The sequence below is a fragment of the Leptonychotes weddellii genome, chromosome 8 (genome assembly GCF_054177405.1).
Source record: "Leptonychotes weddellii isolate Sample4059 chromosome 8, ASM5417740v2, whole genome shotgun sequence".
Classification (NCBI taxonomy): domain Eukaryota; kingdom Metazoa; phylum Chordata; class Mammalia; order Carnivora; family Phocidae; genus Leptonychotes; species Leptonychotes weddellii.
Window position 1 is genome coordinate 128,515,040 of NC_138376.1, and position 66,666 is coordinate 128,581,705.

At 50.8% G+C, this 66,666-nt stretch overlaps 2 protein-coding genes and 2 long non-coding RNA genes across 8 annotated transcripts in view; all 4 read right to left on the reverse strand.

The window, feature by feature from the left end:
* Positions 1 to 5,619, reverse strand: part of LOC115940007 (uncharacterized) — a 6,572-nt gene extending 953 nt beyond the window's left edge. Inside the window, exons 1-4 of one of the 4 annotated variants that reach the window (XR_014148065.1) lie at positions 5,364 to 5,619; positions 4,741 to 4,849; positions 4,481 to 4,565; positions 1 to 4,172 (exon numbers count right to left, since the gene is read on the reverse strand). The exon at positions 1 to 4,172 is cut by the window's left edge and continues 953 nt beyond it. This is a non-coding gene — a long non-coding RNA (uncharacterized LOC115940007). Of the gene's footprint in view, positions 4,566 to 4,680; positions 4,850 to 5,338 lie in introns of all 4 variants that reach the window. The other 3 variants (XR_014148066.1, XR_004074787.2, XR_014148067.1) reach the window with 3 other exon arrangements.
* Positions 5,620 to 28,666: 23,047 nt separating this feature from the next.
* Positions 28,667 to 32,462, reverse strand: PRR18 (proline rich 18). The gene has a single exon (XM_081829296.1). It carries the CDS (start codon positions 31,885 to 31,887, stop codon positions 31,138 to 31,140), a length of 750 nt encoding a protein of 249 aa, XP_081685422.1. The 5' UTR covers positions 31,888 to 32,462; the 3' UTR covers positions 28,667 to 31,137.
* Positions 32,463 to 38,703: 6,241 nt separating this feature from the next.
* Positions 38,704 to 55,732, reverse strand: SFT2D1 (SFT2 domain containing 1). 2 transcript variants are annotated; one of them, XM_006730610.3, is made up of 8 exons: positions 55,594 to 55,732; positions 48,383 to 48,469; positions 47,765 to 47,847; positions 46,373 to 46,454; positions 44,219 to 44,254; positions 42,294 to 42,352; positions 40,619 to 40,648; positions 38,704 to 39,192 (listed from the first exon to the last, which is right to left on the reverse strand). In XM_006730610.3, exons 1-8 carry the CDS (start codon positions 55,654 to 55,656, stop codon positions 39,153 to 39,155), a joined length of 480 nt encoding a protein of 159 aa, XP_006730673.1. In that variant the 5' UTR covers positions 55,657 to 55,732; the 3' UTR covers positions 38,704 to 39,152. The 2 variants fall into 2 exon arrangements, with proteins under 2 accessions (XP_006730673.1, XP_030881017.1); XM_031025157.2 differs by lacking the exon at positions 44,219 to 44,254.
* Positions 50,137 to 55,566, reverse strand: LOC145723177 (uncharacterized). Its single transcript, XR_014148068.1, has 2 exons — positions 54,626 to 55,566; positions 50,137 to 54,588 (listed from the first exon to the last, which is right to left on the reverse strand). It is a non-coding gene; the product is annotated as an uncharacterized LOC145723177 (long non-coding RNA).
* Positions 55,733 to 66,666: the final 10,934 nt, after the last annotated feature.

Here is a 66,666-nt window from a genome sequence, read left to right on the forward strand (position 1 = left end):
GTGCTCGAGAACTGTCAAGAGCCGTCACGTGGTTTTTCCATGGACCTTTCCCCTCTAACCAGAGGGAAAACCCTAAGAATGGGTCCTGGGTGAGGAGGGGCCCTGACAGGAAGCCTGGCCTGGAGCTGACATGACATAGAAGCCACAGGATGGGGTTGGGGTGGGGGGGTCGTCAGCACAGCACAAGCATACCCAGCTGAAACCCTCCACCCCGGGAAGAAAGGTCTAATTCTCTTTGCTGTTGCTGTTTGGAGATGTATTCACACTGAACCCACTAAAAACAAGAAGGCAAACATTGTGCCACATTTTGGCCTGTATTGTGATGTAGGAACGAGAAGAAAATGAAAGCCTGTGGTCTGGTGAGGTCCGAGAGGTGGGGCTCATCGTTCCAGCCAGACGGCGCTGGGCCCAGCCTCTCCTGCGGGGGAATCGGTCTGCTTGCCGATAAAGCACAGCCTGGGAAGTCACACCGCAGAAACGACGTAGCGTCAGGAGCCCACGCAGGAAGAGCCCTGGACTGAGGATGAGCAGGTGAAACCGGGCAGAAGGAGCTGAAGGCTGAGCTGGGCAAGAGTCAGGCGCTTCAGTCCGCCAGGTAGGCCAAGGTGGGCGCGAGCGGCGGGGGTCGGCCGGAGGTGAGGGAGTTGTGTGCAGGGCACCCAGGTCTCCCTGGAACAGAGCGCCTGGATGCCACTCTGCCTCCACCTCTGCAGAGAGAAGGGGGGTAGGCAGACGCGGCTCGTGTGGCTGGAGGGCCAGGTGGCTGGATGTGGCTCCCACCGTGTCCTGGCTCAATGTCAGAGGTACAGACACGGGTTGTCCCACGTTCGAAGAGTTCACATGCACACAGAAACCATATAACCTAGTACGTGCCATCATGAGCATCGCTGGAAGATCCCTGGAGGCGTGGAGGTAGTAGGTCCTGGCCGCAGTGTGCTCAGAGACTGGACGTCACCCTCGAGGGCGACAACAAGGAGAAGGAGGAAGAGAGCAGGGAGGGACAAGGACAAGGATTCCGGACTGCGCCCTCAAAGCTTCGGCTCATTGAGAGGAATCCCAGAGGCCCACAACACATGTCACGTGTCAATTTCTGGATCTGCCACCGAGGACCGTGGGCTCCGAGTCTGCAGTGAGGGACTGAGGCTCTCAGCTGGCCGGTGAATCTGGCTGCCTGGAACCAGACTCCCCACGCAGTCCTGCAGTTCTCTCTATGAGCAGGAAGGACAAGATGCTGTAGAGGGTTCCCTGATGGCTGGATGTCCGGGTGACTCCCCGAAGGGTCAACACAGCTGCAGTTTGATGGGAATGAGGGGGACCAGAAGGCTCCTGAACCCTCTTACTAAGGAACAGCTTCTTCTGCAGGTAGGAGGCACTTTGTGACGAAGGTGAGTTAGTCCTAGTCCTTGTGCCAAAGGTGCCCTTGCATGGATGCATGGTTCTTGGACTGTGCCTAGGCCCCCTGGGGAGCTCGTGGGACACATTCCTGACCCCACACCAAGGATTTGCCATCAACTCTGGCTGCACGTGAGGAACACCAGGGAGTGTTATTAAAAACACCTAAGTCAGAGGCCCCACTCCTGGACCATCTGATTTACTTGGTCAGGGCGGGACCCCCCTCAGGGTTTTCAAAGCTCACATGCAAGGCTGAGACCCACCTGTGTAGGGTGGGATGGGCACGGGCAGGCCTGGGAGCCGTCCGAAGCACAAGGGTGAGACCCTGGAGGGAGGAAGGATGAATTTGGTAGCTAAGTGAGCAGAGGATCGCCAGGGCTTTCTTACCCACAGGAAAGCAGCAGGAAGAAGTGGTCCAGGACCAGCGCTGGGCCCCCGGTTTAGACAGTGAGGGGCCGGCAACACAACGTTGCTCATGACAAAGGTGGGGTGGGTTTGTGGGCAAGAGTGGGAGTGGCGTTTATGCCCTCATAGGCCCCTGGTCCTGGCGTGCCCTCGCACAACCTCACGCCTGGCCGAGGATCTCCCATCCTCCCCGAGAGCCTCGGAACGCATCTCTTCTCTGAGAACAGAATCAGCTGTGGCACACGGGGCCTAGTTACCCCCCGGAACCTCACTTCCAGGGTCCAAAGCCGGCCTCTCTCCCCCGTTCAAGGGTGAATTCCAGCAGGACCAGGACGAGTCTGACTCTTCTTCCGTCACTGGGTCCCAGCTCAGCATCTGGCGTACGGGGGCATCTGTGTGTGTCTGTCACACGGTGGGAAGACATTGCTTCCCGTTTCAAGGGTCTTGGGATGTAAGAGTGGGGAAGTCCCAAGGACGGTTCGAAGCTAGGTTTAAACCGTGTGGTAGTGCACAGAAGAGGAAGTGATAGACGTGCTTCCTGGCGTCCCCGCAGCAGGTGCTCAGAAGGGACAGGTGGGCGGAGGAGGGGAGACTGAGCGGGCCCTGGAGGACCCAGTCGGTGGAGCAGAAGGAGAAGAGCTGCTCCGGCCGGGAATATCGTGAGCAGAGGCAGGACAGAAGGAGAGGAGGCCGAGTGCTCGCTGGGACCAGGACGGCTGAGGGTCACTGGCAGGCGGGACGGGCCAGGGGCTCCAGGGAACAGAAGGAAGGTCAGCTCGGGCATGGCCTGGGGTAGCAAAAGGGCCCCTGTGCTGTTGTTGGAGCTTGTCGAGCAAGGCCCCAGGAGCTTCCTTCCCCTGGCACGCGCAGTGGCCTCCAGCTCTCCTGGCCTGTGGTCACCAGCAGCAAAGTGCTTGGCAGGACCAGCCCCGCGGGGCCGGCTATGGCCCATACGCTCGGGACTGCACCACTCTGCTCCCTGGGCCTGGAAACGCCACGTGGTCTTGCCTCTGTCTCCATCAGAGAAGGGCCTTCTCCCCACGGCCTCCCGGATTGGGTCTAGAGTGGCAGGAACACAGGCTGGGGCCAGGTGACCCCTTCCCTGCCATCCTCACCAGAGAAACCGCACTCTCTCTTGACCCCAGCTGCAGTCTGAGGTCTCCTGCCCTTGCACAGGGCTGACCCCTGCTCGGGGCCTCTGAGGGAGCTCAGCGACTTCCCTGGCCCCATCTTGTGGTGCCTTCCAGGCGGTGGTATAGCCGATTCTATTCTGGCCGCGGCCTCCCTGCCCATCCCTGGTTTCTGGCTGCCCACCTCACACACACACACACACACGGCTCCCATGGGAGCCGGCAGGGGCCCCGCTGGTAGAGTCCCAAGCTCCCCGAAGGCTCTGTCCCCAGCCCACAGCGGTCAGGAAATATTCGCATCCCTTACCCCAGCTCTGCAATACCTGCTCTTCAGTCCACCTGGGGCCCAAGAGCCACTGAGCCTCACCCTTGGGTTTTCAGGCAGGAGCCAGGCGGGGCCGGGCACCTACCCAGGGGAGCTCGGGAGGCCCCCTCCCCAAACTTAGGATCAGACCCAGCTCCGTCGTGGAGCTCCAACAACAGGACACCAACAACCACCCCCAAACGAACCTCCCAGTCACCACCTCACTGAGCCTGGGAACTTCGTCTTGGGTGGGAGATCAAGAACCATGAGATGGTGCTCAGCCATCTTCTTGGACAGTTCCCTCTCCAGAAGAGGATACCTACGGTCTCTGGGGGCCTTGGTTGGGACTTTATAACTGCCAGCTCACAGGCCAAGCTGCAGGCTCCCTGGGCACTCTGCATATGTGACCGGCGGCCCCAGAGATCCTGAGGGTCTGCACATACTCACACACAGACATTTCAGGTCAGAGGAAGGGGCCATTTGGCTTGGGGATGGTGGTTCCAGGCCCCCATCCTCAGGAGCACCCACAATCTCCCAGAGAGGGCTGGGGGCCCAGCATCACTGCGGGGAAGAAGCGGTAAGAGGGTTAGAACTGAAAGGGGCTAGGGGTCCTCTAGTCTTCCACAGATGACAAAACTGACCCAAGTTCACAGTTAGTGACACTCAGGTCACCGGGGCCACATCTGACAAGGGCCAATTCTAGAATGCCAAAGACAGCAGATACTGCTCTAGGGTGTTCTTTTCTCTTCTCCCCCAACTTTTACACCGCTCCCCACCCTTCATTCTCACCTAACACCTGCTAAGCTCTGGACACTTCTCGCCAGCTTGGGAGGGTTGTCGCCAAAGCTCCATGGGAGCGCTGGGTTTCTCAGTTTGAGTAGGACGTTCAGAGGTGTCGCATGATTACATTCGGGGTTTTACAAACCCACAAGTTGTAACAGCTGTAATTGTATTAAATAAACACGGAGATTTTGTCTCGTTCAGCCCAACAGCTTGGGAAGCAGAAACCATCAGCTGCATCATCAAGCCTTAGGTCTCTGGACCAGTAAGTACCACATCCCCTGCCACGGCCAGCCCCGTGCGGCCCAAGCACTCACTGACTCCTGAGTCACCCTGGACTCCATACACCTGTTTCCCAGCCCAAATCTGATCTGATGAGAGACCAGTCATGAAGATAGTCCTGAATAAATGAAGAGGGAAAGCAAGGTGGGAACTCAGTTCCTCTGTTGCCGGGTAGCCGCCATCTGACCTGTTGGTGAGAGTGGCCTGGTGCACAGCAACCCAGGAGAGAAGGCCATGTGCTCTTTCCACGTGGCCTAGAAGAGGCTCGTCACCTGTTGTGGAGACAGAGGGCCAAATCAGGACGGGTGTCTGCTGAGGACAACTTCTGCCGAGTGTGAGAGAGCACACCTGCAGGGCAATGGTCCCAGCGGAAGCCACCTGTCCCACCTTCCTCGCTGCAATCCACACTGGGACCACGGCAGATGGGAGGGCGGCCCGCACACTCACGTTTTCCTCTGCAGACATGGTTCGTCGTGGGCAGTCTCCTGGAAGAGAGGGCAGGGGCCCCAGAAAGTCTGATGTGCAATTTTACTTGATTGCTGCCTCTTCTTCAGCCCTGCCAGGAAAACATTTATGAATAGCGCGTCTGCCTTTGATGATGACGGAGCTGGAGTGGTCCTCAAGGGAAGCCCTAGAGAGCGGGAGGGCCCCGCAGGGTCTTCTCTGGTGCTCCTCCAGCAGTGGGGGTGGGTCCCTCATGGTCACAAGGCCTGGCCTGTGGCCTTGGAGCCCAATGGGACCAACTGTCCAGACCTGGGGCTCCACCTCCAGCACGGTCTCCTGGCAAGATGAGAGGAGCGTGGGAAAGCAGGAGGCCCCATGGCCGTGTCTACACAGTCCCCACCACGGTGTCATTTGACCCTGTACCTCCAGGCTGGTGGCCAAAAAGTAGAGGAGCCAGATGCCTCCCCTGCATGTCTGACTCGGACATTTGTCCACACCCTGGCGCTCTCCAGGGACTGCTGCCTGCCCGGCTCTGGATTCCAGTGACCTCACGTGTGCATGGAATCAGGAAGCCATCGCCTTGGGACCCCTGGCTACATACCCTTAAGGGCTCATCCCATCCATACCCCGAACCATCCGGAGACAACTTGGCTCTGTCTGGTTCCGTAAAGTGTGGGGTGCTGTCCCTCGCATCTTGGAGAAGGTTCACGTTCAGGAAAGCCAAGAGGCCGCTCCCGCCGTTAGTCACGCCAGGAATTCACATTTCTCCAGAACTCCTTCCAGCCCTCCATCACAGGGAAGATGTGATGCTCTCTTGGGACCTATATTTGCAAGGTTTCTCTCCTAAATGACAAGGAGGAAAGAAACAGAATTCACAAGTATTTTAAGTTGCTGTGCTTGTGGTATATTTAAATAATCGGTCCGTGCAGCTGGGGTGCAGGAAGTAAGTTTTTAGTCACAGGTTCCTGACTCTGACCACAGAGCTGTGTTTTGGCTTCATTTTGTTATTAACTATCCAGGGACAGCCAGGGTCCAACACAGAAGAGCTCTTAACTCAGCTGAGAAGGAAAAAAACCATTTAATGGTGCTGCCATTTAAAAGCCATTTTAATAACAAAAAAAAAAAAAAACCTCTACATTATCAGCAAGAGTATATAAGAATGTAATAAATTTCCTTTCTTCCTGAGGCTTTGTCATGAAAATTGGAGGGGTATCACAATCCACTCTCATTGCTAGCTTTATTCTTGCAAAATAAATAGAAAACATCCAAAAGACAGCAAACAATGTAATGTTTGTTTTTCCCCAGTGGTATTTTACATAAAGTGGCTTTACAGGCCTGACAGGCAATTTTAGGCGATTTTAATCTCCACTAATTCCCTCGAGAAACAATCAGGCCAGCGTCCAGCCTGAGCCAGCCCCGGAGCCCAGGTGGCCTCACAGTGAGCCTGGTCCTCCCAGCATCCCTGCTCCACTGCCCCAGTGGTCTTTGTCTCTACTCGCCCCACCAACCCAGCCTTGACTCCCCTCGCCATGAGCCCCATGCTCTGGCACAGCTCCTGCTGGCCGGGTCCCTGGTCTGGGCACGTCAGGCCTGGGACTCACTGTGGTCCCGTGTCTCCAGCCGTTGTCACAACAGAAGCCAGCCGCCCTGGTGACTGACACATGCTTGGTGCCCTGTGCCTCCTCAGCCATTCTCCTTCACTGTTGTTAAGACACTGTTCATTGTCTCCTTCACCAGGTGGCTGTTGTTCTACTCAATAGCCACCTGGTGGGGGTGGGGGTCGGGTTGATCGCTGGTGGTCCTTGCCACGTAATTTTTTCTTGCTCTGTTTTAGGTTGGATTCCTTCCTCCCAGAAAGCTCTGAGGTTTTGGATCCTCGATCTATCTTGGAAACTACTAGGCACTCAGGAGTACCCTATGTGGGTGCTGCATGCAGTGGGATACATAGAATTACACTAAATATATAGGCTGATAAACACCTAATTAGGCTAACTAACTATGGAAACAGGAGTCATCCTCTGTGTTTATTTTTCAGTCAAGTTACATCATTTCCAACTTTCGGTGCTTTCACAGGTCCAAATCCTGGACTGGGAGGGTGCGAGGGGTGGCCTGGGCATCCTGGGGATGGGGAAGCTGTGAGAGAGCCCAATCCATGTTGGGGGCCATGTCCCAGTGATAAGGAAATGCAACTGGAGTTCCTTCCTTTTGCCTATAATGTGTCTACTCCACCTGGAGGGTTACCAAAACCCAAGTTCAGCTGCCCATCTACTGAAAGGCCAATATTCAACAGAGAACTGCTGCACAACCACCCCTGGGTACCAAGGAACCAGAACTCCTGGCACAACCTGGGAGCACTGAGATAACTCTGTAGCTGACCTCATCGGTCTGCACGTGGTCAAGAAATGTCACAACCCACTGCGCTCCCTTATCCGATCAAACCCCTTTACACATCCCTGCACCAGGCAGAAAACCAGGAGTTGGCCTTTGGACAAGTCTTCCTTCTCCCCAGGTGACCAGCCTCTTGAATAAAGCTCATATTCCTTTCCAATCAAAACTTGACTCTTCTTTCTGCAAAGGAGAGCGGGGTCTACAGATGCACAAAGTGAGGTCAGTTAAGTCATGTGTGTAACCTTAAAAAAGGAAAACTTTTTGCCAACAAATTGCTGGGCTGATCAGAAAGCCCCGGCAGCTTCAAACAGACTTCTGGCCTCTGTGGCCTGGGGACCTTCTGGTCCTTCATTTCCCCAAGGTCAGTGGCCTGCAAATCTCAAAGAAAGGAAATTAGTTTGGTGACAGATCAAGGGCCTTAGGTCAGCAAGCACGGAGTGTGTTACCTTGAACAAGTTAAGCCGTAAGACCAGCTGGACTGCTACAAATCCCCACTGTCGATTTCCTCATTCCGTAACCATGGATTAGGGGCTGTCTTCTGTAGGTCTGTCTTCTGTAGCTACTTCCTGCTGATCAGGATGACAAAGGGATTTTGGAGTGGAAGACTTTTATGGAGTGGGAGAATCTTGTTTCTGGCATTTGCACTGAGGGGGAAAGTAAGGGCAACTCCAAGCCATTACCAATAGCATGAGCTCTGGCTTGACAAATGTAAAAAGTCAAACAACAACCAAAGAGAAGGAGAACAAGAAATACAGTAATGCTTAATAGGGTATATTTCCATTTGGAAGGTATTGAATTTACCCAACTGCTAAAAAAAACTTACAGCAAGGGCATCTATAGCTGTGATATGTTTGCCCAAATTTTTCATGACTTCAGTTACTTTTTTCATGACTTCAGTTACATTTTTCAGGTAATTTGGAACATACACAGCACTCTGTTTTAATGAGAGTCCAAGTTCCTCTGTGACCTGCAGTCAAGACACCAAGGGCCATTCAGTTTTGGAAAGGCACCTTGCAAATTTGTGGGTGACTGAGTGTCAGATTTGGTTAAAGGTGGCCACTGTATGCTTGGCTTAAAGCCTCTACTCGCAGTTTTACATCAACAGAGGTGGTTCCTAGGACAAATACGGCAAAGGGATAAAACCACCAAGAGTCCCTCTTTGCCTGATGTGTAACCTTAACAATATCCTAATTCTGAGGAATCTCTGGCAAGTGGGAGAAGACCTGTCTGGATATGCGCACCCCCAAGTACATCCTCTATCCAGTGACAAGGGAAGTGGGACCATCTACTATTTCTACAAGTCTAAACCCATGGAGTGGGGAACACTCACTCTAGCTTTTAAGGAGTGATTTTGTCATCCTGGCCACATTGAATTGGTCAAGGTGAGAGTTGAGTTCAAATAATCATATGCCACAGGATCCTGTTATTATCCCCACAGAATAAAAAGCATGAGGATTGTCTATACGTGTGCTATTGTGACAATTTCTCTGAAGTTTACTTCAAGTTGTCTAGCTTAGGCAAACAACAAACACTCAAAGATAATCAGGACTAGAATTTAATATCCACAAAGATGTGTTATTGAAACATTATTTTTCTCTCTAAAATCACCCTCATTTTCGAAGAGGGCCAAATCAAGACTAATTCATTTGAAAAACAAGTCCAATTCTAACAAAGTTTGCCTAATTATTTAAATAAGCTCAGTAAGAATAGTGATAAATCATATAGATTCTTTCAAACTTGCTTTGCTGGAACTTTTCATAGGGAATCTCTGGATTGAACTTTTAATAGGCTCTCAAGGCCAGAAGCCAAGCCAAATACTTGGAATCAGACACACCTGAAATACCTGTAGATTCCTGTTCTTGAGGTCCCCAAAGTATCCTGAGTTTTCCTGTGCCAGCCAGGAAGTGACATTCTTTACTCACCTGGTAGGGCTGCTGGGAACTCTGTAAGCAAGGTATCAGGCCAACATTTCCAAGGGGCTCTTTTGGCTTCATGCTCTATAAAGTCAACTTAGTTCCTTAAAGCTGTCTGGTCATATCCAGCAGTATTCTGTCACAAAATCAGAATCTTATAGAACTTAGGAAATGATCATAATTGCCGTGAAAGAAAGAATATTAATTGAGAGCTTCTGAATTTTGAAGGGTTCTGGTAGGGAGAAAAGTTGAATGTTTCAGTTTGTTCACAAAAGAATATTTTATCATATTTCTATGAAGTCATAGATATCTTAAGAGAAAGTTTTCTTAAATCTGGAAGAGCAAACATTAGAGAACCAGCAGTGTTTCAAACAAAAGTCAAAACAACTATCATCATCTTCCTCAATTCACTTGGTCCCATGTTACTAATTCTTGTTCTGTTTGAATGCAATTTTTCATTAACTCTGGAAATTTTTACTCAGCATAGTTTTATGATCTTAAAGATATCAGAAACCTGTATTTGTCAAAAGTTCTTTTCATGAATCTCCTTGAAGACAAAACACATTTTGCAAGACCATTAGAACACTGACTATAAGTGACAAAAGACTCAGAAATGGCCATGGTTAAAGAGCGAGCTCATTCTAATGCAGGTGACAAGGAAATCTGGTTGTTTCTGTGACACACAACATTTCAATAATTCAAGTAATGACCTTACACCAGGACATGCTAACACTTTAGGAATTTCATGTAATTTCTGAAACAGTCATAGCATTTACCCATACAATACCACCCAATGATTATCATCTTTGGTTTGACAATGCTTCCCATGGAATTTAACATCCCAAATAAACAAGTTCAATTAGGCAAAAAGATGTCATTTAGCATTTGAATCTTGGGAATTTTGTTTAAAAAGACCTCAGAAAGGAGGTGAGGATGCTCTGACTGCCTTTCTTTAAATCAATCAATCAATCCTCAAAAAGTTATAAAGCACAAGCCTAAATGGGATTACAGATCATTACAAAACTTAAAACTTAATTATTTATTAACCAAGGTGGCAGTAAGAGATTCCAAAGGCAAATACATAGCGTTATATGGTTGTCGGTAAAACTTATCTCCTGTAAGGGGTGCCTGGGTGGCTCAGTCGTTAAGCGTCTGCCTTCGGCTCAGGTCATGGTCCCAGGGTCCTGAGATCGAGCCCCGCATTGGGCTCCCTGCTCAGCGGGAAGCCTGCTTCTCCCTCTCCCACTCCCCCTGCTTGTGTTCCCTCTCTCGCTGTGTCTCTCTGTCAAATAAATAAATAAAATCTTTAAAAAAAAAAAAAACTTATCTCCTGTAATATTGAGATGTCTTAGCTCTCTTTAGTAATCAAAAACCCAATAAAGACAAAACATAGAAACTTTGTTTTTTCTGGGCAAAGAAAATAAAAAACCTTGTTTAAGTTTCTTATCAAGTGCAAACCAACAGTCCAAGAAAACTTTGTCTTTCTAACAGAGAGAAAAGCAGAATTTCAGTCTTAGACCAGTGTACTTTTAAAATCCATTCCCTTCAGGTGCACCTGGGTGGCTCAGTCAGTGAAGTGTCCCACTCTTGGTCTCAGCTCAGGTCATGATCTCAGGGGCGTGATCTCTATTTCAGTTAAACTAACAACCTTGAATTAGCTTTCATACCCAATATGCTGCACTTGTGGCCGTTTGTTCCCCACTGTCGATTTTATTTGGGGTACCTGTGGAGAAATCTGGTGGTTTAAGTCCAGGGGAGCCCTGGGACCCTTCATGCTGATTTGGGAGCTGCCTCAGTTTGAACCCCACAAGGAAGTGGCCCAACAGCCTGAGTGCTTCCTGCTCCTCAATAGTGAGGGTAAGAGGACCAGGAGCCAATGGTGCCAGGGGCACCGAGGATGGCATAGGAGCCCGTTACCCAAGCCGCACCCACAGTGGTGCAGAAACAGGAGGGGGAGGGGGAGGCAGAGGGGGCAGGGGTGCTGTTGGCAAGGCTGCAGGTGGCTCTAAAGTCTGGACTAGGGGGCGCCTGGGGGGCTCGGTCGGTTAAGCGCCCGACTCTTGATTTCGGCTCAGGCCATGATCTCGGGGTCCTGGGATTGAGCCCACATCAGGCTCCGCACTCAGTGGGGAGTCTGCTTGAGGATTCTTTCTCTCTCTCTCCCTCTGCCCCTCTCCCCCTTAAATAAATAAATAAATCTTGAAAAATATAAAGTCTGGACTAACATTCCATTATCTCTGTCTCCTATCTCCCTTCCTGCAGAACAGGCTTTTCCTCTGATTGCTTTTCAGCTCTTTGCACTATTTATTTAAGATGTGTCCTAAAATCAGTCAATCAATCAATCAATAAAAACCTGTCCTAATGGACCTTCTTTGGGAACATAAGGAGTATTCCCCATCTTCCTGGGTGAAAGTTCAGAAGGAACACTGAGGAAACAACATTGTAACTAGATGCAGCCGTTAGCATGTTCTTCCCCCGAAGTGGGGGCGGGGGGGGGGGCTTCCCAGTAGACAGAGGCCAGTGGTGTTACAATTAAAAAAAAAAGCATCCTTTTCTTAGTCCCTAGCTTTTGGTTATATTCTTTCCACTTATTCAAAATATGGCCCAATGGGCTGTTTGGGAGGACAGAAATAGAACTTCCCATCATACACAAACTTAACACAACACACCCCACACGTACACCAAAACAGATCCGCTCCAAATTCCAAACACAAAGACCATGACTCAAGGCCTTAGTTTCTCCACAAAGCCATGCCTGAGCCCCCAGAGCTTCACAAATGGGAAACGTGTGTAGGCATGGACACGCCAGGTCCAGGAGCTCATCAGCTTCCCCAAAGGCTCCTTTCATTTCCACTCAAACCAAAAAGTGAAACTGGCAGTTGGTGTTGGTCGGGAATCAGCAGGGAGTTTCCCCGAGACAAAAGCAGTCTCCTTGGCTGCAGGGTCGGGCCCCCCAGGCTCCCTTCCAAGGCCAACCAACCTGGGGCAGCTGGTCCCCCATGACCTAGGATGACTAGCCTGGAAGTGAAGAGAAAGCCCCAGCATGCTGTGGGGCCGAATGGCTTGTCTGCCTGGCTCACAGAATTTGTTACAGAAACCCATGTTCTGTTGCCCAGCCCTCTCCAAAGGCCAATATTCAAGAGCCCAGGTTTGACTGGAAAGGAATATGAGCTTCATTCAGGAGGCTGGGCACCTAGGGAGAAGGAAGACTCTTGTCCAAAGGCCAACTCCTGGTTTTCTGCCTGGTGCAGGGATGTGTAAAGGGGTTTGATCGGATAAGGGAATGCAGCGGGCTGTGACATTTCTTGACCACGTGCAGACTGATGAGGTCAGCTACAGAGTTATCTCAGTGCTCTGAGGTTGTGCAAGAATTTCTGGTTCCTTGGTGCCCTGGGGTGGTTGTGTTCTTTTGTAAAGGAGGGTAAGGTCCAGAGATGTGCAAAGGGAGGTCAGTAAAGTCATGTGTGTGACCTTAAAAAAGAAAAACATTTTCAGGGGCACCTGGGTGGCTCAGTCGGTGAAGTGTCTGACTCTTGATGTCAGCTCAAGTCTTGATCTCAGGGTCATGAGTTCAAGCCCCGCGTTGGGCTTCACGCTGGGTGGGGAGCCTACTTAAAAACAAGAGAAAACAAACAACCAAACAAAACAAAGAAAAACATTTTGCTAACAGATGGCTGGGCTGATCAGAAAGCCCCGGCAGCTTCAAACAGACTTCTGGCCTCTGTGGCCTGGGGACGTTCTCGACCTTCATTTCCCCAAGGCCAGTGGCCTGCAAATCTCAAAGAAAGGAAATTAGTTTGGTGACCGATCAAGGGCCTTAGGTCAGCAAGCAAGGAGTGTGTTACCTTGAACAAGTTAACCCTTCAGACCAGCTGTCCCAGCGGGTCAGCAGTTAAACTCACGGGAGGCAGAGGTCCTGACTTATTCCGCCACAGGCCTCGTCTGCCCAGCTCTCAGGGGCCCTAGCGAGCGTGGAGTGCTCTCCTGATGGAATAAAACTAAAGCAACTTGGAAGGGTATTTCTTTACTGAGGATGCAACAGCAAGTTTCCTCCTTCTGTCCCTGAAGCCCCTGGCACAGCCGTGTGGCAGTGGTCAGGAGCCGGCCTGGGGAGCTGTGACTCTCGGCTGTCACACCTGTCGCTGGGCAGACAGCAGGAAGGTCAACCAGCCTTTCTGGACCTCGGTCTTCCTCTCTGCAAAGTAACACCTCCCTCACAACGATGTCAAGATAATGAAACGGGTTCATATATGTACAGTCTCTAGTGTCCAAGAAAAGATCATTCTGCAGCTTGTGAAGTCGATAAGGAAGAGTGTATTCAGGACCATGCATTAGAGGCCAAGACTGCTGTTGCAAGAGCAAGAGAGATCAAGCTCAGCTCCAAAGAGAACGAAGGAGGCTGGGGTTCACAGCTGAGGAGCAGAGTAGGGGTCAGCACACGGAGAATCACCCACAGAGACACCCCAGGGGAAGGCAGGCCACGGTGACCAGGCATGGAGCATGGGGACCCTCTCCAAACGGACTGAGCAGGATTCTTGCTACAACAGGGCTGGGCTGGCCACGGACGGGGCCCAAGGACGAGGTTCAGAGGGGCCAATGTCAAGTCTGGTTAAGCGGAATGTCTGCCATTGGAAAGAAAGTCTAGTAGACACTGAACACTTTATGACGTTAGTAATTATTTTCACATTTCACATGCAGAAGAGATTACTTTTAAAAACAAACAATAGTGTCAAAGAAGAAATATAGTTACCACACAAATATAAATAAAAAGTTTGACTTTACCATTAATCAAAGAGATCCACCAAGATGTCTTTTTTTTTTGCCTATCAAATTAACATTTTAAAAATGATCATGCTGTGTATTTGCAGGTGAATGGAAGGGACATTCTCAGACACACTTTGGTGTGAACACTGGTACAAACTTTCTGGAGGAAAAGTCATCAAAGACAATTCAATATGTTCCTACTCCCAGCTCCCTTTTCCAGAAGTTCATCCCAAGAAAACACAGAGATGCACATAAAGATGCATGAACATCACTGCTCAGTGAAGTGTTCGTCACGATTCACAAATATACAAATTTGGCGGGCACAGCCACTCACCTCGGTGCTATTACAATGCCCCAGAGGGGGGACCAGCCAAGTATTTGTTTAGGGAATTTGCTTTAAAAATTATGGTAAAAAAAAAATAATAAAATAACAAATAAATAAAAATTATGGTAATAGTGAGAAACTACAGAGCAATACAGTCATGTGGTAGGAAAATATTGAACAATGTGAGAACATCCTCATGTGAATCTGCAAAAGCTCTCCTTTGCATATGCACACGTGTTAATGGGAGACACAGAGACGAGGAAAGAGGTGATGCCTAATAAAAGAATCGTGAATCCGTAGCGCCTAGGTAGATCGTGTGGATACCCAATAGTAGATCGTGAGACCATATCTCCTAGGTCTTTTACAAGCAAGAAAAACCTAGTTATTGAAAAAGAACAAGAGCTCATCATTTGACTTTGATATTTAAGAGAAACAATCACTTGAAGTCGATGGTTTCTTCCTACGCACCAAATATTTGGGAAACCGTCCCAGAATCATCCTGTTCCCTTTCATCTGTGTTGTATCATATTCAAATACCTCATCTCCTAAGAAATAGGCTTTTTTTTTTTTGCCCTTGATCAGGTGTTTTCGTTGGTGAGTGAGACAAAGCAGATGAAAATGTCCAATACTATTATCCGGAAGCTAAATGTGGGCCCTCGTGATACAAAGAACATCCTCATTCCACTCAGAAAGCTGGTGAAGCGTTCATGAGGGGTCAGAGTCTCAGTTTGGGGGACAGTGGCCCATGGACAGAGCTAAGGGGACAGTCCCCGTGGTGCAGCCACGCTGGCTGAACGCCGGTCCTTCCTGGGGCGGGTGGAAGGCAGAGAATTCTTTACCGTTAGCTTCCAGCTCTGCCACATGATAGCTGTGTAGACCTGGACGGGCGACTTCTTAAACCTGCCTGTCTCATCCCGTCCTCATGGGGGTCCCTGCAAGACCCTGAGTGATCGGCCCTATTCCCACACCTCTCCTCTGGGCTCGTGGCTCAATGCACCTGAGCTTCTTGCGGCTCAGTCCCCCCCACTTGCCTGACTCCCTGCCTGACCGCTAGCCCCCCAGACTTGACGGCCAGCCCCTCCCCTTCTTAAAGTCTTTGCTCAGAACCCCCTTCCCAATGGTGTCGACCCAGCTCCCTGACCCAATGGTGCAGCCTGCCCACCGCACCTGATCGTCTCGTTCGACCTGCTTTTTCTCTTTCCGCCTGCATGAACGCCCTACGAACACGCATCCCAGGTCTCAAGCCAGCGCCAGCCCCTGGTCGGCACCTGGTAAGTGAATGATGGTGGCTGCCGTGTGGCACAAGGCGCGAAGGGTGCCCGGCACAGCGTGGGTGCTCCACGTCCCTGAGCTGCAGTGGGGGCAGCAGCACTCTGCCCTTCTCTGGCCAAATATCCCTATCTCCCCCGTCCCCCCCACCAACACGTAAGGTCAAACCACCATCGCCCTCTCCCCGAGACCCTGACAGACCCCCTTTCAGTGCCTGCAGCCCACCCACCCTTCCCGCAGCCTGCTTGCTCAGCCTCCCCTCCCATCCTCCTTGGACCCCAGGCCCTTCTCAGAACTTTCCTTTTTTGCTCAAGTGGGAGCAGAGTTGGTTTCTATTTCCAGAAACCGAAGAACCCTAAAAATAGATTTTGCTTTCTCTGTTTCTCTACTTAAATGCTTTTATGGGTGGTGAAAACCAGGGTTAGGAAGTCATTTGTCTTTGACTTAATAAGTAGACCGAGCTCCCTGGATGTGCTAGTGTGTAGCTCCTGCCCAGATGATTCTTGACTAGTCACTTCCGAGAACTGAAAACACACAGCGCTGTCACGTCCTGCAGCTTGTAGAAGCCGGCCAGTCGCAAACCCAGCTGCAGGTCAGGTCTCGCAGCAGCCACGGCACAGGAATTCCCGCGTTAGTGACTAGCGGGATCTAATACCAAAGAAGCAATGTCAAAAATCTGCCCATACCTTCCCAGCGTCCAGGGCCCCTCACTTGCATTCTTGTTAGCGAAAGGACATCAACTTGTTTGCCCATTTCTGGTTGCTACGGGCACTCCCAGGAATGGATTTTGAGTCACCAGCTTTCTTGCTGTTATGTTGGGAAATCAGCAGATGACGATCTTATCTGGCTACCTAATACTCTAGGTAAAGATGAATAGAAAAGGTAATCGAAGAGTAAACAGGGCGAATGTTCCATTATGAACTGATTGCTAAAGTCTCAAGGTGATGGATGATCCCCCCTCCCCGACTTAGAACATCCACAGATAAGACGGACCGTCCAAACCAGTGGGTAGAAAATTGGGTGACCCCCAGAACACGGTTTCATCTGATTCACCTGAAATCTCTGCTTGGGTCATCCCACCTGCCTATAGATTTCTCCACACGCTTCGAAAACAGAATGCAAGTCCCCTTTTATGGGCAAAAATAGCTGCAACTCAGGTGGACTGTTGCCCAAGTCAAGGGAGAGCGGGAAAGGGAGCTGTGGGTGGAGGGTTGGTTCCAGGAAGGAGGTGGTAGCTGAGCTTTCAGGCGTGACAGTGACTTTGGCACTGATGCCGACAGGAACAGCTGTTGGTGGTTGCGTGTCTGGAGTTTGTGCGGGAAGTAGCCGGAGACGACAATGAGCTGAAGGGAGGGATGAGGACAGGCGTCAGGTGTGGGGCCAGACTCCTGTGCAGGAGAGGACCCCCCACCCCACGCGAGCTCCTCGATTATTACCTTTCCTTTAACACCACCAGAGAACACCAACATTCCAGAGTGTGCGTTAAGTATGAGTAACAGTATGAATAAACGGTTTACAGGAGTGAGAAAGGGCTTCAAATCGTAATTACGGGGGGTCAGTAATGGTTCATTCAGTCCTTCCATGAATGGAAGGTCGGGAGGAACGGATCCACACTGTTTCATTCTGAGAATTAAGTATCAGCTTAAAGACGCACCACATCCATGTTCAAATCCTAGCTGATATTTAATTCCACATGCATAAGGCATGAAGTACTTCTGTTTAAATCTTATTCCTTTGCCTGCTGAAAGAAACCCAGAAAAGGGGAGACAAGAGAAAATTAATCTTTTTGACCAAGATTGCAGTGATCACAGGGAGACTTCTCTTTTCCTTTGCTTCTGGGTGACCTTTCACTTTTTAGATTTTAATTTAAATTTTAAATAATTTTAACCAACCGAGCCACCCAGGCGCCCTAAATTTTAAATAATTTTAAATAATAATTTAAATTTTACTATTATATAGCCATGAGGTTGTTAAAATGTCATGAGAGATGTAGTGCTTATATTTATTATGATTTATAAAATTTGTTCTTGATTGTAAGCTTCTATAAGACACTAAGTTTTTTTTTTTTAAGATTATATTTATTTATCTGAGAGAGAGTGTAGGCACAGGGGAACAGGCAGAGGGGAAAAGCAGACTCCTCGCTGAGCAGGGCTCGATCCAAGGATCCCGGGATCATGACCCGAGCCGAAGGCAGATGCTTAACCAACTGAACCACTCAGGTGCCCCTTAAGTTTTTTGAGAATGGAAAAATAAATGAGTAATGACCTGCAGTCAAATTAATTGATATATGAATAGAAGAGACTTCCTGAGAATCCAGAGGGAGCTCTGGAAGGCATGTGAGGTTTTTTTTTAATTTATTTACCAGTCTCCCATGTGTTGGTTTTGATGGTGGCCTTAAGCTGGAGAGCACAGGAGTATACCTTGCCCTGGCTTCGTTTTTTGGTGTGGTTTCTTGTTATTTTAAGCAATTATTATTTGACCAAGAAACAGAGAGAATTCTGATTAAAGGTGATCACTTTTTCACTTTGGGTTTACTGTGCACTGAGGTGCTCCTTATTTATTCTAACGCGGCTGGAAGAGGCTCCTATGGAAGAACCCGTAAAGGGGCTTTGAATCCTTCCAGCCGGCAGAATGAAGATGCCCACCCCGGCCACACACAGCCATGTCCATGTGATGAAATGTCTATTTCTCCCCACGTGACATTGTAAGTGACATGGGGAAAGAATCCTCGTGCACCAGAATGTCCCTGGAAAATCCAGAATTGGTGGTTATGATGAAGGGGTAGCCCTGCAATTCCCTCCATCCGGGAATGACAACAGTCATCGAGAGATCATGTGAAGGTGCCAGCAGCCCGGGGGATGCTGACTTTTACTGAGGGGCGCAGGTGTGGGGGGTGTCCCTCGCTGAGAGGCGGGGACCCAGAGCAGCTGCACGCCCATACTAACACTCCGATTATTTTGGAGCCTGATAACCACCAGCCTGTTTGCCTCATCCTTGGTGACCACAGGGGTGGGGCCCGGGGCCCCTTTGATTCACACTGAGAAAATCAACCTCTTTTGTTGGACAAGGGCGCGAGGCTTTTTTCTAACATCAGATGAGTATTTTCTTAAATACCCTTTAAAAAAATAATTTCATTTATCTTTTTTTTTTTTAATTGCAAAATTCATAGCCTAGCATCGCAACAAGCAAGGATAATAGTAACCCTAATGTTGACTGGAGAAGGTTGGAGGAACCCACTCCAGGTTCATCGTGGCTACTTAGCGAGGAGGGCCTTGGGGCACCAGGGACAAGGACTCCTTTTTCTTTGTATATTTGGTATCTTTGGTCACACTGAGCATGTGGAATTTTATAATGAAAAAAAATCTGATAAAGAAAACTTTAACTGGGGGGCACCTAGGTGGCTCAGTCAGTTGGGCATCTGATTTAGGCTCAGATCATGATCCCAGGGTCCTGGGATTGAGTCCCACATCGGGCTCCCTGCTCAGCAGAGAGTCTGCTTCTCCCCCTGCCTCTGCTCCCCCCCCATTCTGTGCTCTCTCTCTCTCAAATAAATAGATAAAATCTTAAAAAAAAAAAAAGAAAGAAAGAAAGAAAGCTTTAACTGAAAAGTATTTTACTATGTGAGGCCTGATCAGGCATATGTTCCATATGGCAGAATTTCCTGTTTCCATCTGTCAAGTATCTGGGTTTGCAGAATCATGTGAGACAGCTTCTGGGCGCTTCCAGAATGACTGGTAAACATACTTGTATAATGTCAACACAATCCACTAAAAACCTCTCACTTGTCGTTCAGGGATATCGAAGAGCAGATCTGCGGAATGTAGCCCATTTACGGTTCCTGAAAGACATCTGGATGTGTCCTCCTGGCGGCAGGCGCCCGCATATGGTCCTGGGATGTGCCTGGGAGGGTGTTCCCAAGACCAAGCATGGGAATTCGTGGTCTCCTGACTCGCTGAACAAGCCAACGATATCAGCACGCCACACCAGAGTCGGTTAGTCACGTTCTGGCGACGAGAGGGGGCTGAAGGAACAACTTCCATTCTCTGTGGTTCCATGTGGAGGGGCTAATGGCTCCATCAGAGCTAAAGGAATTGGTGTATCTCACAGCGGTCAGGGCTCCGAGACAGACTGCCGGAGCGACTCTGGACCTTTCCAGAAAGCCCATCCGAGCCAGCAAGGCCCACACAGCGCACAGGATGCTTCTGTCCACATGTCTCCCGGAAACAGGGTCCAAAATATGTCAAGTATATGTTTGAATAATGATGTAATGATATCAATTCGGGTTGGATTCCTTAAAAACAGGCGCTGAAGGCGTTTCCCACAGAGAAGTATCAGAAGTATTTTAAGCTCTGGAGGGTTGGTCAGACCTACAGGACGGGGTGGGGTTGGAGCCCCAGCTGCCCTGTTCCCTGCCCAGGAGAGGGGCCTGGGAGGGTGGGCCAAGGGGGCAACCCGGGGCACTTCACAAAGTGCACACCAATGGGCCCTCCCCCGCCCCTGCTCCCCAGGCTTCTCCCTCCCCTTCCCTAGGGCAACAGACAGAACAGTGTGACAGCCCATGCCCCAGTCAACCCTGTCCCGTCCATTCACAAGTCCCACATCTGCTGTCCCCCCCACCCTCCACCTCTCCAAATGCTCCACGCCTTCCCCTGTCCCCTTGAGAAAAAAGAACCCCAAAACTTACTCCGGAGCAAATGGGCCCCCTCCGTCGCCTTGCATGCCTAGGCTTATCAATATCTGTGCTTCAGGGCAAAGTCAGAGTCTTCGGACCACTGACAAGTATGTACTGCATTTGGTGGTGGGCGGGGGGCTACAGGAATCAGGGAGCCAGGCCATGTCCAGCCTCGTCCCTGGTCCCAGTCCAGTTGGGAACAGCTGCATTCCTTTCTTGGAGGCTCTTTCTTGGCCAGCAGATCTCCTCCCCGTCTGTGCCCCCACTCCTCACTGAGCTCCCTAACGAGCTGTGTTGGCAATTCCAGAACACAGGAAAGTGGGATGAAAATACTACACCGGGGGAAACGTTACCCATGTGGTCAGTTCAGCCTCACCTGGACATCGCTCACCTTTCCCCATTCTTTAGGCAGGGGTCCCTTCATTCTGGGCCACGTTCATAACATTTTGACCACATCTTCCTAAAATTCTGGCAAATATTCCACTGTTTGTGGGAGAGTGGATTCTTCTAGCAGTCGCTAGGCTCTTAGCACAGACAAGTGTCCCCAGAAAAGGTGCGGGGGGCTTGGAGACACTCAGGCAGGGATGGAAAGCAGAGCCTGTGATCGTGTCAGTGCCGAGTCACTGTGGCCACCCGAGCAGCAGCCCCCCACGGCCCCTGACCGGAGAGGCCCCCCCGAGAACCTGCTGGGCCTGGGCCCCAGCCTGCGGCAGGCACCACTGCAAGCCTGGATCTCGCGCCCCTCTCTCCATCAGCATCTGCCAGGTGGTGGGTTTCGTCCCAGTGTCTTCTCAGCGACGCCCTGGGATGAGTTTTCTGTGCTTTGGTCACAGCAACCACGTGACCCCATTTCCACCCCTCCGCTGTGCGATAAACTAGTAAAATACACATGACTTTCTGTGATTCCTGTACAATCATCGGAAGCTGAAGGGCGCTGGCCCTCTGCTCTTAAAGTGGCAAAGTCCACCCAAGTCCCGAGGCTGTCCCGCGTAGATTTGCAGAGGTGTGCCCTGTGCACCAACGGGCACAAAGAGCAGGGAAGTGGGGAGGCCACGTCTCCCCCTGCAAGCCCGGTACCGCGGGCGGTAACTTCCAGGCATTGGCTCTGAGTGTGTTGTCACTGGTACCTGAGTGGTTGCGGACACATCACATAGAATCTCCCCCCTTTGTTTACGAGACTGGCCAAGGAGTGTCGTCCAAGCCAGTGGTGAATGTAAGACCAGAAATGAAGACTAGTCCCCTTACTGTGCACTGAAAAGGCAAGACAGGGCTGGTCTGTGGCCCTGGATACCAGAGCTGCTCAGACACAGGCCACAGCCTGGCAAGGAGAAGAGCAAACCTGTGGGCCACGGAGGACACGATGGGCCTCAGGGGACAGTATGGGATCCTGTGGACAGCACTGGGCACCGTGAGACACCGTAGACGCTATGGAACATCATGGGACATTGTGGGACACTATTGGACACTGTGGCCTCTATGGGACACAGTGGACACTGTGGGACACATCGTGGGACACCCTGGACACCATGGGACTGTGGACACTGTGGGACACTGGGGACACCATGGGACGCTGTGGACGGGGAGGTGGAGAATGCCCACCAATGCAGGACAGACTCCCCTCACTGACTGATGTGACTGTGCAGATCAGGCCCTCCTGGCAAAAAGGAAATCTCTTTCCCCACATATTAGTGACTGTGTGTGTTGCGGAATTGTATCTGTTCTTTTGCTTAAAGAAATACAGGCAAAATCCTCTTCGTGTCCAATCTGATGAAACACATCACAAAGTCAAAAACATGCACTCCTCAGTCATGAATATCAGCTGTTTTTACTGTTTGGCAAACTAGACAGGGATCTCAGAAAAAGGATATTTTCTGAAATAATGCAGAGAAAGCATTGCTCAGCACCTGCTCTGAGCAACGCTGTCGGCAGGAGGCTGGAGGCTGGAGGCTGGGCCCTTGCTTTCAGTCCGGGGTCTTGTCTGATTACCATTTCAAAATCTGTGGGATCTGTAGTTACAGCCATTCTGTTGCTCCTGATCTAAGCAATCTGTGATATTTTTAAAAATTTCTTTTTCTCTTGAGTCTTGCTATGGGTTGCTCAATTTAACTAATCTTTAAAAAGAACCAACTTAAGTCTATGTTCATTTTCTCTATTGTTGGTACCCTGGTTTGTTGACTTTTGTTGTGATCTTTATTCATGAAGAGTTTTAAATCAGCGTTCCACAGAAACATCAAGTTTCCTAAAACCCACCTCGAAGGAGGTTCCCCGAAGTCACACTGTGCACAGTCCTTGCTGTCTGCTCATCGTGTCTGCCACGGTGCTCAGCTGCCGGCCCCCCTGTGGCCCCCACAGCACTAAGCTGTCTCCTTTGCATGAAGGTCGGGAACCGGAGCTCGGATAGACCTGGGTTTGACGCTCAGCTCAACAGCTGGATCATTGTGAGGTGTCGGTGTGAGCTCTTTACCCTCTAAACTCTTTCTACACCTGTAAGTAGAAGGAGGGCTGCTATGAGGACCAACGTGCCCATGTGGTTAGCACAGCATCGCAGCCCTCCGGGTGTTGAAGGTACCAGGTGGGGACATGTGGAGGAAGCCACCTCCAGGAGTCACAGCCTACACTGGCTCTGTGAGCCCTGGTCCATCACCACTAGGTAGAAACGCTGTAGAACTTCAGGCAGGGGAATCTGACAGAGCGCATTGGCTTCTAAGTGTTGGAAGGTCTGGAGAAGCAAAAGGGAGCACAGTGTCCTCCGTCCCTCACGCCTCCGGTGGTCTGCAGTCCTCCCAGTGCAGACTGCAACTGGAAGGCGGCTGGCAGGAGTCCAGGAGATGCTGACGATGCACGGAGGGGATGGAGCTGAGAGCCAACAGACAAGGAGCTGCGCATCCTGAGAGGTGATGGGGCAGGTGCTCAGCCCCGTCTGCCTGTCTGTCTGTCTATAGCATCTGTCTATCCACCTGTATACATATTGATATTTCTGTCTTAGTTTCAGCTGCTCTAACAGAACACCACAGGCTGGGGGCTTCCACACAGACACGTACTCCTCATGGGGCACAAACCCCTCTTATGAAGACTCCATCCCATGACCTAATCACTTCCCTACAGGGGCTAATACCATCGCCTCGGGGGTTAGGTTTCAACACGGGAATTTTGGGGAGACACAGACATTCAGTACTCTGTCTCTATCGTCTATCACCTACCCACAGAGTTGAGCTGTTGATGTGTCCTCCTTCCTGTTCTAGTCACTGATGCTTGTAGGTGTAATGAGAGTCTTCTTGAATTTCATAATATCGCACAGACAAATGAATTCATGAGTATCAGTCTTCCCTCATTCATTCCACAAACTCTTACCCCACATCCCTCATCACATGTGAATTATAATTCTTTCATGGCTCCAGTGTTTTGAATCCTGACACTTGTCAACTATGACATAAACACTAAGAAATGAAACATAGTGCTTCACCAACAGAACTGGAGCGAAGGTGTGGGAAATGGACAAAGTTTCCTTTTCAACATTCAGTATTCAGGGGCGCCTGGGTGGCTCAGTCGTTGGGCGTCTGCCTTCGGCTCAGGTCATGATCCTGGGGTCCTCGCACTGAGCCCCGCATCAGACTCCCTGCTCAGCCGGGAGCCTGCTTCTCCCTCTCCGCGCTTGTGCTCTCTCTCTCAAATAAATAAAAATCTTTAAAAAAAAAGAGAAGGGTGCCTGGGTGGCACAGTCGTTGAGCGTCTGCCTTTGGCTCAGGTCATGGTCCCAGGGTCCTGGGATCGAGTCCCACATCGGGCTCCCTGCTCCGCGGGGAAGCCTGCTTCTCCCTCTCCCCCTCCCCCTGCTTGTGTTCCCTCTCTCGCTGTGTCTCTCTCTGTCAAATAATAAATAAAATCTTTAAAAAATAAATTCAGTATTCAGTACCATCGAAGGGAGACCATGCAGAATTTTTCAAGGTGACCACTCGTAGGTGCTCAGCATTTTTAGAGACCCTGTTGGATGTGACTTAGAATCAAGTTCCATCACTTCAAGTGCAACGGCTCCCATAATTGCTTCTGTAGGGGCGTGTGTGTGTGTGTGTGCGCATGTGTGTGTGCGCGCGTGCGCGCACGCGTGTTTGGGCACATGTCCGTGTGCGTGTGAGTCCACGCGCGTGTGTCTGTGCAAGTATGCCTGCGTGTGCAAAGATGCAGACACGGCAAGGAAAGGCAAGGGCGCTAGGGCTCCCCACAGGCCCTGCAAGAGGCCCACTGCCCTCTCTCATCGCGTCTTCGTTGCTGGTCTCCACCCCGACAGAGACAGGAACATAACTGGGCATCAGCCAGAAACAACGGCAGTAACTGTCCCGGCAACAGCAGCAGCCCCGGAAGACGACTTCCAGGAACCAGAAAAGCAGCCAGGAGGTGCTCAGAAGGGCAGAGAGGAGAGCTGGGAAAAGAAGAGAAACAGGACGAAGAAGGCAGAAAGGGGCGCTCGTGTAAGTGCGCATGGCGGGAGAGCACAGCGGGGCCAGGCCGCGAAGCCCCGCGCACGGCCCCCACAGCGCGCGCGGCCCCACAGGCCCCACAGCGCGCGCGACCCCAAAGCGTGCACAGCGCGCGCGCGGGGCCAAACCCCAGCCACACCCAAGCCTCCCCGTGCACAACCCCTCCCACCACCAGGCACCCACCGCCGAAGACCCCATCAGGAGCTCCAGGACAAGAGTTAACACTGAAACAAACACAGAGAAGGAAAAAAAGAGAGATGGAGGGCAAAATAAATCTTTAAAATGTTAGGTTACAATCCAGCTGGAGACCTTCTGACCAGCAGGGCAAATCTCTTCACCTCCATGTCCTTGTGCATAGAAATAGAGAAGAGGGACTTTTTTTTTTCCAGATTTCAGTAAAAATTTCTTTTCTCACCTCTTTATGCTTCCCAAAGGTGTGTGCGTGGTAGGAGGGAATTGATGATCCTATCTTACTGTCATACATAAATGACCTTAAAAAGCACCCAAAATCATGGACTATGTTATGGACTGAATGACGTCACCCCAAAATTCACATGTTGAAGCCCTAAGCCCCAGCGTGGCTGTATTTGCAGCTGACGCCCTTGGGGAGGTGATGGGGGCGGGCCCTGATCCAGTAGGACTGGTGTCCTTATACGAAGGGGAGGAGACCCTGGAGGGCTCTCTCCACTGTCAGCTGTCCACTGTCCGTGGAGGACAGGCCATGTGAGCACAGTGAGGAGGCAGCCGTCTGCAAGCCCGGAAGGGAGCTCTCACCAGATGCCGAATTTGCTAGTACATTGATTTTGGACTTCGAGCCTCCAGAACCGTGAGAACATACAGGTCTGCTGTCGAAGCCCCCGGGGCTGTCTATGGCGGCCTGAGCTACGGGCACAGACCCATTGGTGTCCTGAAGAACAGCTCAGTGGTAAGTGTGGTCCAACCACCGTCATTGCTCCTGGCAGACGTCTCCTAAATTACGCTGTTTAACAGGTGGGTTCGTTCAGTTAGAGAACAGCGTCTAAGTAGTTTTGCATCTCAGGTACCCCTCAGGATAGAGATTTGCTGAATAGGTGAGTGAATTATTCTGGGCCCACTGGAATACTGTCCTGCTCAAAGTAAGATATTCTATCAATATCTATTAGAGTTGGCATGGAAAATCAGGAAGTTGTGAGCAACGTGCACCACTTGGAGATGGTTTTCAATACGTCAGTCAGGTTGTCCGCGGTCCTCCCAGGACACCGCTGCCCCTCTGGTTAACATTGTGGGGTAGAGCTGTGGAATGCGGTTCAGGGGACGGCAGGGACTCTGGAATAGGAAGGGCAGAGGCAAGGTCTCCAGAAGTGGGATGTCCAGTGTTGCCAGCACCATGGCTCCCATGGGCACTCTGAGCCAAGAGCCACCACCAACCTGTGATAACTTTCTCGATTTGGGTCACCACGTTTCGCTCTCCATGCCATGACTAACATGCGGCTGGGAGAGGGGTTTGGCCCCTAGAAAAGGAGATTTTGATATTGACATTTGGGGTCTTTTATGACAAACATAATTGGCGAGATCCCTGAGGACTTCCCAGTACTTCTGCCTTTAGAGAAGTGGTTCCCAAACCCAGGTACAGCCCAGCTCCTGCAGGGCCCCCCTCAGATCTCCTGAATTAGGGTCTCTAGGTTTGGGGTCCGGATCATCTGTATCTTGAAATGTTTTCCTAGTATGTCAGATGTAGTGGTTCTCACAGGGTGGCCCTAAGATTTTGAGGGTCCCCAGGCCCTTTTAGGGTCTTGGTTTTTATTTCTAATGCGGAAGTGTTGGAGGGTAGAATCCACATAAACAAAAGTTATTTGGCCTCCCTCAAGAACTTAGTCTTTGAGACCTGAAAGTTCAGGAATTCATATATAATTTTCTAGAGTTGTCAGCCAGTACTTAATGATCTAAAACTACTTCCTAAAGACTCTCTACCATTTTTTTGCAGGTTCCCATATAACCCACGGCCACAAGACGGGATGGGCCAATGTGGGAGAGGATGCAACTGGATATTCTCCCACTGGCTTTTATCAAGAACAAGCATTGATATGAAGAACATCTATGCATCTTCCAGAAACTGCATTTAAGGATACTGTCCATTGTGTTGTGTACAAATATATACATAACACAAAAATCATTTTCTCCAAGAAAAAGTTTATCTCCGTAATGGGTCAGTGTTCTCGTTATTGGATATTGAAATTATATAACTTACTATTTTTAATTTTGTCTTTGCTACCAGCTCAGAGGTAAATTTTGTATTCAGAACATAAATAATAAATAATTTTGAAATAAGAAGGTAAAGCACAATAGACACTTTTATTTTTAAACTGCTCAGGAAAATAAAAGTGTAGACCCCCCACCACAGGTATGCATTAGACAGAAAAACCTCAGAATATTGTAACCAAGTTGGGTATTGATTTTGCACGTATAAGTGCCAGAGAATAATGTCTTATAATGAGTAGTGAGGTTTTTTTGAGGTAGTAATAATTCCAGCTGACCTTAAGCTGGTGACATGCAGAGGTTGTCCCCAATGCTTTACACACATCTCATAATCCTTACCCCCATTTTAGGGAAGAGGAAACGAAGACATTTAATGAGACACGTCTTCTACGTCTTCTTATCCCCATTTTAGGGAAGAGGGCACAAAGACATTTAATGAGACGCGGCTGACACAGGACAGCATCAGTATGGAAATTCTGTCTTTGACCTTTAACCACGGGAAGGGATGTTCTCCTTGACCATACCGGAGGCGTGCTCAGTCTCTAACCTGGGCCTGAGGCTCCCAGCCCAGGCCATGGGAGCAGCCGCCTCCAACTGGACAAGGTGATGCTGGCCTGAACTGGGCCACTCCAAGCACCCCGCAGGTGACAACGGCGTCTGTGTGTGTTTCGGGCAACACATAGGTGTTCTTACTGCTCATTCTGCGTAGACATAGTTCAGGACTTGCTTTGGCTGAAATTTCCACGCTAAAAAACATAGGCGCGAAAGTGCGGGTTCAGAGTAAGTTTAATATGAGCAGATCCCGTAGATCATCCACCCGGCAGAACTGGGCACTTCCCAGGGAAACCACAAACCTAAAGGTTCTGACTTTTGCCATCTCCCTTTTCCAGAAATAAAGGAGATCAACATAAAAATCTGTCTTGAAGTGCTAGGGTATTCCCTAAACATATGGAATTAGGTCATATACGCCCAGTCTCTAGAATGTCACATGCACTTCGCTTGCACCGTGGTGTTCAGTGATCTCGCACCCCCACCCCGAAGGCTCAGCCTCTGCGGTGGGGGCCCCTGCCCCCGGCCCCCTGCTGCAGGACAGCGCGGCCACGGGAAAATCTGACATAATACCAGCCCTTCCACAGAGAGAGCATGTTCCCAACCGTCTTACTTCCATGGACACCTTGCATTATTTTTTTCTCTGTGAACCCAAATATTCTAAAGACAAACCACACTTACTAGGGGATACCACCCTTTCTAGAGATCAAGTAGTCCTCACCACTATTCAAACTGACCCTTCAGCTTCTAACTGGTGTGACCTACCAGTTTGAAGTTACTTTCAGCAAGCAAGAAGTGGCCCAGGGAGCATGCATGGGGCAAGCTTCCTGACACGGATGCAGAGTTTTGTTGTCATGTGGTACATCTGAGGAGCGAGTTTGGAAAAGAGCTTGCATGGGGTTTGCGATCCGAAGCAAGGTTAAGTATCACTGCCAAACAGCTTTTTTTTTTTTTAGGTTATTTATTTATTTATTTGAGAGAGAGAGAGCACAAGGCAGAGGGAGAAGCAGACTCCCTGCTGAGCAAGGAGCCCGACATGGGGCTCGATCCCAGGACCCCGAGATCACGACCTGAGTCGAAGGCAGACACTTCACCGACTGAGTCACCCAGATGCCCCCAACAGCTTTATTACAATAATATTGGACCATCATTAGAATTCTTAAAATCCTGGTCATTGCTGGTAGTAATCAGAGCCAAGGAACCCCCACCGATCCCCAGATCCCAGGCCCTCGGGTGGGGCAACAACACAGAAGGACCGCCTCACTCCAACTCCAAACACCTCAGGAATCTCTTCCCAACCAGTTTTTAAAAATCTTCCTCAAAAAGAAAACATGAGGCATTGAATTTCTCTTTTATTTGAACATTAAGAAAGTGCAGCACAGGGACTCAGAAAACGTTCTCAAAATGTCAGTAACAACAACAACAAAAAAAAAATGTCAGTAACAACATGAAGAGACATCATGTCGTGTGTAGAACCTTTTGTTTTTATTGAGGGTCATCAAACAGAGAACCATAAACGTTCCACTCCTCTGCCTTTACAGCGAAGAACAAGGCACAAAAAAACTGTTCGACAAAAGCCACGGGGAAGAAAGAGCTCAGTGTCCCACTGCAGCCAGTTAAGAGATGGGGACGGGGACCCAGAGAAGGAGGGGGGGGAGAAGAGAGAGACAAAGAAGTGAAAGGGACACAAAGAGCCACGCGCTGTGACAGCGTCAGGACCCGGGACACACACACACAGGCAGACACGGAAAGATGCTTGCGGAAGTCGATTACTTTAGGAGTCTTTAAAGCGTTACTGTAAGGAGCAGAAAGCTCGGTCCCTCAGTGACTGGTCTCTGCACTGAGCGCACACAGAGCAAGTTAGCGCCCTGCACCCTGAGCTCACTCCGAGCCCACCGGGCACCGTCCAGGGCCAGCACTCCGCCTCTGCCACAGCATCCATGGGACACGTCTCCACGCCACCCCGGTCAGATTGCCACCTGCGCACCCTGGTATTAGTACATTCATTTGAAATAAAGGACAACCGAGCTCTTTGCATTCAGACAACACAGGCTGTTCAGTGGAAGGGGTTTTGTTTTGGCAACTCATCTGCTGGCTGACCTAGCTCCCGCTGAATTAAATGCTTCACATTTGACTAGATCTGTGCCGAGAGAGAGAGAGAGAGAGAGGGAGAAACTAGCGCAAAGATCACAAGAAAAATATAAAATTGGTTTTTAAAAATGTAAGGCTTCGATGTAAGATGTAATTAAGACTTACCACATTAAAGTCCAACATGATAAACATTCAGCTACTTATTGACTTTTACAAAATAAGTCAGAGTTGAGGTAATAGATTACTCTGCTATGCCCAGCCTTATCTGATGATGACATTTGTTTTCCTTCTCAACCTTAGAGTTAAATAGAATCAGATGTGTGGAGGAAATATCAAGAAATCAGCCTGGAGTTAGCGGGGAAGGCTATGGCTGGCTCCTGAAAGGCTGAGGAGTTTTACCCTTTATTCAAATAATAAGTAGAATTTTTTTTAAATCACTATACACAACTATACATCCATGTTACTGATTTTTACACAGTGATTAAAAATACTGGAAACATACACATCTAGCCCACACCCCAGCCAGCGACTCCCACTTTCTTCCTTCAGTAAATTGCTCCTCTGGCCCGGAACATTCTGTTCTACATCTGCATACAGCTCTTCGCATTTCCCCCCTCCCTGTGGTCAGCCTTTCTTTCTGTAGCACAGAAGTTACTCTGTGAGCAGCACTTCAAATAAAAACAATGAGTTTTAGCAGAAGCTGACCCTCACTCCTGCTCACATCTCCACCCAGCCTTTCAAAACCATCCCCGCAGCTGTGTGCTGTGTGAGGGAGATAGGTGTGTGTGCGTGTGTGTGAGCACTGAGTGTGAGGCTGTGTGAGTGTGACAGTGTGTATATGTGTGTGGAGCAGTGAGCGTGTGAGCGAGAGTGTAAATGTTCACGAGTGAGCGCTGTGGGTATGGGTGTGGGAGTGTGCGTGTGAACGCGTGAGCAAGGCTTGCGCCGCGGGCAGGACCGGGGCCTGGAGGCGGCCTCCGTGTGGACAGAGCCCCTCCCAATCCAGCCTCACTCACCTGGTGGAGTCACTGCTGCGGTTCCTACCCTTCCCCTTCCGAGTTGGAAAGTTAGGTTAACTTGAGTTTCCAAGCTTTCCCATCCCCCGACATGTTTTCTATTTTGGAGAAACAAAATCATAAATGCAGCACCACGCCCAGTTCTGCGACAGCCAGCCACCCTCGTGGATGCGCTCCTGCCGGCCGACACCTCTCCTTGGACCCGGGCACCCGAGAAAGTCACAGATCACTGGCCCAGCCAGAGGGTCTCTGGGACATACAAGAATCTTAGGGGTGGGGGACCAGAGGCATTTTCACCGTGGCTTACTCCCCGACCAGCTGAGCCCCAAGTGCATGTGGGGAAGCGAGGAGGAGGCCAGGATGCTGCAGGAGGCAAGCTCGTGGGGTAGAGTCCACGGGTGTGGGAGAGGGAAAGGGGGGCTGTCCGGGCTGAGGGCGGGGAGAGCCTGGACAGGAGGCGGGCGGGGGGGGGCGGGTGTCTGGCGAGCCTGTTTCACGCCGGCCCTTCGGGCTCCCAGGAGCCCAGGAGGTGTGCGGTGCAAGGCCGACGAGGCCGCCAGGTGGAGCGGCGAGTCCACTAAGCCAGAGGGGGGCAGCGGGGGCCCTGGTCCTGCTCGCGGGCGCCAGGAAGGTGGCGGCGGGTGCCGGGGGGCCCCCGGCTGGGGCTGCGGGCGTGGGTGTGGGGGGCCGGCGGGAAGCCGGCTCACAGCGTGCTCAGGTGCGGCAGCGTGTCCAGGGGCCCCGCGTGGTCGCGCGCGGCGGCCGCCTTCTCCACGCCGCGCAGCCACTCCGTGCACTTGCGGACCAGGCCCTCGTCCACCACCGGCGCCTCCTCCTCGTATTCCACGTCGTCGTACTTGTGCCTCTCGTTGAGCAGCGACACCGGCAGCGCAGGGCGCGGGGCGGGGGCCTGCAGGGGGCCGGGGGGCTGCGGGCGGCGGCCGGGGCCCGCGGGCCGGGCGCAGGAGCAGGGCCCGAGCAGGCGCCTGGCGTCGGCCGAGGGCGAGGGCGGCGGCCGGCAGGGCCGCGCCAGCAGCTGCTTCTCCAGGTGGCGCCTCTGGAGGAGCAGGACGGCCTCGGGGGTCAGGCTCAGCGAGAAGCGCACGGCGGCGTCGGGCCCTGCGGCCCCCGCGGGGCTGGGGCCGGAGCGGGCGGGCCGGGCCGGGGCGCGCGGAGGGGCCGGGCCGGGGGCGCGCCGAGCCGGCGGCCTCTTCAGGGTGGTCGAGGGCCAGGAGCCGGACAGCAGCCCCTCGGGCCGCTCGGGGGGCCTCCTCTTCTCCGCGGCGGCGGCGGGCGGTGAGGGCGCAGGCAGGGCGCAGGTGGGCGCCGCGGCCCTCCGGGGGGCGCCGGGCCTCCGGGGCGGGGCTCGCGCGGCGGGGACCCCCGGGCTCGGGGCGGCCGCCCGCGGCGGCGGGGGCGGGAAAGGCATGGTGCCGCCGAGCCGGCGGGTCATCTGCGCCCTGGAAGGAGACGGGCGGCTCTCAGCGGTGCGCGGGGGCCCGGGGCACCCCCACGGGCGGCCGGGCTCGGCGCCGCGTGCTCCCGCCACACCCACCTGCGTCCGGCCGCCGCATCCCCGGCTCGCTCACGTCCCGGCGCCCCCACCCAGGGTCCGTAAGCCGAAGCACCCTTCCTTCCTTGCTTCCGGGCCGAGGCTCGCCCCCCGGCCCCCCCACCCCACCCCACCGAGCTCGGGGACTCCTCGGCCCGATCGGCGGGCGGGGACAGGCGTCAGCCGCCCGACCCCGGCGAGCGCGGGCACAGCCTGGCCCAGGCCGAGCGGGGCGCGGCGGCAGAAGGAGGAGCCGAGCGCCCGGCGGGTGTCACGACCGACTGTTGCGTGCGACCAGACACGGAGCCGGGGCAGCGCGGGCGGGAGTGGCCGGGGACACTGCCCGCCGCCTCCCTCCGGGGCCGGTTTTCATCTCCGGGAGGCGGGGAGAGATCCTGGGAGGGCCGGGTGCATCCTCAGCCCTAGGCGGAGTCCTCGCCCGTTGGAGGGAAAGTCCTTGACCACCGCCCAGTGCCTTTAAGATGGTGGGAGGCCCCGCCGCGGGGAGACTGGCCAGGCTAGCCCCGCACCCTGCACTCGGGTGTCGGCGGGGAGCGCGGGGGGGCGGGGAGGGGGGAGAAGGCACTTCAGGGCATCATTGTAGTTCCCTTTTTGCCATGTTAATGCCACTGCTGAAAGACAGTCACCTGAAATTAAAGACCTAGTTTTATGAATAGGCAAACAGTCCGGTTTCAATTATATCATAATAACATAGGAAATATGACCCATTGAGTTCTTTTAATGAGTGATCACTGTGGTGAGCAAAGCAGTGGATTTATTGCTACGACAGGGTTCAAAATGAATGAGACGCCTTCACCGTCAACTTCTATTCCGGTTGTAGAGACACGAACACACTCCTACAGTGTTCAGTGAACAAGTGAACAGTTACTCAGGAGTGCGTCAGAATTAGTGTCACCTAAACAGCCCCTGCACTCTTGAGGAGGATTATCAATTCATTAGATCTCCAAGAGATTTTTTTCCATAGGACATGCTTTTCAGGCCTAACACGGGAACATGACCAAGTGCCCCAGCGGCAGCACCTCCAGGGTGTGAGGGCCCAGACCCGGTGCCCCTCCTGCTCCCATGTTTTCAGTCGAGGTGGCCACCAGGTCAGGGCACCAGGCAAGAATGGAACTCCACAGGAGGCCAGAAGCACTTCTCACCAGGGCTGGGGGCACAGAGGAAGGTTTAGGCCCCATAATCTCCAGGGACACCCGAAACCCCCCTGAAATCTACATACATATTCTCCATAAAATGTGCAAACACAGCTTCAGGACAAGTGGCCCAGCGGTCATTCTCTCACACAGACATTCTCCCCTTCCTGCCAGGGCCTCAAGGGTGGCCAATCGCTGCCCACCGCTGGGGTGCGAGTGTGTTTGAGACAATTTAGGTCATAAAATCTCTGCGGTGGGTACTGAAAGCACCTGTGTATTTTATTCCAAGTTCCTGTGTTTCTAGGTGGGTGTGGGGCCGGGTACGTTAGCGGTGGCAGCAGGTGGACAGCTTCCCGCCAGGAGAGCGCAGGACTGGAGAGCAGATGGAGACAGAAGAGGACGGAGGCAGAGGAGGACCAGGAGGGGAAGGTGGGCACAGCCCCAGAGGTAAACTACGGAGGGAAACCAACAACAGGGGGTTGCCTATAGACGTGAGTATGGACCCCAGCTGTTCCAAAGCTGCGGTGGTGTCAGCGATGGGGTTCTGTCTGCCTCCCAGCTCCCAGGGTGCTGCAGAAGTAAGGGCAGTCAGAGGCGGGGCTGGGTGGGCGATCCCATAAGCATAAGGGCTAGCACACACTGATTGGGGCACGACGGGCACCCTCTGGCTCCTACCTGTTTCCACTCAGCTAGGAAATGGGAGCCGAGTGGGGGAAGCAGCCCCAGCATCACACAGCTCCAGCGGGATGGTGAGGACACTTAATCCCAGCAACAGATTTCCAGCCAACACCTGAGCCACCCCACTGAGGACAGTCCTGGGCGTGGAGGGGACGGGCCACGCCCACCACCATACCAGCGGACAAAGTGAGACTTACCAAACCGATGCACACATCTGACCAGACGGTCTCTGGGATTCTCCAGGTCCCCCACACATCCCGTCCCAGCCCAGAAGCTTGGAAACTGGGGAAGTTGGAAGTGCGCCTGACCTCCAAGGAGAAAAGTGAATGCCGAGCACCTGCCATCCCGTCACCTGCCCAGGTCGGAAGGGCCAGTAAGCGTCATGGCTAGGGGTGAGGACTTCCCATACCTCTCCATGGAGGAGCCAGCGCTCCTGAGGGGACTTGGCTCTTCCGATTCTGCTCGAGCATCCACATGAGCGCATCGATGCTCCCTGCCACTGCTTCAACTGGAGCCCTTCAGCCCTTGGAAACTGGAGGCTAGACCTAGTGGCAGAGCCTGGCTGAGAACGTGGGCAAGCAGCACCTGTTGCCCGCGCTGTCACGGCCCGCTGGCTGTCACACGGTCCCTTACACATTCTATCCGGTTGACTAGAGAGCTGGTGACAGTTACCAGTAAGGAAAACCACACTAGGACAGGCAGCCAAATAGAAGCCTGGGATAGGGGCTGCAATGGAAAAGCAACCACAGTCAAGAAATGGGGTCAAATCTAACCTGTGATTTGCATGGGATTTTGCGCAATGTGCCCAGAACCGAACAATGGGGCTACAACTATATATTAAATAGTGAAACTTGAGTATCGGAATCCTGGGATCGGCTTATCAGTTCCCCAACCGTATTTCTGGGATCACCAGACTACAAGAGTCCACGGCTAAAACACATTAGTATGTTTCATCTTGAGGTTACAAAAGTTACTCTTTCAAGTAAGCTGGTTGATTTGAAAGGTCAGTTACCCCAAATCAAATATATGTATTCAGAACTGTCTGTATTTTTTACCTATGGCATTTAATTTTCCAACTACATTTATTTGATTGTCCTCGTTGACACAATGTTACATTAGTTTCAGGGTACAACATCGAGATTCACCAGTCTGGGTGTCCTACTCTGCTCCCAAGCGTAGCTACCATCTGTCACCATAAGATGCTGTAACATTTATTTGATTTTCAAATTTCAAATAAACATAGTCATTGTCCACCACGTGGGAATTAGTAATTTTCTTTCTCCTACTGTTGTATCAGAGTTAAGAAACGTTTCAATTTTCTCTTTAACTTACCAATGTCTTGGTTTTACTAAGGCATGTAGTACTTCATGCATGTTCAGAAAAATTTCAAAAGGAAAACAGATCAATGCTCTGTTTTTCTAAATTACACCTCCTTCCCACAGGCAAGACTTCATTTCTATATTCAGATTCAAATGATTTTCCTTGATGGAGCAATAAAGAGTCAAACACCTAGAACTAAAACGAAATTTGAATTTTGAAACACAGAGAGCTACTTCCTGTTTTTAAAATCCTAGTGTTTTCCTGGGAAACAGAAAAATTGGTTGATAACTAAAAATAACTAAATTTCTTCTGCTTACCATTCTGTTCCTGGGAGAGGCTCTGGGGGTAGAAAACACGGAGGAAAGTGTTCAGATGCTACTTACTTAGGAGTCTTGTTCCCCAACAGTACATAATAATCCACTTCATCTGGATTGCTTCACTCGAACCTCAGCAGAGACTGTGGGCAGAAGCTGCAGCACACCCACATTTTACAGAGGAGAACCGAGATTCGCCCAGGAGCATCCTTTGCCCAGGAGCATCCGGGCAAGTGGAGGTGGGGCCCCAGGGCACTCTCCCCTGCTGCTGCCCTGGGACTCAAGGCTCCTGACACTTAGGACTCAAAGGGCTTCTGTTTTTATGGCCTCTATCTATTGATGTTAACCTTATTAGAAATTTAAAGGAAGACTTTAAAAAAAAATGTTTATTACTACACTTAAAAATGACAAGCCCGTTACATTAACAATACACCCATTGCGTCGGGGCGCATGGCTGGCTCAGCCAGAAGAGCACACAAGCTTGATCTCGGGATCGTGAGTGCGAGCCCTACGTTGGGTGTAGAGGTTACTAAAAAAATAAACTTAAAAAAATAGACCCAGGGACGCCTGGGTGGCTCAGTCTGTTAAGAGTCTGCCTTCGGCTCAGGTCATGATCCCGGGGTCCTGGGATCGAGCCCCGCATCGGGATCCCTGCTTCTCCCTCTCCCACTCCCCCTGCTTGTCTTCCCTCTCTCGCTGTGTCTCTCTCTGCCAAATAAATAAAATCTTTAAAAAAAAAAATGGTATGCCTCCAATTTATAGCACACCTTTTTCTTACAGAGCTCAGACTTTTGCGTACGCTACGCGCACTCAGCACGCCCGTGGGGGGCGCCACGTCTCCTAGCGTGCTTGCGAAGGGAGGGGGGCAGGCATGGGCCTGAAGGTGCCGAGCCAGGCCCCCGAGCTGCCGCAGGGCTCCGAGCACCGCAGGACCACAGCCAGCGGCGTGGCCAGCAGCCCCACGCGGCCCGGGTGCCCGGGGGCGGCGGCGCTGAGTTCAGCCGGCTGGGGACGCCTCCGGGGGCCTCGCCGCCCCGACACCTGCCGCCCCGTCCGCCGCAGGGGACTCGCTCCCTCACGCTACAGGAGCAGCGCGTCCAGAGCTTCCCCGGGAAGGCAAGGGCAGCGCCCGAAGTAAGCCGCCCCGGCCGGGGCGCCCAGACAGCGAGGCGGGCCGCGTGGACGGCGCGGCTTGCTCAGGCCCCCGCGGGGCTGGGCGGCCGCACCCACAGCTCCGGCCAGCTGTGTGCGGCCGCGGCGGTTGCGGTGACCTCCCGGCGTTTGCACGGCCGGCGGACACGTCAAGAGGTGATTTGACATTCAGAGACGAGCAGAAGGAACGGTCTCCCTTTTTGCCTTGCCCTCTGGGGACAGCCCTTTTCCGAGACCCCCAAAGATGACAGCGGGGCCTCTGGGGGCACTCAGGTAGACGTCATCACGTCCGAGGTCTCGCAGAGGTGTAAAAGCGGCCTTCCACACGGACGCCCGTGGCCTCTTCTCAGTCCGTGGCCTGTGCCCCGGGCCAGGCACTGCTCCCCACTCCCCGGGGGAAAGCAGACCCTCAGCTTTACTCTTTCTTCGGCTGGGAGGTGGAAGCTTGCAGAGCTCAGGACCTAGCCCACATGTGCACAGCGACACGGCTGTGGAGCCCCCCTCCCCAGCTCTATTCGGTCATGGGGCTGCTGACAATCCCAGCCAGGGTGACCCACACCAGCCTGTTCCCCTCCTCCAACACCTGCCCTGGCCTTCAACCAGAAAGCCCTCCACTGTTTACACCAATAGATTTCCATGCTTTGATGATCCCTACGAGGAGCCGGCAAAAGCAATGGGAACAGAGAAACGCTACGTTTTGCATACAACGTGGGGAGCCCGGGAGTCGTGGTCCCCAGGGTTCATCTGTGGGCCCGCCCAGACACATGCCACTGGGTGTGATGTGCTGGTGCCACGGACCAGCCACGGACCTGCCAGGGGCGGGCGGTGACTTGCACTGTGACAAGAGGGGAAGCAGCGTGGGGCGGACCGACAGGGCCCCTCCCACACACCCCCTCCTGAGGACCTAAGTGTGCAGGGACAGTCCGACCCGAACTCTCTCACGGGATTCGTGAGACTCCCCCCAAACCACACCCCAGCCACGGCCTGGCCCGCACTGCAGCAGACCAGTCCCCTCACCCCACAGGCTCTGAAGCCCACCGCCATGTCCGTCCGTCCTTCCCTTGCCGGGGGGGGGGGGGGGGCCCCTTGAGAGGGAACTTGCTCCTCGTCAACGGGCATCGCGGGGTCGGCGAGCGGGAGACATAACAAGGTGCACAAACACCATGCCTGGCAGGGAACACGAGCTCGTCAGTCATGAATCCCCCCGTGCCCCTGCTGGCTCCCGAGCACATGGGCCTCTGCCGCCACTTGGGCTGGGACGGAGGGCCAGCGGAGGGCTGTGGGCTTTCTTCTCTGTCCCAGGGCCACCCCCTACCCCCCCACAGACCTCTTTACCAGAGCTCTGCACTCGGCTCTGGGACCCCCTGCGCTGGTGGGAAGGCAACGGGCTTCCAGGGAGCTCTGCGGACTCACGGTTCCACTCTTGCGCTCCAACAGCGGACTCCGCCTGCGGGACTAGGGCACCTTCCAGCCTGGCTACGTCCGCTCCCCGCTAAGCATCGTGTCGGGTCCCTGGCCTGGCTCTCTGTGCTCAGGACTCGCCCGGTGGCGCTGCCCCAGCGGGCCACTGGACGGACCCCTCACTTTGGTCTGGCTGAACCCTACACCTACCAGCGATGCAGGATGAAAGGTCACACCACTCTGGTTCCAAAAACAAAGTCCCCACTGGTAGCAGTGAAATGGAAGAGACATTTCACCCTCCCTGATCTTGAGGCTTCTGAGGCGTGCTGACAAACACGGAACAGAAAGCCAGGGCTGTCGGGGGCCTGGCCTCTGGATGAAGACAAGCCTGTCCACGCGGGCCTCGGCCACGCTGCCCACCACTCTGGGCAGGCGCCTCGGCCTGCCTGACCCTAAACGACCCGGGCGGCCCAGGCCCAGGCTATGGACGCACGCCTGCAGCATGCTGTCCCCTACACCCTGAATGACACCCTTATCACTACTTTCACCGTGACACGGTGATCTTCTGCAAATGTGTACTCAGGAGCAGGAGGACAGAGACTGTATCCTACTCATTCTTCTACAGAAAAACTGCACAGCGCCAGGACTGAATCAATGCCCCCCCCACCTAACACATTGTAAATTTGACCCAGAAAATATTATTTTTCCAAGTGTGGGTTTATTTCAAAATTGTAAAGATTTATATATTATTTTTATTACATATAATAAGCAATTTTTAGCTTAAAGTAAAAACTTTCACATTTAAAATTTAAAAAAAGAAAAAAGAAAAACACAGGCATTTTTAACGAGCCAAAAAAGTTTGCAGCATAGGTTTATCCTTAAATATTCACATCTTGAATGCTATTTAGAAAGGATTAAAAAAGGAGCTAAAAATCATTTACAATTGGCAATGATTAAAAATGCCTTATTTGGGGAAGAACACGTTAATGAGACATAATGAATTTCACGTTACAAGTATTTAACAGTTGAATCGAGCATGTAGTTTCCACCAGTACACAAAATGGTCTTAATAACCTGTCGCAGCAGCTGTTTGGGGAGTGAACAGAATATCGACTTTCCAAGGCTCTTTTCAAAGAGTTTCTGATTTTCAGCTTAAGAGAGAAGAACAGCATTTAATTACCGCATCCCTGGTGGGGGAAAAAAAAAAGAGAGAAAAAAAACAATGTAATAATCTGCCTCATATATGATGATGTTGGAGAAAACATTCCTGCCAAGAGACAAATGCACGATCACCTCTCTACATCAGAATTCAGGTGGAGCCTCCGAAGCATTCCCTAACAAAAACTTCGCTGAATATCACCTGAAATCAAGAACTGAAACTTGAAAATAATGTTTTAATGTCTGAAATGACATTTATTTTAGGCAGTCTTTTCTAGCACATATGCTAATCTTAATATAAAGAAATAAATGTAAACACCAAAAATAACCTAACAAAAGAATAATTTTTAAAGAGAAATAATGAACTGGATTTTAAAAAGGAAAATGTTTATAACGACATCCTCAGAATTCCAAAGAAATATTCACGTTCACTTCCTTCGCCTTTCATATTTTCTTTCCAAAACAATTTGTTTCAACTATTACTTAACATTTTCATTCATTTAAAGTTACTCTTTGTATATGGATGCACCAATGAACTGGAGATGTCTGAGCAGATCTGTGCATGGCCCTCAAATGCAGGGGTCGGGCCTGGCTTGGAATTGCTGTGGCTTTGAGCTCAGACTCACAGGGCTGGACATCATTTCTAGGTGACCTTTCCCCGAGCTGAGAAACGGCACCAGATCTCCCAGTAGAGGTCCTGAAGACTGGAGAACCACCTGCAGTCTCCGGTCCCACAGCCTGCCCACCTGGAGTTGACCCTGGTCTGCCTGTCCTCCTTGTAAGCACTCATCAAAAAGAACGGGCCATTTGAAATGGGACAAAAATAGAATTTCTACAATCTCCTTCCTTGTTCATGTTAGGCATACAATTTTGCTGTGTTTCATATGTAACCTATGTTTCCAGATTTTACAAAGAAACAAAGCTGTGCCTCAACAGAGTATTCTTCTGAACTGGTCAGGTTTAAGATTACAGTGAGTTTTGCTTTTCCCTCCATAACTAAATGAATACATTTCTCGGGAAAAATATAAGAAGACGGCAGTTACTCTTGACATGTAAGTATGTTTCTGCCGGCTTAAAACAAACACTTATGTATCACACGTCATTTTTTCACTAACTTGCTTTATCTTTAATGTAGAATTTGTTTTGCTGGTGTCTCTACGTCCCATGTCCTGAGTATGTGCAGTCATGGAAGGATCAGGAATTTCCTACCTGCAAGTGTCCAGGTGGCAAAAGCAGCACATTCCCAACCTAAATGCTACATACGTTCAAAACGGTTTCACTTTATATGGCAGACTTCTACTCATCTTATTTAAAAAATAATTTCTTTGGGGGAAGAATGTCAAAGTCCACAAAAAAAAAAAAAACCCAGCCTTTTATATCGCATTTTAACGTGCATATGCTAAAATTCACATATTTGTGTAAAGACCGTGAGAGGACCAGAAACAGCAGCCTCACCTTGCATACGGGATGTATGACAGGCTGTACCTGCAAGAAAAGTTCACAGATGTTGAGACCATCTAAATACCGCACTTCCTCACGCCAAGTGGCCTTACCCGAACACCCCAGAAAATATGGCGACATATTGTACGGCAATCCTCAAAATATGGCCCCAGACCAGTAATGAACAGCATCATCCAGGAACTGATTAAAAATACAAATTTCTGTGCCCCACCCCCCACCTCCTGAACAAACTCTCTACATGACCCTGACGCCTGCTGAAGTCTGAGCTGGGGATACTAGAAATGACCCTGTTTTTTCAATAAAAACTATAAAATAACTGAGAATAAACTGCATTCTCCTTTAGGGAGTAAGCCCATCATCAAGCACAGATGACACAACAGGGAAAGCAACACATTATAGAAAAAGGCCAAGGAATTTGATTGAAACCTTTCCATAGTTCTCTGAAACAGAGTGGAACAGCAGGTGGAGAAGCGCACGCAGCATCCGTGGGTGCTCCAGCCGTCAGCGGGCAGAGACCCGGGGCCAAAGCAAAGAGTGATCTCAGAGGGGCACCATCAGGGAGACGGGAAACGGCCACTCGGGGGGCACTGACCAACTGAGCTCTAAAGACAAAGGGAAACACTCCAGAAACTCTGGTGTTGGGAAAAACACGGAAGTGTGTGGGGTGGAGCTCATCCAATTCAATCACATACACACTGGGCCTTTTATGCAGTCGAACTGCATGCAGTCCAAATGTGACAAGACTTCCCGGAGGGGAACGTGTGATCAGGAAGAAGGGGCAGAACAGAACATTCGGAAGGAGGGACAGGGACGTGCGGGCAGTGGGAGGGCCAGGGGAGCAGTATCTACGACTACGTGCGGCTGACTTCTCGGGTCCACTTAAACGTGGATTTTTTTTTTTTCAATAAATATTCCGGGAAATTTTTTTGTTGGAGATTTGCAACAATTTGAAAAAACTTGCAGATGAACCACATAGCCTAGGAATACCAAAAAGAATTAAGAAACAGGTATTACTGTAAGAATACAGCATCTAAGACATACAGAAAACATGTACTGATCAGCTTCCAGTCATAGCAGACTCTTAGTGGGGGAGTTCTGGGCACTCAGATGTTACACAGGTGTTGAACCAGGTGGGGCTTGGTGCCCCGCACCCCAGAGGTGCCGAATGGTCAACCGTATTCACTGACGATTCCGATGGGACAGCACCAGGTGTGACAGGGCCACACTCAGCAGAACGACATCGACTCTGTAATTACCCCTACAGCGCAAAGGGAACGGTAAACCGACATTCTCTGGGGCTTCTCCCGTGACGTGGCCTCACTTCTATGGATTCACGTGGTATCACCTACATTCCTCATCATTTCTCCTTCACGTACTCGGAAAGCAGTAAATGCATCATGGTGTAAGCGTGCCGGCCCAGCAGCCCACGCCCCAGGCGGTGACCCCCACCTCTCTCTCCACGGCCCGCCCTCCGGCCACCGCCGAGCGACGCGTGCGTCTCACGGGACACTCGGTAGATCTCACTCATCTGACCTCTCCGGAGGTCCGGCCTCCGGGGCACAGCCTTTATCACAGGACAGCCTAACGACATTCCCAGGCTCAAAGACTCGGAACGAAAGGCTTCTCACTGCTCAGGGAGTGTTAACTTTCTAATCCCTGTGAGACTTACCAGGTCATGGACAAGAACTGCAATATGCAGAATAGTAAGGCCAGTCCCTTCTTGTGCCACTGACAACAGCAAAAACAGAGAAATGACAAGTTAAGGACTTTTAAAAATATTTTTCACAAGCAAGTTCAATTCCTGCCCTTCAAAATGCAGAGGACGGCTTCGTTTAATTTTTTTAGTACGACAGGTTTTTTTAAAAAATATTTTTTATTTTGGGTGCCTGGGTGGCTCAGTCGGTGAAGCGACTGCCTTCGGCTCAGGTCATGATCCTGGAGTCCCGGGATCGAGTCCCGCATCGGGCTCCCTGCTCGGCAGGGAGTCTGCTTCTCCCTCTGACCCTCCTCCCTCTCATGCTCTCTGTCTCTCATTCTCTCTCTCTCTTAAGTAAATAAATAAGAGAGAATGACAGAGAGAGAGAGCATGAGAGGGTCAGAGGGAGAAGGAGACTCCCCGCTGAGCAGGGAGCCCGACGACGTGGGACTCGATCCCGGCACCCCGGGATCATGACCTGAGTCGAAGGCAGACGCTTCACCGACTGAACCACCCAGGCACCCCTAGGACGACAGATTTAAGATTCAGAAGATGTGAAGTTTCGATCTGCACATTTCCTTTCTAAAATTCTGCACCTCGATTTAAATACTGCTAAATGTCTGGCCCTGGCTCAGAGGCCCCAGGGTAACTGCGGAGGCTCCTTAAAGCCAGGTGTCCGGGTCAGAGGCACCTCCAGCACCATCAACACCCAAACCACGGAGCCGTCAGGTCTCCATCCTCTGTGGGGCCCACACACCTCACTCCTCTCTTGCTCCTGGAGTTAGTTTTTGAAGGAAAACTGCATTTTATTATAATCTCCTAGAATAATGTAAAATGAACCGTTTCTGTGTTAAAATGGCCTATTTTTAGGATTCCTTGCCCATTTTTATTTATATTTGTTCACTTACCATTTTTAGTTTACTGCCTACAAGTCAATAGGCGGTTAGGCCATCCAAGAGCCAGGAATCAATGCCTCACACAGACGTGCAAGTATGGCTTAAGAATATTCTTCTGAGTTATCATTGAGAAATGAGGTGTAGGCACTGTCACATAATTCAAGTCAGTCTTTACGTCACCAAAATTAAAAAGAAAATCAGAACATTTTTGATAGAATGTTCCTAAAACATATTATACACTACTCTTTCTTTTTTTAAATGTGCAGTTTTCTTGATAGCTCGAGAACCACCTCAAATCCCTTTGGGAAGTAGACGGGGGGCAATAAATACATATAATGAAGACTCAGGAACACTGAGAAGTGAGCTGAAATGGAATAGTGTCATTTCCTGGAGGCTAATGAGGAGCTGTTCACCATACCTTAAGAGGTACAAGATTAAGTTCTTTTGACTTTTTTTTAAGTGATTTTACATCTTTTTAAAGATTAAGTAATCTTTACACCCAACATGGGGCTCCAACTCATGACCCCGAGATCAAGCTGCTTGTTCTTCCAACTGAGCGAGCCAAGCATCCCCCTTTGCCTCTTTTGGTTCATTTGTTTTGGTTTGTTTTCTTGCCCTTTCTCCTTATCAGTTTCAACATCTTGTGACTCAAAATGTAGTCCGGCATCCACGGCACCCCCCTGCCTGAGGGGACAGCGTGGCCAGCCAGCAAGCACAGCAGACAGAGAAGACACGCCCCCAGCAAGAGCCTCTCGGAGCCCAGGAGTTGTTAGAGGTGCTGGTCCTTCTGCCCTAAGAGCGGGTCTGAACTCACCTGTCTGTTCTGGAGGGCAGAGTCGTCACAAGGCTAACCACTAACCTCATGTTACTACTATACACAATCTGAGGGACACCCAAGCTTGGGGAGTTTTAGAGGCCAGACTCTGAGCTCCTTTGGGGTGGTGTGACGACGCGGGTGAGGGGCCACGTTAGTAGGAGGCAGGCACGGCTGATGTAACTTACCCAAAGAGCAGCACACAAGGTAAATATGAAACACAACTATAGGAAAGGAAAGAAAAAATCGCAAATGTGAGTCCTTCCAAAAGCTTAAAAGGATTCATAAACCAACCTGCATTCACTGGCACGAATAAAGCTCTAGGACCGACTCAAGGACACAGCCACGCGAGCTGTACTTACTTACTCTGTGCCAAGTGGACTCCACCTTAAGTCTAGGACTGCACTGTTCCTTGGCAAACTACCAGCACCTAGTAAATAATCCGCTGAATAAATCAACAGAAAAGATGTCTGAGGAAGGATATCAGCTGTTTTTAATTTTTTTTTTAAGTCTTGTATAACTGACGTCCCGTGTTACATTAGTTTCGGGTGTACGGGACAGGGGTTCAACACTTGCATCCACGACTCAGTGCTCATCACGACACCTGCTCTTCATCCCGACGACTGCTGTGCTGAGAAGCGCTCACGTTAACGTTCAGTAACAGAACACCGCAACAGATACTTAGTGCAGCCGGGAACACCCAGAAAATTCTACTTTACTTAACTTGACATAAGGAATCTACTGCAATGATTTTCACACGGAAGATGACATCATCACTTATGTCCCTGTGTCCCCCCAAGAAGGCAGGGGAGTGAAGGTGCGGGGCAGGCGACAGCCAACAGTGACAAGCAGGAGGCTGGCAGGCAGAACCCTGCGTGAGACCCCAGCTCTGACGCCCAGAGCATTCAATCAGTCGTCTGCTCTCGCCTTCATCTTTCTCCTCTTTAAAATGAGGACGGTGCCTACCGAGCGGATCAGAACCTGTCATGGCCTGGGTTTGGCGCCGGCACTGACAGGATGCTGCGTAAGTGGCAGTCACTGCTTCACTGTCATGATTAAGCACAACTTACGTCAGCAGCAAATCTGAGCACACAGAACACTCAACTGGAAACGCCATGGCTCAGGTCATCACCAAAGTTACGTCCTCTAAATACTTAAAGGTCTCTCTTGGGAAACAGTATGTATTTCTCAATGTTTGAACCGCCTTCTTGACTTTATGCTTATTTGTGTAGAGTACATTACTAAGATGGGTTCCAGGATATCCTAAAGAAAGCCAATCTACATAAAATATTAGCAAAATATAAACTTCTCACAGTCTAACAGCATAAGCTTAGGTAACCCACACAAAGTTGAATATTAATATACTGCTATACATGTTAATATAGGAAATTCAAAATAACTGGAAAAATTAGAAAAATGGTAATAAAATATGATGAAGTTGAATAAGGACCTAAATAAAAAGTTAGGCTAAAAAGGGCTTTTTCCTCTGGTAAAGAGGTGGGAGAAGATTCACACACATTACAGTTGAGGACATTTCCTGACTACACATCTAACCAATTTAGCTGTATTTAAAAGCTTCCTAGTATTACAAGGAACATACTAGCTGATGCTGATCCTTAAGTTCAACAACGTGCTTAAAGAGAAATCTGCAAGAGACACAGACAAGCCAATTAGGAAGAAGGGGCTCAGTGGAGAGAGGGACACTTCAGTTCCTTGGCCCACGACACCCAAAACATCAGCCAAGAACCCAAAATGCATGATGTGCAAACTTTCTGACCACAAGCCCACTCCTGCCCCGATTCAAAGACAGATCCTACATTTAAGAGTGATGACCTGACAGCCATGCACAAAACCCATCAAGTGATGAATGGCATCCTGAAAGGCACAGCTCAGAAGCCATGCTGCTGGGAGTACAAACAGTCACACAGGGAAGGGACAGAAGCCAGACGACAGGCTACGTGAATGAAGCCAAGCGTCCCTGAGAAAAGAGGTGAACTGCCTCAGAAGAGACCTGTGTTCCAGCCCCACCCTCCAAAGAGCACACACAGCCATCCGTTCTGAGGTGCTCTATGGGGCTGGGAAATGACATACATCCACCTCTAATCTCCACGTTAATACTCAGAGCTCCAATGGTAGGTATATGCAACAGAAAGCAGGATTGAGCAAGTCAGTCAATTTAAGTAATGCGTATCATCTAAATTCTCTAACACACAGCCTTAAGAATAGGATTATTACATGCAGCAAGAGAAATATAATAGTATATATATAAAAGCGGGCAATTATCTGTAAGATAATAATGCAAAAAACACTTCTCTAAGTTTTAATTTTCATTATTTACTTACAAGCATAATAATTGTTGCAAGCAATCTTGTTGTTTCAAACATTTTCTTCAGTTGCTTCACGGGTCCCATTAGAAAGCACGTACTTAAAAAAAGAAAAGAAAAGAAAAGTACGTACTATATGAAACGAACAGGAGAATGAAGAGATGGATCTGCTACCTTGTCTGGCTATATAAACATAAATGCTTTAAAGAAAAGATATCTTATGTTGGTTTACTAATAAAAGTCTCTCACTAAATCAGTTATATTTGTCCTTAACATTAAAAGCAAACTTCTTCTAAAACCTTAATACTTTATTTTTTTTAACTAAGCTCTAGGCCCAACATGGGCTTGAACTCATAACCCCAAGATCAAGAATGCATGCTCTACCGACTGGGCCAGCCAGGCGCCCCAAAAGGAACCGTGAATCTAGCGTTCTAGGACACACCAATGCCTTCTCACAAGGTATTCGCAGTGCTGTTTCATAGCTCCAGGTGAACGTGACGGCTGGAGCAGTCCCGAATTCACAGGTCACATGTTCCCAATCTGAACCAATTCACACACTGCTACCCCTCACCCCTGCACGCTACAGACCAGAACAATGCTCGGTCAGCGCAAAGCCCCCAACAGTGACATGACCTAAAACCTGCTGAGCTGGGCTTTGTTCCAGCTTGAAGGGACAGCTCTGCAGGCACGAGCCCAGGAAAGCCCGTTGAGCTTGGCCTCGGCCACACAGGTTCACTTGACCACCTCTGATCCAGAAAATTCCTGAGCAGACAGAAGGTCACCTCTGAAAGCTCAATGTACACAAATGAAAAACGCATACATCTGACAACCAATCCAACAGACATCAACACACCCAAACGGGCACCAAGCTCCTCGGAGAGGGATTCCTGCGCCCCAATCCAAGATGCTGCTGGGCTAGCTGTCCTCACCCTCTCTCTGCTCAGCACCACTCCCGGAGGATCTCCTGGCTGGCTGGGAGGCAGTCCGGTCCTTGGCCCCACTGAGACCGGGCTTCCCAAGCAGGGAGCCGAGCGCGGCACCATGAGCCGGGGCTCTGGAGGACGGTCTGCTAGAAAGCCTGCCGGTCACCCTACTGGGCACATCACGGGACACTGACTGACCCTCTCTGTGCTACCACCCCCAGCCATAAGGTGGGGGCGGTAACAGTGCCCACCTCAGACACTGGGGTAACAGACAGAAACACTCAGCAAGTGCCCCACAGGCTGGCCACTCCTCCCGTTCCCACACCGTGACGCCCCAGGCACACAGCAGGGGTCAATAAACACTTACTGGACGAACATAAATCTTGCGGCTCCAGAAGCCACACTATTCGGGAAGTGCCTCCAGGAAAGGAAGGCTGGTGATGGTGCCAGCAAACCAAACCTGGAGCAGCCCGACTTCCATACGCACCTGGCTAGCGCGGCGAGATTTCCAAAGGTATAAAACACTGCAAACAGCTTTATGCCACCAGGAAGCCACAGCAATCCGGTCCCCTGAGTTCGGATATATTTTGAAATCATTTTACCATTGTAATAGCGTAAAATAGAAACGTGCTACAATAGGAATGATTATATAATAATGTACAGTTAAAATGTGCTAGTACAGTCTCCACATCGTTTTACAAAGAGTTCATTTTCATTGTTATTTGCTAACTGGACTTTTCTGCCTATTTTGCATATGCAAGTATGTATAACTTAACCGTAATACACCGTCCCTACACATGTGCATAAATCTCACTCTACTTAAATTAATATTCTTTACAAGCGGCAAGTTAAATAGTTAACGTATCTCGATTCCTGACTCTACAGCTTTCTCCACCCATGGATTTTTCTTAAAAAGAATTATTTTCACAACCTATAAACCACCCCCCAAATACGAATTTCTGCATCTCTATATTGATCTCTAGCCCTTTATTTCAGGTGACTGACTATGCCCCCTGGAAACAGACCGCAGGCTGCTTGCTGGAACTAAATGGGGTTAGTCTGGCCTAAAATATAAGTCATGAGGCAAGAGAAGGCTGTAACTCACAAGGATAGAGAAGAAAATGCCGCACACGAAGCAGATGACGAACCACTTCAGCCTGGTGCCGTAGCTGAGGGACGAGGCCTCCAGGACCTTAGGAAGGAAGGGGAGTCAGAACACGTCCCCCAGCTGCCTTGAGCAATCTGACTCCCCGCGGCAGGAGGGCAAAGCTTCCCCTGACTCTGGTCACGTGAGAAGGGTAAGACCCCCCCCCTCACCCCCACCCCAGGCTGGGAAGGGAAATGTAGGCACGACGTGGGGCTCGGGCAGTCTCGGGGCCCCGCTGTTCCCTCTGCCGGCAGGAGGACAGGTATACCCGCGGCACTGTGCCCCTGGTTTTAACAGCCCTTGCCTGCAGGACAGCAGATGCACCCCGACATGCATGGAATGACAGAATGTATGATACGTATTATAAAATACTCAGTGACTAAAAAAATAGGGGGGAGATGAAATGAGACCAGAAAATGTGGAGCACCACTGAGGCTGGGTCCCGGGCACACAGGGCTCACCATGCCTCCCTCAGTCCCTGCCTGAGGCAGCAGAGGCCCCCCAAGTGCAGAGCCTGAGACAGGGGTCCTGCTGCATGAACTGCTCTCAGTAGAAACCCCGAGGGAAGTGAGAGGAGCTGACAGGGAAGGGGGGGGATCATGTGGTTTCAGCTGGAGTTCAGCTTGGGCCTGGGCCATCAACTGCACCTCAGTGTGGGTCCCGCCCTGAGGCAGGGGGCCACCTGGCCATGGGCTGTCAGCAGAGTGGGGGCGCCTGCAGGACCCCCAGGGTGTGCAGGAGGGCACAGCTGTGAGCCCCTGGGGGATGCGTACACCTGCCTCACAACGGGGACCTGGGCAGCCATCCGTCGTGTCTGCCACTGGACACATAACTTCCACTTATTATAAAAAGTCCATTTAAAACCAACTCAGGAGAGCCCTAGGTATCTCCTCAACCATTACTGAAAACCCATTTTTTAAAATGATCACTTATGCTGGAGCAACAGCATTCCTACATGCAAACTGTAACCAAGTCACGTGGGCAGAGTGGAAATCACCAGGCATTCCTTCTACAGTAATCCAGATGCAGCTGTAGACACATTCCGATTTCTAAGTACACTCAGAACTTATTTTCCAATGACGCTGAAAAAGTATCAGCAATGGCTATTTCAGGAAACTAGAAATATATATTAAGAATTTTATATCAAAACTTGATTTCTAACTTATATTACCATAGATGCTTAAAAATAAGATCATATGCTTATAATGTATTTTCAAGAATGAAGCAAAAACAGAAAATACCTTTCACTACATTCCTTACCTCAACCGATTAACCTGGGAATCCTTATGCAGCATGAAAAATAGATAAAAATAACTAAATAAAGATCGTAAGTGCAACATATATCACTTAACACATTTTAAATGGTTTGTAAAATTTGCTTTAACTCACATTCTTGTTTCCAGCAATGTCACCTGTTTAGAGCAAAACTACTGTTCCACGTTAAACAAAGAATGGACCTGCCTATGAAAACGTCCAAATGTCATGCTTCCTGACTAGGAAGAGGCCCCTGCAGTGTTTCCACTCCGCAGAGCACCGCGAACCCGAAGACCACTCACCGCAAAGCAGCTTGCGGCTGGTGCACGCAGAGCAGTGTCCCACGGGAGCCGAACTGGGAACCGGGCAGGGAGAGTGCAGTGACGGGGGGACGGGTTTACAAATTTACATTCCCCCACCCACCCCTTCCTAAGTTCAGCCGCTGGTTTTTAAGAGCCAGTTCATTCTTCTCTCAACCTGGTCATTTATATAATTGCAGGTATTTCCCCCTTATTCCCATCTTCCAAGTAATGATCTTTAAAAGGAAACAAGTTACTTCCATTTGTAAATATGGAATATTCAACCCACAAGCAAATGACTTGCCTTGAGCTTTGCCTACTGTCCAGGACACGGAAACAAATCACAGATTCCCTGACGCCTAAGTGGGAAAACACGCAAGAACACCTGGCACTGCGTTCTCCACAAAGGAGCCAGAAGGAGCCCGGACCCTCCAGACCCACTGCCCCAGAAACATTCAGGTGCGACTTTCTGGTCCAAGCATGATCAGGAAGAACCCCAGCAAAACCAGCAACTGTACTGATTTCTTAGAGGTTGTCTCAGCAAACAAATACGCATGGACCCTGGCACAATTACTTTACTTGTTTGTTATCAAAGGCAGAGGAAGTGGGGCGTCTGGCTGGCTCCATCCATTAAGCGTCCAGCTCTTGGTTTTGGCTCAGGTCACGATTTCAGGGTCATGGGATCCAGCCCCACGTCGGGCTCCTTGCTTGGTGGGGAGCCTGCTTCTCCCTCTGCCTGTCACTCCCCCTGCTTGTGCTCTCTCTCTCTCACACACTCTATTTAAATAAATAAAATCTTAAAAAATAAATAAATAAAAATAATTAGAAAAACAAAGGAAGAGGAAGCAAAGAGAAAGCCTCTCGTCAGCAGGAGAGACCCCCCTTTCTCTGGTGCATTCCTCCTGCTGCAGTAAAACAGCACCACCGGGAACCAGAACGCGACTGATTGAAAAAGAATAGTTGGGAAACATGTTCCCGGCAGCAGCAACATTAGAGATGAGAGAATGAACCCGCGGCCCAGCGGACACTTGCTTTCTCCTAGCGATGGAGAAGCCAGGAGGAGAGCCCCCGGATCACAAAGGGGCAGCTGTCTGGGCCTGAGCCTTGCTCCGGGGCTACGGCGCCCCAACAGTGGGAACGCGGGGGGCCTTCAGCGAGTGAACACCACAAATGCAGCACTCCTACAAGGCCTCCTTCAAAATGGCAGCGGCGCACACAGAGGTAAAGGTGAGCCGACAGCGAGCTCAAGGAACAGGTGCGCACGGGCGCTCTCGAGTGAGACGGTGGCCGCACCGTCTCAGGTGCCCTGCTCCTTAGCCTCCTCCGAGACTAGCAGGCCCTCCTCCCTCTGTCACCTACTGCTCTCCCTGTCATGCTCTCTCACTCGGGACCCCCGATCACAGGTCCTACCCTGGATCCTGGCAGAATCTTGGATGATTCCAACATCCACATGGGCAGCCCAGCCTCTCTGCTCCTCGCCCCCCCATCTCCATGGCCTTTGCCCCCCACTCCACTCAGTGACCCAGGACACTCTTAACCACCCCAAATCACTCCACATCCAAACTTCAAGCCGCTGCTCTTAGGCCCCGATGTCGTCCTGGTGGCACACGGATCCACCTGCTTGCGCCTGGACTGCCCTGCAGCCTCTGGGTCCCCCATCCAGCCCACAGGTCCTTCTTCTCTCTCTGCAGAAACGACATGCTCCATCAGCTCAGTAAGACATTTAAAATTCCCCTTCTGCTGCATCCATCTGGCAAAATGCCACCATGACTCAAGCCCGCTTCTTCCTCCTCTGGCCAGTCATGTGGCAGAACCGGGGGGGAGGTCATAACCAGGTCATCACCACCTTCCCATGGGCCCTGATGCCGCCTGCCTGGCAACCTGACGTGGTGGATTGACAGGCGTGGTGAAGACAACCCCCCTTCTCACTCCACTGCCCACGGGCTATTTCAAACCTCCGGGTGTGGCCCTGACACTCCTGTGCAGACAGCTTCCCCTCCTTCACACAGAAAACACGAACCACCAATGTGCCCACCCTCCACTGCTTGCTTCCACCAAACCACCGAGCCCCCCTCAAGAACACCTTCTCCTCCTTTCCGCGGATGACCTCAGAGGGGCGGAGATCAATCCACCTGCTTTAGAGCCCAAGCCCTCGACCTTCTCAGGGAACGTGCAGTATCGGCTGCTCCCCGCTCTCGAGAGTGACCCCTGTGCTCTCCCTGAGGCCCTTCCTACCAACCTGTATGCATGATTAGGCCTCTTCCAGCTTAAAGAAAAAACTCACTTGATTTCACTCTCCAGCGTCTGCTCATTCATTCCCTCAGCAAATGCTACTGAGAGCTCCCAGGTGCTTGTCCTTGCTGAGGGCTGGCCCTCTGCACACCCTCCTCCCTGACGTCAGCTCCTCGTGTTTGGGGGTCCCTTGACAGGGAGCAGACTGCCGCCCGGTGCCCAGACCACGGGGGATATGGCACAGAGGGAAGCCAGCCCCCCCTCGCTTCCAGCCTCTTACTACTGTCACAGAAAGCAATCCGAGGCACAACTCGCTCTGTCATTTTAGCCTACTGCTTTCTTTTAAGATTTTATTTATTTATTTATTTATTTATTTGAGAGAAAGAGAGAGAGCACAAGTGAGCACACAAGCAGGGGGAGTGACAGGCAGAGGGAAAATCCCAAGCAGAACCCCGCTGAGCAGAGATCACGATGCGGGGCTTGAACCCAGGATCCCAGGATCTCGACCTGACCCAAAGTCAGACCCTAAACAGACTGAGCCACCCAGGCGCCCCGGCCCATTGCTTTAATCAGCTACTCTGACCCCGACTGCCCAGCAGCTGAGCTCGACGCTGGTGACAAAGCTGTGAACGTGGTAAGGTGGCTGTCTCCACACCAGCAAACGCCCACATACTAGAACATCAGGTGCCCTGTGTGCTGTAGGGAGGAATTAAGCAGTTCCAAGGGTGGAGTGCAGGGCGGGCGGTGCTCCTTCAGCTGCGTCGGGAGTCTTGCTACAGGCCTCTGGGGAGGTGCATCGGACAGAGAGCTGACCGACGTGGGGACAACATCAGAGGAGAGAGTCCTCTCCTCCCCGTGACACCAACCTCCCCCCAGATCCAGGTCCTCATCTCACACTCCAGAAACCGCCTTGTCACCCTTGTCGGATCCCCATGAGAAAAAGCCCACACAGGTTAAGGCCCAGTAGGCAAGCCCCGGGAGCCAGGTTGGGGCATCCCAGCATCCATCAGGCCGCTGAGCAGAGCACAGTCGTCCTAGGGGGCCGCAGGGGGAGGTGGGGAGGTTGTGCAGAGGGCTGAGGCACCTCGAGCAGAGCTTAGACCTTATACTGAGTGCTACAGGAAGCTGTGTGATCGGTCTGGACCCTCTCACACCTGGCTCCATCTCTCCCTCCCTCCATCTTCCCAGACATCTCACAAGGAGGGACCCTACAACTCTGGCTACTCTGCCTCTTGCCTGGCCTCTAAATCCCCTCAGCAGGATGGTGGGGCAGTCCCAGATCTCAGAGGCACCCCCCCCATCTCGCCACCTCCCCAGTCTACCCTGAGCCAATCCCATCCAGTCCTCCAACCCGCACCCCACATGCATCCTGCCACACTCCCAGGACATCCCCCTAGACACCATCAGCAAGCTCCCCACATCCTCACCCTCTGCCCTGCCAGGTCCCCCCCTCCTGCTCTCTGCACTCTGGTCTCCCCTGCACTCTCCAAGCGGGGCCTATCTCCTCAGGCCCACGCATCCTGACCACTGGGGACGGGAAGTGGGCTAGGTGAACGCACCTCCTCACTGCTGTCATGACCATCCTGGGGTCACCCCCATGCCACACCTCTTGCTCTTCTAAGGACTTTGCATGGGGCTCACTATCATCCCTCCACTCCTGTCTTAACTGTTGGTGATTCCATCACTGGAGTAAGCAAGCCTTCCAAAACTCTCTTAGGACTCCTGGTTCCTCGCCCTCTCTCCTCCAATGATCTCTGCACCTTACATCAACCACCAAGCCCCTTATCTACAGTAATAAATGTGCCATCATCTCAAATCTTTCCATGATCTCAATTTCAAGTATCCCCCTTTCCAACCACCACCTCCTACCCTCCAGCATCCCTAGTTACCCAGCCCACCGATGTCACCACTCACTCCCCCTTCACACCCCCCACCCCTGCTGCCCGCCTATAATCAGTCCTGCGTACATCCTCAACTTCTTTGCCCTCTGTGCCTCTGATGTGTTCACTGGGCAGCATCCAAACCCTGGTTACATCCAACTCTGCCAGCCCTGCCCTGCACTCCTGCTGCTGAATCTGGCTCCCACCTCAATGTCAGGACCATTACCCACAAGGGGGGCCTTTGGGCCGACGACAGTCCCACCGTTGCTCCCTGTCCATTCATTTGCCTATTCGCACCTTCTTCCCGAACCTCAACACTCACCGCCCCCAAACTTCCAACTGGCAACCTTACTTCCTATTTCAGTGAGGACAGAATCCTCTCGTGCTCCCAACTCAGCATGTGGGGAGCTGTGCTGCATGCTCTCTCCCCCCTCCTCCCATCAGCCCGCACGAGCTGGCCACCCACATGCCAAGCAAACACTCCCAACATCTTTCTCCCCTCGAGACTGCGGGCTCAAGAAAAGCGACACTATCACCCTCACGGTCCCAAGGTCCAGAGCAGCTCCGTCCAACAGAACTTCCTGTAATGAAATGCCCCACTCAGTACCGTCCCGAGCAGCAACCACGAACACACGTGCCTGCCGAACACCCGAAATGTGGCTGGTGTGGCTAAGAATTTTACATCTTTAATTTCTACTAGTTTAAACGTAAGTGGCCACACGCGGCTATGGATCCTGCGCCGTAGAGCACAATACAGATTCAGCGAGTGAGTCGGGGGCCATTACTGCCCCACTGACACCTCTCACCGTCCTATTAGTGGGTTCCCGTGTGACCATCATCATCTGCCCAACTGGTTACCGGTCCAACGAAAGCAGACGCTGCCTCGTAGTCTCTGGACCCTCACAGACTGGCCTAGCGTCTTGGCCGCAAGAAGGGCTGAATAAATACGACGGCGGAGGGAGTTGGGCAAGGAAAGGGACAAACGAAAGACCCTTCTGCAGCATATTCGGTTCCAAGCGTTCCACTTCTGGGGCAGGCAGAGAAGGACTTGTCAGCATGCACACGCCAGAGACAGATAGCAGTTCCTGCTCCTCGGCTATTTTTAATTCTTCCACCAGAGGAAGTAACCTTCATCGAGTTCACCCCCCTCTCGGGTGGTAATGAAGGAAGTAACCCTCATTCACCCCCCCTCCGGTGGCCCTATTTCCAAAAGAGACACACCCACTCGCGGCACCTCATTCTCCTCCAGGGGCAAACCCATGCAACGAAGCTCAGAACTCGGCTTCCCGCAGCTCGCAGGACAAAGCAGCTGCCCACCTGCCGGCGCTGCCCAGCCCGGCTGCAGAGCCCAGCGCAGCGCAGAACACTGGGCTCTGCAGCCGGGGCGTGGGGTGGGACTTAAGGCTTCTGCAGACCCCACGAAACCCCGGAAAGCTCCCCAGATTCTTCCCGGGAGGCGGGCAGACCGGCCCCCGCCCAGCCCGTCCCCGCCGCGGCCCGCTACCTGCGCGGTCAGGCCCTGCTCCTCGTCGTCCTGGCCGTTCAGGACCCGCCGCAGCTTCTCCATGGCCCTGCTCCCCGCCGGACCCCCAAGCTCTCCGAGAACCCGGAACCCGGGGCCCCACGTGACCGGACATCCGGGCCGCCGCTTCCGGCGCTTCCCATCAGCGCGCGCCTGCGCGCCGGGGTCCCGCGGGCCGGGCGGGGCCGGGAGTCTGCGCCAGAGGGCGCTGTGCTTGCGGGCCCTGGGGCTCGAGCTCCGACTGCCGCGGTCGCTGCTTCCCATCACCTGGAGTTGAGACGCACAGCTATGGCCATAGGATGAACGCCGGTCTTCACGCGTGAACTCCGCGCTCGGTGCCGCAGATCCAGGGCCAGTGCTCCAGACCTGAGCCCCCCACTGCAGCCCCGGCGGCCGGGGCTGCAGGCCTGACACCCAGTACTTCAGCTCCAGCATCCAGTCCTGCAGCCCCGGCCTCCAGTACTGCAGACCAACATCCAGTGCTGCAGACCCGACATGCAGGGCAACAAATGCGTTGTGCAGGCCTGACACCAGAAGAATACTGGGGCCAGTTTGGGAACACTGACAGATAGGGTTTCGGTTCTAAACTGGACATCTCCTTACTACAAGTGAAGTTTTCAAAATATCTTCATTTGCAAGGAGTCAGCGGGGGAAGGGCAGACTTTGGGGCAGATGGTTCTGTGTTCTGATTTCAGCCCTGCCACTCACCATGTGGCACTGGGAACCAGCTCTTCCCAGCCTAATCGCCTCAAGACATAACACCTACTTCAGTGGTTAAATGAGAATAAATATACTGCACCTGATCTCAGGCGAAATAGCAGGAGGCTGCCTTACTCTGTTTTACTTGTGAGTGTACTCACTGACTCAGTTTATCTTCCAACTAGGAATTTGAAAGAGTGAAACCCTACTTACTAGAGGAATAACTAATCCAGCCCATCTTTCCAGTTTTGCATAAACACTGCAAACCTTCAAAAAACTGTCTACTGTTCTCTGGTTGCTCCAGGGTGAATGAACACTAGCCCATGGGGAAGAAGCATTTTTTTCCTTATTACCCACCATGGATATTTTAAAGAGAGATTAAAAATTAGCGCTACCTGTACAATATGAATTTCAGAGTATCTTGGAGCTTTCCATAAATATACTACTCTAAGGTCATCAAGTGATAGGTTTTGCTTTTGAGTTTGGTAAGATCATAATGAAAATGTCTATTATTTTGTTTTGTTACATCACCCAGATTCCTAAAATCTGACAATTAAAAGGTGATCCCTAGGGACTTTTATTATCCATCATAATGCCTTCAGTAGAGATTTTATCTCAGATAAATACAGGTATTATAAAGACCCTAAAAAAGCAGATCATACACTTGCTCAAATAAAGCAGTCCAATGTTCAGCATCTTTTGGGCAGAAAATACTTATATTTGGCCTATTTATACTAAAGTGTGAGATCTTATCTTTTTGTCCTTAATTTTAAAAGATCAGAAAATAGATGATAAACATCTGCTATAAGATAAATCTCTATGCTTCTAACTAATAAAAGAGTAAATACATCTATACCTTCTGTAAAGACTTCCTTTTGAACTATAGTAACTTTAGCTTTCCCTATGCAAAAAGAGGAAACAAATGGATATCTCTGGTAATGGACAGAAAGCTTTCCAAGGATATATGAGATTGAACCATGTAAAACTGACAATGTCTAACCACTTTTAACCTAAAAAGGACAATTTCCTATGTTTCAACCTGTACTTGGGTATAAGACATTTTACTTGGAAGATAATACTGAACATTTAAGAATGTGGTTTGGGTTTTTTCATTTCTTGTACCTCCTGAGCCAGGCTTAGTTTCCTTAAAAATACTGCACAAAGTGTATTTGGGGTGTGACCCCCAATGCAAACAGTACAATCGTGGAATCTAGGCTCTGAAGCCAGACTGCCTGAGTTAGAGTCCTGGCTCCCCCACTTTGTAACTCTGGGATTTTGAGCAGGCAACCCACACTATTTCACTTTCTCATGTGTGAAAATGAAGGTGATAACAATTCCTACCTTGCAGCGTTGTTATAAGGATTGAATAAAAAAATTGCTGCAATGGATCCTCATTTTTCATGGGTTCCGTATTTGCAAATTCGCCTAATTGCCAAAGTTCATTTGTAACCTCTAAATCAATACTTGCAAGTGTGTTCATGGTAACTGAAGAACAGGTGCAGAACAGCATAAAATTTGAATCATCTGGGGCACATGGTCCCCGCTAAGAGGGAGCAAGGTGATGCTCTGCCTTCTCATTTCAGTTCATACCATAAACAAGTGCCATTTTTGTGGCCTATTTAGTGTCATGTTTTTCACATCTTTGTGCTTTTTGTTGATTTCTTTTTTTAAGACTTCTCTTTTTTAAAGATTTTATTTATTTATTTATTTATTTATTTATTTATTTATTTATGAGAGAGAGAGAGAGAGCATGAGTGGGGGAGGGACAGAAGGAGAGAGAATCTCAAGCAGACTCCCCAAAGAGTTGGACATTCAACCAACTGAGCCACCCAGGCGCACCTTTTGTTGATGATTTCACTGTTTTGAATGGTCCCCAAGCCTAGTGCTAAGGGCTGCCTAGTGTTCCTGCTCAGGAGGAGGCCTTGGCTCCCAGGCTGCTTCCCCTGGGACCATGGTCCCCACACCTGAAATCAGCCCCTGCCCCCTCCCCCTGCCTCCCTCACTTCCCCTGATCGCAGGAAAGCAAGAATAAACGAGGCAAAGACCAGGCCAGAGAGGAGAGCCTGGGTCAGGGAGACAGAGGTCTCCCCGCTGGGGGAGTGGGCCACGGGAGCTGGAGACTGGTCCTTTCTGCAGGCCCAGCCCACCTTCCAGATGGGAGCCTCCATCCTGTGTCAGGAACTCTGCACAAACCACCACCCCTTATTCCCACTTTTGGTGAATGAGGCTTGGTTCCCAGAGAGCTTCTTAGGAGAGGAACATCATACAGGGATGTAGGAGTCCTTCCCTTGTGGCAGCACTTCCAGCATTTTGAAAAAAGATACTGTAGAACTTTTAAAATGTCCTGTTCCCTCCTCTAAGATCTCATGTAGCACTTGGTAGGAAGTATCAAATGTGTCCAATACTCTTAAGCATTCAGATAGGAAATGACACTTGAAATTGAATTAGAAGTATCTTGGAAAGAGTGCAGAACCCCTAAGTTTGGATAGATGGAGTAATGTTTAATCATTGGTCTTTTACTCTCTCTCATGAGCTTGTCTCAACCACTTCTCTGGACATGGTAGCAAATCTTGATACAAGTAGTAACATCATATCCTCCTTAAGGACTAAGCCCCCCCCCCCCTGCTTTGTGAAGGAACAAATCAGTAACCAGTGAGCAGGTCTGTGGCCAGAGTTACCTGAGTCCTTCACAGCAGAAGGGGTCTGGGTCAGAGGGAAGCAAGGTGGGCCTGAGCAGAGGGAACAGGACTGCTTGCGAAGGTGTGGGTGGAAAGCAGAGATTCCTGTAGTTGCTTAGAAGTTACAGAACTGAGCTGAGAAGAGACGATACAGACCTCGGGAAAAACAGCCTAAGTTCTAATCATGTTTCCTGTTTTTCCAAAGAGACCTTAATTCTCCCTGTCGCATTTCCTGGTCCTGTTCCTGACATCCCCCCGGAAACAGAGTGAGCTGCTCTGACCACCACTGCCAGGAAGGTGACAGGAGGGAGGTGGCCGATTACAACAGAGCGCTAGCCCCATCCCCACACTTCCACTGAGGCCACAGGGATCCTGCGCTGATCCAGAGGCACACCCGCCCCAAGGGAAGGCAGACACGGAGGCCAGTACGTCCCAGGGTTTGAGGAGGCCAGTGATCCCAGGAGATACAAGGTGTGCAGGTGGTCACCATCACCTCTGGCTGGTACGTCCAGGCTGGCCCCACCTGCAGCCACTCTCCATGCACTGGCTGGGGAGGCCCTTTAATTTTATTTATTTCTTAATTTTTTGGTGTGGAGGTCCTTTTTAATCTGTTCCACTCATTCTTCTGCTTAAAAGCTTTCCACTCCCCCCATGTTTTTAGAATAAAGATCACAGCGATAGTCATAAAGGACAGAGTAAGTTAGCATAATATAGAGAACTGGTCAGTCTTCTTTCCAGCCTCATGCATTACCACATTCTTTGCACAACCCGGGCGTGTGCACACGTGTGTACATGCATACACACACTGTATAAACACACTCAGAAACTCACATGATTAGCCAGACCGTCCTGCTCAAAGTCTATGAAATCTGTGCCCCACCTAAAAGCCTTTCTCTACTCAGTTCTCGTTGCTTGAAATCTTCCCCAAAATGCCTTGTCCCCCACCCCCAACGCTTCCAAGCTTCTTTTCTTGGCCAGTTCTCACTGACCTGTGGGTCTCCTTGGAGAGCCTTCCTGGACCTCCCAAGACATGGCCAGGTGCCCCTCCCTGTGCCCTCCTAGCTGCTCTGTCCATCCTGCACAGACTCACCAATCACTCTGCTGATGCCTGTCCCCAGTCAGCTGCCCCCCGAGACAACCTGGTTCGTGTCCTGGCCCCATCCCGGGGCCGAGAGCCCGGCGCTGGATGGAAGCTCAGCATGAGTTCCTCTAATGAATAAATGAGTAACAATAACTAGAGCATGTTAAAGAATCTGAGGTATAAATTGCTTCCGTATGACATCTAGGGTTGACTATAGAGGAGAAAATAAAGCCAGATGTTAATTAATGAACAGTTATTTCTTGCGTATGTCCTGTGTGGCCATGCTAGCCGGGTCGGCAGCGTATGTCCATGGATGAGTGACAGAAGTCCTGTCCCTACCCAGTGATGGAGCTGGCTGGGAGAGAAGAGGCTTTAAGAAGTCATTATAATGGGCAAACTGTGGTTCAGCCAAGCCATGGGATATTACTCAGTCCTAAAAAGAAACAAGCTATCAAGTCATGAAAAGACATGGAGGAACCTTAAATGCACATTACTAAGTGAAAGAAGCCAATCTGAAAAGGCTACATCCTGTATGATTCCAACCACATGACATTCTGGAGAAGGCAAAACTACAGAGACAGTGAAAAGATCGGTGTTTGCCAGGGGCTGGGGAGAGGGGTGAACAGGTAGAGCACAAGGGGCCTTTAGGGCAGTGAAACTGTTCTGTATGACACTGTCGTGGGGGACACATGTTGTCACACTTTTATCAAAACCCATAGAATGGGGGCACCTGGGTGGCTCAGTCGTTAAGCGTCTGCCTTTGGCTCAGGTCACGATCCCAGGGTGCTGGGATCGAGCCCCGCATCGGGCTCCCTGCTCGGCGGGAAGCCTGCTTCTCCCTCTCCCACTCCCCCTGCTTGTGTTCCCTCTCTCGCTGTGTCTTTCTCTGTCAAATAAATAAAAATAAAATCTTTAAAAAAAAAAAAAACCATAGAATGTACAACACAAGGAAGAAACCCTGGTGTAGAAGACGGACTTCAGTTAGTAACAATGTATCAGTTGGCTCATCAATTGTAACAAACACTAACGAGCCCTAATGCAAGATGTTTATAGTAGGGGAAACAGGGACCGGAGAGGCAATATATGGGAACTCTCTACTTTCTGCCCTTTTTCCAGGAAACCTAAAACTGCTCCAAAAATGTATTAATTTAAAAAATAATAATATACCACTGAGTTCGTTGTATTTGTGAGCGTGGCTCTATAAGGACATGCAGGTTTCCGCAAGAGCTGTGCCTGGGAGCTCTGCTGGTCTCCACAAGCAGGAGAGGCCACTGAGACCTCAGGAATGAGTGGGCACAGACCGCGGAGAGGGACTCCAGGAGGAGGGCGATGCTCATGCGAGGCCTTGAGCTGGGAAGGAACTTAGCGCATTTGAAACAGGAAGAAAGTTGTGAGTGTACGTTGTTTGGCTGGTATGAGCAGCACAAGAGGGAGGAGCACAAGCAGGGAAGAGCCTGCTTCTCCCTCTCCCTCTGCTCCTCCCACTCGTGCTCTCTCTCTCTCTGACAGATAAATAAAATCTTAAAAAAAAAAAAAAAGAAGGAAAGCTCATTCACTCAGACAGTCACTCAGACTAAGCCCGATGCAGGCCTCGATCCAGGGACTCCAGGATCATGACCTGAGCCGAAGGCAGTCGTTTAACCAACTGAGCCACCCAGACGCCCTCAAGAGAGAAGTTTTTATACCTCGATTCCCCAGGAGAGAAAGTGCCTCCCTAGGGGAGTTGGGAAGGAGCTGACTGGGGAAGGCTTGCAGACCATTGTCTTGGTCGGTTTGGGCCATCACAACAAATACCAGACTGCGCAGCTTATGGAAATTTCTGTCCCACAGCTCTGCAGGCTGGAAGTCCAAGAACAAGGCGCTAGCTGATTCGGTGTCTGGTGAGGGCCCAGTTCCTGGCTTGTGGACGGTCGACTTCTCCCGGTGTCCTCATATGCTGGACAGAAAGGAAGCTCTGGTGTCTCCCTCTTTGTATAAAGGTGTTAATTCCATCATGAGAGCACCAATCTCGTGGCCTAATCTATCCTAATCTCCCCCAGAGGCCCCCTCCAAATATTATCACCTTGGGGATTAGGGTTTCGACATACGAAGTTTGGAGGGACATAAACATTCAGTCCATAGCAAGTCTGTTAAGGATCTGGAATTGTCACCTCTGAAAGATGGGAAGCCATTGAATTTGTCACATCAAATGCGAATGGGACACATCAGATTTGAGGTTTTTAGAAAGCTCGATCACTCAGGACACCTGGGTGGCTCAGTCAGTTAAGCATCTGTCTTCGGCTCAGGTCATGATTCCTGGGGTCCTGGGATCGAGCCCCAAGTTGGCCTCTCTGCTCAGTGGGGAGCCTGCTTCTCCCTCTCCCCCTCCCACTCGTGCTCTCTCTCTCTCTCTGACAGATAAATAAAATCTTTAAAAAAAAAAAAAAGAAAGCTCATTCACTCATGCTTGGAAAGTGGGTCTCAGAGGGCAGGCGTGGATGTGCACCATCTCTTAGGGTTTGTAAGGTGGGCCAGAGGAGGGAGGGGCACCATACCTTAGACAGCGATGGTGTGGAAATGGGCAGAGGGAACAGTCACCAGACTAACGATGGGATCCACAGGCCTTGATGGCTCGCAGAGAGGGTAGCAGTGGAGGGGGGCTCCCGGGGTGGGCACGGAGCGTGGTGCGCAGATGGACTGGAGATGGAAATTTGGGGGGCATCTGGGTGGAGCCCTAGTGGTGCAGGAAACCCCCCAGGAAGCGTGTGGGCAGAAGAGACGTCTGCACAAAGGAGAGGAGCAGTGAGCAGAGGGCGGGGAAGTGGCGCAGTGTCTAAGATAAGCAAGGCGGCTGGACTCACATCGGCCACCACAGCGCCTGCGCACTTCTGTAGCTCTCCCTTCAGAGGACTAATGAGGATTCGAATGGCTCGACTAAAGCAGGCATTTCCTCTGCCATGGGCGCTCATGGAACATCACCCCATTACCGAAGAAAAGATCCAGAATCTTTGCTGCGTGCGCATTAAGTATGTCCAGCGAAGCCCAATTCACCTTGACACTCAGGTTCACATTTGCTGAGCCATGTAAGTCACCAAATGGTAAGTGAGTGAAATATTTTCCCCAGGGACCTGCACTTTGTAGAAAATATTCTGCTTCTAAATTTTGCCCATATGTGTTATTATTAAAAAAAGACACAAAGGTGACTTTTCATGGCTATCGGGCATTGTATCTTTTCAAGAGAGAAGTTTTTGTTTTTTTTTTTAAAGATTTTATTTATTTATTTGAGAGAGAGAATGAGAGACAGAGAGCACGAGAGGGAAGAGGGTCAGAGGGAGAAGCAGACCCCCGCTGAGCAGGGAGCCCGATGCGGGACTCGATCCCGGGACTCCAGGATCATGACCTGAGCCGAAGGCAGTCGCTTAACCAACTGAGCCACCCAGGCGCCCTCAAGAGAGAAGTTTTTATACCTCGATTCCCCAGGAGAGAAACTGCCTTCCCCAGATCCTATCTCCTGAAAGGCAGCAGGGGGAACCTGGTACCCTAAGAACAGAACTCTCCTCTTCGCTGTATCTTTCCGACAACAGCTGGTGTCATCGGCCGCAGTGTCCCTGCTGCGGTCACAGCTATGTTGAAGTGGAGCTCCAGTCACTGTGTTCATGTCCTTCCGAAACTCCTGAAAGTCAGGATTACTTTCCGGAAACTCCTTTGCTAGTGCATGAAGACAAGTCCTCCTTCCATGACTGACGCTTGGAATTAATGGGCCAGCAGTAAACAAGTTTTGGATGTTGATTGCTTAAAAGCGAAAGTAAAGTTAGCATTTTGATCATTTATTTCTCCTGATCTATTTGCTAATATCCCAGCACTCAGGTGGCTCATCCAAGGTTACATGTGAGAGGGGTCAGCCTAGTGACCGAGGACAGGTGCGCACCATTGTGCAGCCCACCGCAAGGCCAGTATTGGGAGCTAAGGCAAGGTCAGCAACAGCCACAACTCGGGGTGGGGCGGGGGGGAGGTCCGTGTGTGTGGCCAGAAAGGCTTAGCAACCTGCACTTTCTTGAGGCGGACTTGGCTGATGATCAGGACAGTTTGGCAATAGCTTTTCTCAACGTTGGGGGCTGTCTGTGCTTGAATCCTGACCTGAATAGCATGACCAATTCACTTCATGTTTTTCTCTGTTTTCTTCTCTATAAACTGGGAATCATAATAGAATTACATAATAGGGATGTTATAAGGATTAAATGAGATTATACAAGTGGGGTCTTAGAATGGCAGCTGCTGCATACCATGAGCTCCATCAATGAATGATGGATTTTGGCATTGTTTGTTTGGATAAACCATTTCTTGTATTCCAGCTTGGTCGCTTATTGGGTATGATCTTGTGCAGATGGTTTTGTTTGTTTGTGTTTTAACTTCATGTGTCTCCTTAGGAAAAAGAAAACATTATTACAGCAGTTTTTTGTTGATTGCATCTTCTGGCAATTCTGTTCTCTGGATAAGAAAATGAACTGCAATTTTGTGCTGGGCATGGCACCTACTTAAGATTCTTTCTCTTCCTCTCCCTCTGCCCGTTCTTTCTCTCTCTCTCTTTAAAAAACAAAACAAAACAAAACAGCCCCACATATTTAAAAGTTCACTTAGGGGCGCCTGGGTGGCTCAGTCGTTAAGCGTCTGCCTTCGGCTCAGGTCGTGATCTCAGGGTACTGGGATCGAGCCCCACATCGGGCTCCCTGCTCCACGGGAAGCCTGCTTCTCCCTCTCCTACTCCCCCTGCTTGTGTTCCCTCTCTCGCTGTCTCTCTTTCTGTCAAATAAATAAAATCTAAAAAAAAAAAAAGAGTCTCTTATGAAAAAGAAAATGAAAAAAAAAAGTTCACTTACAGGGGGCACCTGGGTGGCTCAGTTGGTTGGGCATCTGCCTTCAGCTCAGGATGTGACCTCAGGGTCCTGGAATCGAGCCCCATGTCGAGCTCCCTGCTCAGTGGGGAGCCTGCTTCTCCTTCTCCCTCTATTCCCTGCTCATGCTTGCGCTCTCTCTCTCTCTCAAATAAATAAATAAAATATTTAAAAAAATGAAAGTTCATTTAGGAATTATGCTGTCTTTCCTCTTCTGTTTTGTTGTTTTAAAGATTATTTATTTGACTGGGTGGGGGAGGGGAGAGCCCAAGTTGGGGGTGGGGAGAGGCAGAGGGTGAAGCATGCCCCCCCGCTGAGTGGGGAGCCCAATGCGGGGCTCCATCCCAGGACCCCGGGATCATGACCTGAGCAGAAGGCAGATGCTTAACCGACTGAGCCACCCAGGGGCCCCTTCCGTTTTATTTTGTTTTGGTTTGATTTTTGGTTTTTGGCTGTCCTTTAGCTGGTTAAAGGTGCAGCAAATGACACCCAAATTAACAAACTCTTGGTGACCAGAACTCATCTGGGTGGGCTGGGTGGGAGATGGTGAGGACGGGCTCTCAGGCGTCCTGCCCGACAGGAAAAGCCTCCTATGTTCACCAGCTGCCTCTCCCATGCGGATATATATTTATGGAGGCGGAAGTCAGTCAGGGGTAGACTTCTGTGTTGGCATCAGGGTCACTTGCAGAGGGGCTGGTTACAAACAAAACGTGCAGGTGGTATGATCCAATCCCAGTCTGTGTGTCTTCGCCCCTGCCTGACTTGGGCCCAGACGCCCCATCCGCCGTCTGCGCGCTCTTTGTCCTGGGTTTGCACGTACGCCTTAGCAGATGAAAGGGGTATTCCAGTAAGGTGGATGTCAACAAATACTAGCTGAACGTGAAGCCCAATGTATCACTCATGACCTCTGCGTTCAAACCTTGTGAGGCCACAAGGTGGCGGAATTTTGCCACAAAATAGTCTCAGATGGGGCGGCGGGGGTTGGTAATCTCTCCCTTTTGGGCCTTGCTGGCATTCTGGAGGCAAGTGTTTGCCTGTTTCCCGGTTCCCGTTCACATGCTGCCTACTGCTCGGGAGTCCAAGGAAGTCCCTTCCTGCACGGCCCAGTGACCGTGTCCCCAAGAGACCTCAGCTCACCGAGGGGGAGAGAAAGTGAGCTCTGCCGGTAGGTGGATCGCACAGGGGGTTTCATTTATCTTCCTCCCTCCCTCCCTTCCTTCCTTCTGAGGCGGGGTCGCCTAGTGCGACGGTCAGGACAGAATTCCTGAGACCTTTTACAGTGCAGCTTAGTAAGTTTATTTGAGTAGCATGAGGACAGGACCCGTGGGCAGAAGGAGTTGCACTTTTGCTGTATGAAGCTGGTGGTTATTATATGCTTAGTGCTCAAGCAGGAGGGGATGTGCAGGGATTATTGGATCATGAATGTCTTCAAATTTCTATTTGTAAAACAACTTCCACAAGATTTCTCTGGTGCCCGTCGTTCGGTTGGATATTAACTGTTGGTGAGATTTACAGGCAGTCATGAGACCCTTTAAGAATGTAGCAACCAGCGTGTATTTGATCCTTATAGGAACTCTGCAGGCTACAGGTCAGCCTTCTGGGCTATAGGTGAACATTTTCTGCTTCTATCCCTCATCCCTCCCCCTCTCTCCCTCCCTCTCTCTCTCTCTTTCTTCCTCTCTCTCCCTCCTTCCCTCTCCCCCCTCCTTCTCTCTCTCTTTCTTCC

Coding starts and splice junctions, on each gene's coding strand:
- PRR18 (XM_081829296.1), bottom strand. CDS start 31,887: ATGACCCGCCGGCTCGGCGGCACCATGCCTTTCCCGCCCCCGCCGCCG.
- SFT2D1 (XM_006730610.3), bottom strand. CDS start 55,656: ATGGAGAAGCTGCGGCGGGTCCTGAACGGCCAGGACGACGAGGAGCAG. Junction 44,255..46,372: donor TTGCAACAATTATTATGCTT/GTAAGTAAATAA, acceptor CCTTTCCTATAG/TTGTGTTTCATATTTACCTT. Junction 42,353..44,218: donor CCTTGTGTGCTGCTCTTTGG/GTAAGTTACATC, acceptor TGCTGTTGTCAG/TGGCACAAGAAGGGACTGGC.